Source organism: Phocoena phocoena, chromosome 15 (genome assembly GCF_963924675.1).
Source record: "Phocoena phocoena chromosome 15, mPhoPho1.1, whole genome shotgun sequence".
Classification (NCBI taxonomy): Eukaryota; Metazoa; Chordata; class Mammalia; order Artiodactyla; family Phocoenidae; genus Phocoena; species Phocoena phocoena.
Window position 1 is genome coordinate 62,388,336 of NC_089233.1, and position 71,797 is coordinate 62,460,132.

Here is a 71,797-nt window from a genome sequence, read left to right on the forward strand (position 1 = left end):
TTCAGTTATTGGAAAACCTTAGTACATTTGGAAATACCTGATTATGGGAATCTAATTTTTTCAACTGGAAACTTTATGAAATCTAAATACCAATCAAAGGTTTCCAGTGAAAATTTGGTATCTGAATAGAGATGTGCTGTAGGTATAAAATACACACCAGATTTCAAAGACAGTATGAGAAAAAGAATGTAAAACATTTCATTAATGAATTTTGATAATATGTGTTGAAGTGGTAACATTTTGGATCTACTGGGTTAAATAAAATTTATTATTAAAATTATTTTCATCTATTTTTTCTTACTTTTAAAAATATGGCTACTAGAAAATTGGTAATTACAAATGTGGCTTGCATTATATTTCTAGTGGATGGTGCAGGGCCAGAAAGTCTCTAAGGTGAACAAGGACTCTGCAGTCAGAAAAACCTAGTTTGAATCAAGCTCAGACATTTCATAGCTGTGTGACTTTGGGCAAGTCACTCTCCTGTTCTGAGCCCCCGTTTTCTTACCTGTGTAATGGAGACTGCCGTGCCTATCAACATAGATACATGGTGAGGATCCAATGAGGAAATGTATGTACAGTGCCTAGCACATAGCAAGCACTCTCTAAATGTAAGCTATCGTTACTGTCATCACGGTAATTTTTCTGGACAGCGCAAGCAACTGGGGCTCATATGCAGCCAGCTGCATGGTACAGATTCCAAAGAAACATTCCACGAAGCACACTCCAAGCGCCCTCCCTTCTGTAGGAAAGGAGCGAGAGGCTCTCTATGATGGTTTTAAAATAGGTCCACACAAAAAAAATGTTTAAATAAATACATAAAATAGGTCCACAAATTCTTTGACATTCCTTTCTTCAAGAGGTGGAGCCTAATTCCCCTCCCCTTGAGCGTGGGCTGGAATTAGTGACTCACTTCTAATGAATAGAATAAAGCAAAAGTGACAGTATGTGACATCCAAGACTGGGTGATAAGAGGCATTGTGGACCCCTCTTGGTCCTCTCTTCTGTGTCACTCACTCTGGGTGAAGCCAACCTCCTTGTCATGAGCACACTCAAGCAGCCCTATAGTTAGGCCCATGTGGTGAGGAACTAGGGCTTCCTGCCAACATCCATAAGTGAAAAATATTGGAAACAGATCCTCTAGCCCCAGTCAAGCCTTCAGATGAGTGCAGCAGACACCTCGACTATATCCTCATGAAAGACCCTGAGGCAAGAACAACCCAGCTTAGCCCCTCTCAAATTCCTAATCCACAGAACTGGAAAAAAAATAAATGTTCACTGCTTTAAGCTGTGAAATTTGGGGGTAATTTGTTATGCAATAGTAGATAACCAATAGATTCTTTTTTGGCCCTGTGGTTAAAGGTCTGCTCTTCTCTAGGGAAAGGGGCTCCAGTCCTGGGTCTGGTCCCTCTTGCAACTACAGGGGCCACTACAGCACCCACAGGCCAAGGTACAAACCACAGACACTGGGCCAGGCTGCCTATGTACTCACAGGCCGTTTATTTATCCGAGACTAAGGATGAGAGAGAGAGGATGAAGAGAAAAACCAGATGCCTCAAGGTGGTAGAGCTGATGGGAGAAATGAACAGAAAGGCTCCTCCTCTTTCTCTTGACACAGACCCCAGGGAACTCCAGCTTCAGATGGGGCCTCTGGGGACAGTTTAGGGGCCCCTGGGAGGCCTGGCAGTTGTCAGCTAGGGTCAAGATCCCCAGAGGGGCAGGTCCCGGGCTCGGAATGGCTTCTGCGTACACAAAATATCTCTCCACAAAAGGCACTGGTGTGGGTGGGGGGAGCAGCAGGGAGGCTACCACATCACTGGCAGGATCCACTGTGTCCTGAGTCTGGGTCCCAGCCTCTCTCAGGGGCTGGGTCTCTGCCTCCTTGTTCCTTTCCTCTCCCTTCCCTCAGCCCAGTGGTAAGCAGGCAATCAGCGGAGGGCCAGGTCAGGCCATGTGGTGGACACCCCCTCTTCAGGGCTAATGCATCTGACGACCTCTAGGCTAAGAGCCCCAGACGGGTGACTTTGGCCGAGAGGAAGGAGTGGATGATGAAGACCATTGTTTTGGGGCATGAATGCAGGTCCAGCTGCTGCAGGGTGGACGGAGAGAAGGGTCAGGAGCCCCATCCAGCCTGGGCCCCCGGACAGCATCACCCCCCAGCCCCTCCACTCACAATCTCTCCTTCAGCGCCCCCGAAGTCCAGGAAAAGGAGACTGGCACCATCGTCGGAGGACATCTGCAGCTTCTCAAAGGGTTGTTGGAGCAGCACAACTTGGGCCGCACCTGGCTCAGCCGCCCACAGTGTGAAGCCTTTGTCAATATGCACAGAGAGGCTGCAGGGACGGCCGTTCCATGTGCAGGCTGTGAGGAGGGTGTGGGCATGGGCACAGCGACACCTCAGAGACCGCAAGCCCTACCTCCAATCCCCACTGGCAGCTCCAAAAGCGGAACTTGAATGCCACTGGAGGTGGGAGGCTCACTGTCAATGCCATTTGTACACCCACCCTGTATAGAGTCACCCACGCTCTGAAATACAGAAGGATGAGCAGGCAGAAAACCTATACCCCACTTCCAGTCCCACTGCCAGCAGCCAAGGTGGAAAGGGGGAGCTTCAACTCTGCTTTGGACAGGAGGCCCACTCCCTATAAATGCATCAGCAGACCCACCAAGCATGGCCTTTGGAGACCTTAGAGGCCTGTAGACTTGCCCAGTTAAATGTGAATTTCAGATAAGCGATGGATCATTTGGACATACTTAGACCAAAACATTATTTGTTGTTTTACCTGAAATTCAAATCTAAGTGAGTGTCCTGTATTTTTTCTGGCAACCCTACTCCAAGTGCCATCTCTCATATCCTCACCAGCAGAGTCACAAAGCCGGCACAAGAAAACCCCTGGGAAAAGAGTCTCACTACCTACCAGGGCACCTGCACATCCAAAACAGAGGGCCCTCAGAGACCCCAAATCCCACTCTCTCTCCCCCTCCTGAAGCACCCTAAAGAAGGAAACTTGAATGCCCCTGGGGATAAGAGGTTTGTTACCAGAAAGGCACTCCCAGATCCACCCAGCCCACCTGTCGACACCTCCTGCACACCCTCAGCAGCCCGGTGACAGCCATCCACCAGCTGGCGGGTCCAGGCAGCCAGCTCCTGCGGTGACTCCACGCTGAACAGGTGAGTGTCCACACCGTGGCGCGTACCCGTGCGCAGGGCAAAAGAGAGCTCTGCATCGTAGGACAAGGAGCCCTTGGAGGGGCCTGAGTGCACCAGCCTGGGGGCAGGGGGCAGAGGGCTAAGCATGAGGCCTCAGGCAGCAGGGAGGTAGTTCTGGACCATGAGGGTGGTTACCTGGGAAGGGACCCTGCGACTCTTTTACCACCTAATGTGGGGACAGGACTTCCAGACAGCCACTGATTGACTCACAGGAGACCATCTCCTGCCACCCGTCCCCTTGCTCCCTCGGCTCCAACCATTCTGGTGTCTTCAGACACGCCAAGCACACTCCTGCCTCAGCACCTCTGCGGTTCCCTCTGCCGAGCACACGCTTCCCTGATTATCTACATTGCTCTCTCCCTCACTTCCTTCAGACCTTTGCTCAAGTGCCATCTCCTCTGAGAAGGCTTCCCTGACCTCTCTGTCTAAAATGGCACCCCTCCCTATCACTCACTAGCCTTACTTTTCTTTATGGTACCAGAAGTTATAATTACTTTTCACTGTTTTGGTTGGCTTTTGTCTTTTTCTCCAGAATATCATCTAGGGTACACATTTTTGTCTAATTGTTCGCCACTATATTCCCAGCAACTAAAACAATGCCTGACATATAGTAGGTGCTCAGTAAACATTTGTGACCTGAATTAATGAATCACTTAATTAGGCAGGCAATTCATGACCTGCTTATCCCTGGTAGGCAGCAGGCTCCTGACACGTACGCCAGAGCCCAGCCCAGAGTGAGGAGACATGGACAACAAGGGCCGAGACCCCGCAGCTTGACTCTCACTTGCTGTGTAACCTTGGGCAGTTCAATGCCCCTCTCCGGGCAGCAGACCCCAGAGTTCTGTCCCTTAGCCCTCTTTGCTCCTCACTCCACATACTTTCTCTCGTAGCTTCATTCCCCCTTGGAGCTGCTTCTGATACCCAATCCCCTACTTTGCAGCCCTAAACTACAGACCCACAAGTCTCCAAGTTTCCTACCCAAGCTCCCTACCTGTCCCTCGCACACTCTGGACTCAACTCAGTGTCTTGCTCTGACCTCCTCCCTTTGCACTCCCACCCCCAGTCCCACTGCTCCCCCAGACACAAGCTCCAAACCTCCCATTCATCCATTCATCCGGACACCTCCCTCACCCTCCCCATCTGGTGAGTACTAAGCCTGGTTGATTTTACCACCCATGTGTTTTCCAATGCAAATGCGGCCTTTCTTCTCCATCTGCTGCCTCCACCCACCTCCACCAGCTCTCCTGCATGAATGCTCCCACCCACCCACCCCAAGCGTATTTTCCAGGTGGCAGCAACATGGATTCTTTTAAAACACAACCCAGGGCTTCCCTGGTGGCGCAGGGGTTGGGAGTCCGCCTGCCGATGCAGGGGACACGGGTCATGCCCCGGTCCGGGAGGATCCCATGTGCCGCGGAGCGGCTGGGCCCGTGAGCCATGGCCGCTGGGCCTGCGCGTCCAGAGCCTGTGCCCCGCAACGGGAGAGACCACAAGGGTGAGAGGCCCGCATACCGCAGAAAAAAAAAAAAAAAACACAACCCAAAGAGCCACCTCACTCCCAGGCTCAAACTCTTCAACTCTGCCCCAGCTCTTAAGATAAGGCTAACATTCCTTAACCAGCCAATAGAGGCTCCGCAAGATCAGGCCCTGCCAACTCCCTGCCTCTCCATTTCCTGCAGAGAGTCTACAAACTGATTATAGCACACTCACAGCTCCATGAACGTGCGAGAGCCCTTCATGCCTCTGTACCGTTGACTATGTTGTTCCCTCTGTGTGAGATGCTTTTCCAGCCTTTCTTAAATAGCAAACTTCTACTCATCTGTCAAAGTCCAGCTCAAATGTCACCTTCTGCCCGAAGACTTCCCCCACCAGGCCAGGTAGAGTTAAGTGGTTCCTACAACTCTGCATCCTAAAGTCTGTTCCTGGGTCAGTGTCCCCCGCCAGGCTGGGGACTCCCTGAGGGCGGAGCCTCTGGGGGCTCTCTGTCTCCTGAACCACACAGCACAAGGTTGGGCAGAGTAGGCATCAATGAATGAGTGACTGGTGGGACCTCATATCCTTCTGTTCCAAGCCCCCATTTTACAGATGAGGAAACCAGGGCCCAGACAAGGCAGAGACTCGCTTCAGGCCACCTGGGGAATAACTCAGGGCAGGATAGGGCTGGAATCCCCAGCTTCTGAGGTCCATCTAGAGCATCGCTCCCCAAGCTCTGGGTGGGACACGCAGTCCTGCCTGTCCGCAGATACCTGGTGGTGATGAGCGGGGCAGTACGGGCCGGCCGGCTCAGGGCCTCACGGGTCTGGGGGAGGCAGCAGTAGAGGAGCAGCTCCTTTTCGGTCAGCAGGGCCAAGGTGGGTGCTCTGCCCCCACTGGGCAGCTGCAGGAGGCAAGGCAGCAGTGAGGAGGGACGGAGAGGGGAGAGGTCAGAGGGCCAGGGAGGGGTGAGGCAGTGAGGGGCAATGGGATTTGGGTCAGCGCCAGGACAAGGGAAGAGTGGGGAGGATAGGTCCCGGGCCCTGCAGGCACCTGCTCAGTCAGCCAGCCGATCTGCTTGATGTCCTGGCTCCCGGCTGTGCTGGTGGCTGACAGCAGCGCCTGCAGCTCGTCCTTGACCCAGGGCATCAGAGCGTTGACCTGGGCTTGGATGGCAGCTGCCCACGACCTGGCGCTAGCCTCATCCTTAGCCCTCAGGAAGAGGGTGTCCCGGCCATCTGCTGAACAGATCTCCAGATACCTGCAGGCACAAATGAGGTGGAGGGGAGGGCCCGTCCACTGGGCTGCAGGTACCCAACCCTGAAATCTGGCCCAGGAAACCCCATCTACCACAAAACCAGAAGAAACCACAGGGGATGTCCATGACAGAATCAGGAGCGACACTCGCTACAGGGCTCCAGCCACAGTTGTTGGAGCCTCATGGGGCTTATCTACCTTATCTCAGGATAAGAGACTATCTCACACACACACACATAGGCATATACACACAAACACACTCAAACATGTGTGACGGGGACCAAAATTATCACTGTGTGAGGATTCATGATTTTGCCCTGTCCTCCTGGTTTCTAAGGAGAAGGACTGTCTTGCTGGGCCATCTCCCAGGTTCTCCTTTGTGGTACAGAACCAAAGTAACGCACTGACGGGGTAGGGGTGTGGACACAGCAACTGAAGAGGCTTGGTAGCCTGAGATGGTCTACATAAAAAGAGGTTGGGGGCAGGGAACTTCCCTAGCAGTCTGATGCTTAGGACTCCATGCTTCCAATGCAGGGGGCACGAGTTCGATCCCTGGCTGGGGAACTAAGATCCGCGATGTGGGAAAAAAAAAAAAAAAAAAAAAGAGCTGGGGAATGGAGAAGGGAAAAGGGCAGGGAGATAAAAAGCCACACAAGTAAGTGTGGGGGAAAGGTTTCAGGGAGGTACAAGAGGAGTTAGTGACAGGGAGAGGACTTTCAAATGTTCTGTGGGGCATTAAAGATTCACTCCCCTTTGGCTTTTCTGTAAACAGTGAAGTGGGTCAGAAACTGGAGAACGGCTCACACACATCCATTCCAATGCCCTCCACCTCTGCCTTCCTCCACTACAGAGCTCCCTTGCAGCTAGCCCTGGCCATCGACCCAGTTCTGACCAATGAGAGAGAGAAGGCTCTGGGGAGGGCGTCCCTTCCCAAATGAAAGGTAAAGCGTTCCCAGCTGTGGTAGTTAGTTTCCAAAGGTGGCCTCCACCAAATTCATCCCTCCCTGTACACACGGTGCACCTCTCTCATCAAGAGGTGAACCTTCTTTCTCCTCTACTTGGCCTTGTGACTTGGTCTGACAAATAAAATGTGGCAGAAGTGCCATTCCGGCATTCCCAAGCCATCATGAAATCCAACTAGCCCGAGGCCACCCACCCTGAGAAGAACAAGCCAGCCACATAGAAAGGTCATACTGAAAGAGGAATGCTTAGCCAGCCTCTAGCTGTTCCAGCCACCCCAGCTGGCACGTGGGTGAAACAGCCATCTTGGACTTCCATGCCCAGCAGATACCACACAGAACAGAACTGGCCGGCTGATCCAGCCCAGATTACAGAATTGTGAAAAATAATAAACTGTTATCTTCTAAGCCACTAAATTTTTGGCTGGCTTGTTATGCAGCAATAGAACAAAATACCAGGAGAAAAGTTCCTTTGTCCTTTGCCTTCTTCCTGTCTGGAATATGGACACATGCTTGGAGATGCAGCCACCATCCTGCTTCCAGGAAGAAGAAAATCCACAATAAAGATGGCAGAAGGGGAATTCCCTGGCAGTCCAGTGGTTAGGACTCCGCACTGTCACTGCCAAGGGCACGGGTTCAATCCCTGGTCGGGGAATTAGAATCCCACAAGCCATGTCGTGCGGGCGAAAAAAAAATTTTTTAAATAAAAATAAAAAAAGGAAGCTGGAAGCCTGATGCCTTGAGGGCATTGTTGAGCAGCAACAGCAGCCTAAACAGCTGACCGCTGGACTTCTTTTTAAACATGTGGAAAAATTAACTCTTCATTTATTAAGCCATTTCATGCTGGGGTTTCTGATACTTGCAGCCCAATGTAATCCTAACACTAAGTAAAAGTTTGAAATATTTTTCATCACATTTTGGTTACCAGATTGTGTTCCTTTGACTGGGATATTGTGCTGATATGGAAACCCAGTTATATTCAAGTTACACATACGTACACAAATCAGGCACATGTACATACATGAGTATACACATACAAATATTAACACAAACACACACAAACACATATGCACAAATCTACACCCCTGCCCATGCAAATGCTCACATATGCCCACAAACGCTTGTATTTAAATGCCATCTACATGTAGACACACATAGAAATATAGGTACACACATGCTTCAGGTGATGTCTGGGATCAGGCTGGGATCCACAATTAACCTAAAGTTCTATGAGTCTCAGGAAGGACTGACACCACCTCACCTTCACCCAACACAAGGCCCCTTTAGTGGAGCACCTGTAAGTGACCTAGTTCTTGCCTCATGGGGGCAGGCTGGGGCTGGGGCAACAAGCAGGGCCAGGAGATACGGATGCTGAACATTAATCAGCCCTTCAGGGCAATGCTAGGCATTGGTCTGGCATTGAACCTCAGCTGTAACTAGGACCCACAGCACAAGCCTTTTATGCCCAAGCCATATACACACCACCCCAATACTGCACACCGCGTTTAATCAACATAGACTGCATTCACCACCATCATCACTCAAGCCCCTGAAGCTTCTGAAGCAGAGAGGGCTACCTGGAAATGAGGCAAGCTCCATTCCTTCCAGGTTGTGTGATCTCGGGCAGGTTACTTTCTCTGTCCTCATCTACAAAATGGGGGTGAAATAATAGGACTTTGCCTGTAGGGTTGCTGTGACAGTTAAGTTGTGCGTGATAAACACTCAGTAATGTTGGCTGGTATCAATCTTATCATCGGTGTTAAAGGCTGCGCAGATGTGAGGAATGGCAACTTTCCACGGCCCTGACACAAACGTTACCAGACATCTCAGAACCTCAGCAGAGTTAGAAGAGACTTGAGGGGATCACTGAGTCCGATATCCTTGTTTCACAAAGGGGAATCTAAAGGTTAGTGAGGAAAAGGGACTAGTTCAAGGAGAACCAAGACTGGAATCCAGGGCTCCTTGGCAGACCAAGTTCCTCCTCAGATGTGAACTGCCCAGAGGGAGAAGAGAGAAGCAAAGCACACTATCATCCCTATAACTTCACCCTTGCATCCATTCAGCAAACATTTCTTAAGCACCTGCTACGTCTGTGCATCGTGCTTGTCACTCTGCAACACAAGGGAATCTTTCCTTTGGCCCCACTACCTAACACGAGGGCATGTCTGTCTGAGTTGCCCCCTACGCCAGGCTTACCTGGTCTCCGGGTCAGTGGGGGTGCACCTCCTCGAGACATATGCCATCTTCAAGGACATGTGTTTGGCATCATGGAGGTCCCGGGGTGGGAGGCCAGGGGAGGAAGGCTGCCGCTGAAGGGGTGAGGCAGGAGGCGAGTCCCAGCCAACCGAGGTCCCACTGGCAGAGTTCTTGAAATATGGTGAGACCTCTTTCATGTACTTGACTGGTTAGGGGAGAGGTCAGCAGTTACCACTGTGACATGGGCTCCCACGTAGCACACATCACAATTGTCACTAATTCATTAAAAGTTTAATTTATGTCCACTATCACTATCCTCCTCTAGGCTAAAGTCTCGGACAGGGAAGCATGGTAGAAAATTCTGGATGCATGCCACCATCCATTCTCTCACTTTTCCCTTGGTTTATAGACACATGGCCACTTGGAAGAAAGACGACATTTCCCAGCCTCCTTTGCAGCTAGGTGTGGCCACATAACTAAGTTCTAACCACTTAAGTTTAAGGGTTTAGAGCTTCAGGACGGCTGCTTAAAGGGAATGGGCAACAGCTGCAGCAAGGCAGTGAGAGAGCACTGGGAGACAGAAGATGTGATTGCTCTGCCGCTGTCCCATTGTTTGCCTCTATCTCTTCAGTCTTCTCATCTGCAAAAAGGAGGGGCTGCATGAGATAGTCCTATGATGGAGGCTGCTAATTTTCCTCCAAGATAGTCATAAACTTCCATCTTAAGACTTCATTTTCTAGGTTCCCTTGCAGCTATAAGTGCCCATTTGACCAAGTCTGGCCAATAGGATGACAGCAGAAGAGATGTGCACAGCTACCAAGTTCTGCCAATTAAAGAAAGGGGCACGCCCTGGTCTGGGAAGATCCTACATGCCGCGGAGCAACTAAGCCCGTGTGCCACAACTACTGAGCCCATGTGCTGCAACTACTGAAGCCCACACGCCTAGAGCCCGTGCTCCGCAACAAGAGAAGCCACCGCAATGAGAAGCCCATGCTCCCCAACGAAGAGTAGCCCCTGCTCGCCACAACTAGAGAAAGCCTGCGCGAAGCAGCAAAGAACCAGTGCAGCCAAAAATAAATAAATAAATAAATAAATTTAAAAGAAAAAAGAAAGGGGCACGCCCTTCCTTTCCCTGTCTTTTCCCTTGACAGGTTGAGCTGGCTAGAACACTGACTGCTGGGGCACCATCTTGACCAGGAGAACATGAGCCACACTCTAAAAGGCTGACTAACAAACAGAAATAAATGGATGCTGAGACTTTGGACTGCCATGTCAGGCTTGAACTGTTACATAAGAAAGCAAGGAGCCTCTATTATATATAAGCCATAGTATTTTATGGGGATCTGGTTACAGCAGCACAACTTGTACCCTAACCAATATGATGTCTAGAGGCCCTCTTAGCTCTGACCAGTCATCACTGAGTGAGTATAGTGGACTCCTTCTAGAATAGCATTGTCCAACAGAGACAATGATTTCTATGATTATGAAAACGTTCTCTGTATACACTGTCCAACACAGTAGCCACTAGCCACATGTAGCTATTGCGTACTTGAAATGTGGCTGGTACAAAATTCAGAGGAACTGAACTTTTTATTCAGTTCCTCTGCCCAAATGACCCATAAAGTCATGTTCTGATATGTGATCCTGCTCTCCTGGCTATGCTAGCTGGACCAGGGGTCAACCCCTTACCCACACTAGGTTACCCAAATTGAGACTGTTGAGAGATCCTACACTAATGTCTTGAGCACACTTGAAAGCTATAGGGGCAACCACCTTCTGCAGTGAGGACAGAGAAGAGAGAGCTAATTTGTAGGGAGAGAAAATCAGTGGAGATGCATGTTGAGAGACAGAGGGAAAGCCCTGCCAGGCATCTGCTAATGTTCTGGTTTCTGATACTCCTCATTTAGAAAGTCAGACTGCCATTCCAACAGGAGTTATGATATTTGCAACCGAAAGAGTCTTGATTGGGGCCTGGATTCCATGCCTTTTGACAAAAGGAAGATGTCAGTAACAAAGGGCAGCTAGAAGTGAAAGGCAACATGATGACAGGGTTGATCCGAGAAGAGCTTGGTGGGAGAAGAGTTTCAGAGACAAGTCAGTTTTCTTGAGCACCTAATATGTGCCAGGTGTTGGACTGGCTCTAGGTAGGACTGGGATGGTAAACATGTGACACTTGAGCTACCACTTGTTTATCCCTTGCTCAAGGAAGCCATCACAAATCAATCATAGTGTTCTATGGCAGCCATAACCAATCAATCAAAGCTAACTGATAATAAAACATTTTGGCATTCTTATTCTATCAGTTAGTTGAGTTTGGCTGCAAATAATAGAATATATGATAACAGTGCCTTAAGCAATAAAGATATTTATGATTTCATGTAACAAGAAGTCTAGAGGAAGGCAATTTCACGATTGGTTCAGCGGCTCAATGACATTGGATCCTGGATAGGCCTCTCTGCCATTGGATCTCTGCCATTCTCTGGCCTTCCCCTCATGACCACAGGCTGGTTGCAACAGGCTCAAGCTAATCATTCCTTACATGACAAAACCCAAAGCAAGAAGGGAGGAGGCAGGCAGAAAAAGGGCCGTCTCCTCACATCTCCCTCCTATCAGAGAGGTAAATATTTCCATGAAGCCTTATATCTCATTGGCCTGACTGGGCTGCATGCCAACTTCTAGCAAATCATTAGTAAGAGTGAATAGTCACGATTTATTTAGACCAATCACAATTCAGCCTCTAGGGCTAAGCATATTCCCACCCAATTAAAGCTCTGGTAGCATGGAAGAAGGGGAAATGGTTGGAAGACAGACAACCAGTAGTGTCTGCCACACCTGTCCCAGCATCTGGACTGTGCCCAATTCTGATGAGCAGCAGTCTCCTATCTCTAAAAATGAGCTGCTAGAAGGACAGTGTGTACATCAAAGTGGTTAAAAGTCTTGCCCGAGCACTGGTCTCTCTTCTCCCAGCCAGGCTGTCCCCTCTGCTGCCCTACTGAATAGTACCTATGCCCGCTAGCCCTTGGGCAGCCTCTCTTCCTCTCCTCTCAGCCACCTCTACTCCCATGGCCATCTGGCTTGCTAGCCATCTGATGTCTGCAGTCAAGGCCCAGTCAGTATGCTCTGCCTGTGAGCGGACAGACCAGGAACGGGTGGGGAAGCAGTTCTTGGCCCAGCTCCCTGGAAGAACCACATAAGAAGCTATTTCTGTTGCAGGAGACTGACCCTGAGGCTCAGATAGGATCCAAGGCAAACAGGGGTGACAGTGAGAGGGAGTTACAAGCCCTATTGGGGTTGGAAGAGAAGTTACATTGAAAACAAGAGCAGATTTTTCTGAGAGAGCTAAGCCTAGGTCTGAAGATTGGGAACTAAGACTAAAAATGACACATCCTCACCATTACAGCAATGACTTACCCCAGGATTATGCCTCAAGGGGCAATAGAGGTGGGACACATCACAGCCTACCTGACAGCCAAACCATTCCCCTACTTTTTTTTTTCCTTGCTAACAGAACCCAGAGCCCAAAAGGCTGGGCTTCTCCCCAGCCCAGGGGGAAAATCTTGACTGGTCAAAGCAAATCATGATCATTCCATCCCTCTTGCTCGTGATTAGCTTAGAAAGGAACAGATGATACAATTCTGTCCAATGAGCTGTGAGGGAAAATATACTCCCTTCCCTTCCTCTTTAGCCTTTAGAAGTTGCTGGGAGGGGGGGAGTTGGTCCTAAACCGATGATAGTCACTTTGACCCCAGGATTGGGGTCCACACACTGAGGATGGTGAATCCTTAAATTAATCCACCCTGGAGTCATGCTGACTTTATGTATTCTGGAAGAAAACGTATTTTCTTCAATGTTTAAACCTCTTTGAATTGGGTTCCTGTTACTTGCAGACAAAAGCATCCTAACTAATACAGCACCCACCCATTCCCCCGACTCTGACTCAGGCTGCAACTGATATATCTCCCTACTATAATTAACTACGTCCCTCCCCTGCTCAAAGCCATGCTCTGGCTCCCTGCACTCTTCACCCAACTGCAAGGCTCTCCAGGACCTGAGTCCTGCCTACCTTGCTGACTTTACCTCCTGCCACATCCCCAGTCTCGCCTCTAATCCAATTATACTGACCTCCTCAGAGCTCTCAGAAGCTGTAGGAGCTTCCAAATGCCTTTAAAAATGCAGTTCTCCCTGCACAGAATGCCCTTAGCACATGGTTTGGAGACAGGCACTCTAGGATTTGAATTCCAGCTCTGTCTAGCTATGTGATCATGGACGAGGTAATTCACCTCTCTGGCCCTCAATCTGCATAATGATGTGTACCTCAGAGAGACGTTATAATTAAATAAGATGATATAAAACATATGACACAGGTTCCGCCCACACTTAGAACTCTGCTGTGATTTTGTGTGTTGGGGCTGTCTCTCGCACCAAACTGGGAGCTCCTAGAAGACAGAAACCGGGCTTGATTCGAACCCAGAGTCAGTGCTCTGTGAATGGAGAAATGAACGCCAGGGCAGGACAGGTTCGTTCAGCAGGCGGGAGAAGGTGCCACAGCCCAGAAGGTCCTGACTCAGCTCACACATCGCCTCTCTAGGAAACCTTCCCAGATACCCGCTCTGGAACCTCCACGCCCACCACCTCCACAGTCCCCTAGACCCCACTTCCCTATGTGTCCATGTGGGAGTCCGTGTTCTCCTCCAGGCTGGGAGCACTGTGAAGGCAGGGACCCTGACTGACTCGTCTCTGTACCCCCCAGAATCCAGCAGGGATCTCCGATGCTACGTGCTCAGCAAATGAATATTTGTCACCTTTGAAGCCAGAGAAACTACCAGAGGCCCTGCTCACCCAGGCCATCCCAGAAGTGGGTCCTCCTTCTCCTCTCCCACAGGAACATGCTATAGATGGACAGCATACCAGCTGGTGTCTGAAACACGGCTTGTATTTCACCAACCAAACAGCCTGTCCCAGAGTGGGGGTGGGGTGCTGGGGCCCCCAGAGTGTGGCCATAAATAGCCCAGCTCTGAGGCCTCCTCCCTGCTCTGATTTCTGCCTGAGTCACCCAGCCAGGCAGGGCGGGGCTGCCCAAAGGCAGTGTCCTAGAGAGCTGAGGGCAGGACCATGACCCTGTGGCCAGCATTCTTGAGACCCCAAGGATAGACCCAACTGGTGTCCACACCCTCCCCAGCCAAACCTCTGGCCCAGGAGCCTGGTAAAGCAGATACGTGGGCCCTTCCTCCTCAGGAAAGTTGAAACAGACACAGGACACCCTGCCCCTTCCAGAGGCCCCGACTGCCAGCTCTGCCAAGGAGAGAAGCCAGCCCTGACCCCAAGGAGCCAGGAATAGATTCCACTAGAAATGCAAGGAACAGAGGCAAGGCAGGACCATTTGCCTGGCCCAGGACAATTGGGAGGGAACATATGTGTTGCAGAGAGAAGGGGATACATCTGTTCTGGCTCAACACAGTATCCCCAGTACTCATCCCAGTGCTCAATAAATGTTTATGACTGAATGTCTTGGCTTTGAGTCTTGGCTAAAGCCTGTCCCCTAAGCTCAAGCTGTTCCTTGTCTGTTCAGCGGGTGCTCATTTACTTGCCCCTGCCTGAAATTACATGATCTATCCATTTGCTTACTAGTCTACAGCCTCTCTCCTCTAACCAAAATGTCAGTTCCATGAAGGCAGGGACATGTTTCCTTGCTTTTTAGGGTATCTCCAGCATCAATAATAGTACCTGACATATACCAGGTATTCAGTAAATAAGAAATGTGTTAAATAAATGAATATTGACAAGCCTGGGGCTTCTCAGGATGGAGACAACATTGAATTGGGCTCTAGAGTGAGGCAGGCTTGGGTTTAACTTCCTTGCTCTGTGACCATGGACAAGTGACTTGACTTCTGTGAGCCTCTACATCTTCATCTTTATAATGGGAGTAAAATATATCTATCTCCTAACATACTGAGATTCAATACTTGTAAAGCACTTTGTCCTGCCTGGCATAGAATAGGTCTTCAATAAATAGCAGTGTGGTTATTATTTCTGCTACTATTCTTAGTATGACAGTATAAGGGGATGAGCACAGGATGTCATGACAGACAGACAGACAAAGATTTCAATCCAGGCCCTGACGCTTACTCTCCGGCCTTGGCAAGTCCCACAGTCTCTCTGAGTCTCAGTTTGCTTGCCTATATAATTGGCACTGATACGCCAGCTTTCTGAGTAAGGCATCGTGAGGATTCAAGTCCAAGCTGCCCACCTGCCCACCCAGGATGCTGAGGAGAGGACTTGGCATTCCAACGGGCTCTGGATGATCTTTGAGGTCCTGCTGGTCCAGCAAGGCTGGACTATACATAGTTCCCAGCCACTGGCAGGCCTTGCAGCAGAGCTGCCTGGATTGCCACACTCTGGGGCATAAAATCTGACCTTCCACACCCTTGTACAGTATAGGGGGCACCATCTATCAAGATCCTAAAGGCACAAGAACACTTTGAACTTGCAATACGCTTTGCAGGAATCCCCTTCAGATAAAGGTTCACAGGTGCATAGAGGGGTCATGGCATCATTGTCTATGGCACAAGAGACCAGGAGCAACTTGAATCCCATGAATAGGGGTTGCTAAATACAAGAAGTGAGCTCAGGACTTCCCTGGTGGTCCAGTGGTTGAAAATCTGCCTTCCATGCAGGGCATGCGGGTTCAATCCCTGCTGGGGGAACTAAGATCTCACATGCCGTGGGGAAACTAAGCCCACGCGCCATCTCACAACTAGAGAGAAGCCCGTGAGCTGCAACAAAAGATCCTGCATGCCAACGAAGATCCTGTGTGCTGCAACTAAGACCCAGTACAGCCAAATAAATTATTTTTATTTTTAAAAGTTGAGTTTCTGGCAGACCACTCAGTCCTGTTCACGGCTACATCCCCAGTGCCTTACATCGAGTCTTCGCATAGAGCAAGGGTTCAATAAATATTTGTGAGATGAATGTCTGAATCCCAATAATGGGATATTATGCAACCATTTAAGAGAATGAGGACTTCCCTGGTGGCACAGTGGTTAAGTAAGAATCCGCCTGCCAATGCATGGGACACGGGTTCGAGCCCTGGTCCAGGAAGATCCCATATGCCACAGAGCAACTAAGTCTGTGCACCACAACTACTGAGCCTGCACTCTAGAGCCCACGAGCCACAACTACTGAGGCTGCGTGCTGCAATTACTGAAGCCCACGCACCTAGAGCCCATGCTCCGCAACAAGAGAAGCCACCACAATGAGAAGCCCGCGTACTGCAACGAAGAGTAGCCCCCGCTAGCCGCAACTAGAGAAAGTCCGCACGCAGCAACAAAGACCCAAACACAGCCAAAAATAAATAAATAAATTTATTTTAAAAAATAATAATAATAAAGAGAATGAAACAGAGCTACATGTGCTGAGTTGGAAAGAGGTCCTCAACTTGTTCAATGATAAAAACAAATATGGAAACCTTTCTCTGGAAGTGTGTGAAAATATTAGCCATGGGTATGAGAAGATAATTGCTTTACACTCTCCTGTTTGTTTTTTTAATTAAGGATATATTACTTTTCACATTTTTTTAAACTCTATTTTTCAAAAATATACCATCAGGGTCTGGGGAAGGGGCGGCAGGTGCCATGTTGGGCCACAAAGGTGGCAAGAAGCCCCTGAAGGCAATTCAAGCAGAAACAGAAGAAGGAGCAGAAGAAACTTGAGGAGCTAAAAGCGAAGCCCTGGGGAAATTCCACCTGACCACAGGTGGAATTAAGAATTAAGAATTAAGAAATTAAGATTAAGAAATTAAGAAATTAATTAAGAAATTAAGAATTAAGAAATCTGGTAGGGACTTGCCTGGTGGTCAGTGATAAAGACTCCACCTTACAATGCAGAGGACACGGGTTCAATCCCTGGTCAGGGAACTAAGATCCCACATGCCGCGGGGCAACTAAGCCTGTGCGTCACAACTACTGAGCTCGCACAGAGAGCTGCAAACTACAGAGCCCACGTGCCCTGGAGCCCACGCACCACAACTAGAGAGAAGCCCGCGTGCCACAACAAAGGATCCCACATGCCTCAACGAAGATCCCGCATGCTGCAACTAAGACCCGATGCAGCCAAAAATAAAATTAAATAAATAAATAAGTAATAAATAAATCTGCAAAAAAAGGAAATCTGGCAAAAAGTAATCTACCCCTTGTGTCTGAGGCAATGATGATCATTAATTCCATTCCTGTTTAAACATCTGGATTCTCTGCCATAACATCTGTTGCTACCTATAGCTAGAATGAAGTGTTGTCTTGGAACATACTGTACATTTAAGAATAAACTTTTGTTAAAAACAAAAAAAAGGGCTTCCCTGGTGGTGCAGTGGTTGAGAGTCCGCCTGCTGATGCAGGGGACGCGGGTTCGTGCCCCAGTCCGGGAGGATCCCACATGCCGCGGAGCAGCTGCACCCGTGAGCCATGGCCGCTGAGCCTGCGCGTCCGGAGCCTGTGCTCCACAACGGGAGAGGCCACAACAGTGAGAGGCCCGTGTACCACAAAAAAAAAAAAAAAAAAATCCGCCTGCCAAGAGCAGGGGACAGGGGTTCGAACCCTGGTCGGGGAAGATACCACATGCCGCGGACCAACTAAGCCCCTGCGCCACAATTACTGAAGCCTGCGTGCCTGGAGCCCGTGCTCCACAAGAGAAACCACCGCAATGAGAAACCCGTGCACTGCAACGAAGAGCAGCCCCCACTCGCCGCAACTAGAGAAAGCCCACATGCAACAAGGAAGACCCAACGCAGCCAAAAAATAAATTAATAATAAATAAATTAATTAATTTTTTAAAAAAATTTAAGAATATGGGTTTTGACATCTGACAGATCTGACCTCAAATTCCATCTCTGCCCCTGTGTGACCTCGGGCAAAAGCTTCACCTCTCTGAGTTTCAGTGTTCTCACCTGTAGAATGGAATGAATAATGGACCTTGAATCATAAGGGTAGTTTTGAGGATGCAACAAGAAAGCACATGGAAGGCACCTAGCACAGTATCCAGCACACTGTAGGTGCTCATTAAACAGCAGACATACCATCACTATCATTAACATTCTTATCATTATCATTATAATTTCCACCACCACCACCAGCAGCCAAGCTCACATAGCTAATCAAGGCCAAAACCTGCCTCCAGAGCCCCACAAGCATTTTAATCAAAGATCCAGGGAACAGGCCAGGACTGAATTAAGCCAAGTTTTGTCTGTGGGGACTCACATGGCCCCAAGCCGTATGGGTGTGCAGCCAAATTAATGTTTTCTTGAGAACAATGATTAGAACAACAGGTCTTTGCAGCCATGGGAGGACTGGACGGGGGCTCCATTCATGCCTCTGTTCCCAGGACACAGGTCCCTCAGGCAACTCTCAGGCACAGCATCACTCGGCTAAGCTACATGGAGTGGCCTCAAATTAGCTGCATCCATTAATAACATCCCACTTTTGACAGTGGTGATGTATTAAGCCAAATTTCAGGCAGGACACTTGGCAGTGTCCATCTCCCAGGCAATGAGCTGACAGGGGGCTGGCCTTGGAGTTCTGAGGACTCACAGTGGAAACTCTCAGGGGTCAGTCAAGCCCAGCTTGAGCCTTAAGCCCCATCTTAAACATTTAGGAAAGTGAACTGCATTTGAGGAGGTTAAAGGCAAAGTAGAAACGGTCAGGGATGTCCCCTAGGTGATCATTCCCCCCAAACTCACCAACATCTAATGTGTGCTGGGCTTGGTGCCAGGCTTGGGGCTCTGAGGCAAACTACACATGACTCCTGCCTGCAGAGACCTTCAGGTTTACTGGAGAAAACAAAAATGCTGCTGCTGATGTGATGACGACAAAGGTTGACATTTATCAAACGCTTACTGTGTGGAATTGTGCCATAAACCTCAAATGCATTGTCTCATCCTTATAAATAGCAAATAAAATAAATGAGTGCCTACTTATGCACACTGGTCCCAGCATGTTACATGCATTATTTTTTTATGTTGCAAACAACTATGAGAGGTAGGTATTATCCAAGGCAGAGTCAATAGTGGCCTCTGCAATCAGACAGACCTAGTTTTGAATTCTGAGTCAGCCAATTTATTAGTTGTATGTCTTGCAGAAAGTTATTTATTCTTAACAAATCTTGGTGACTTTGTCTGTAAAACAGGGATTATAGCAATTCCTACTATTCTCTGTGTCTTTTATGTACATACTACTCTATGCCTGTATCTTTTTTTTTTAATAAATGTATTTATTTTTGGCTGCGTTGGGTCTTCGTTGCTGTGCGTGGGCTTTCTCTAGTTGCGTTGCTGTGCGTGGGCTTCTCATTGCGGTGGCTTCTCCTGTTGTGGAGCACCGGCTCCAGGAGTGCGGGCTCAGTAGTTGTGGCTCACGGGCTTAGTTGCTCTGTGGCATGTGGGATCTTCCCAGACCAGGGCTCGAACCTGTGTCCCCTGCACTGGCATGCAGATTCTTAACCACTGCACCACCAGGGAAGTCCCATGCCTGTATCTTTTAAAAGCCTGATCTTTGTGTGGGGTGAACCTTCTCTACTTTGTACAAAGTACTAAAATTGGCTTTATTCATTTTTGTCCTTTAGTATTATTTTTTAATGCATCACAGGCTCCCTGTTACCTGTGTCTTGTCAGCCTCACTGCAGGTGGAGGGAGGGGAGGCATTTGGCTGTCCCTCCCTTTTCCCCCAGGCCTGATCTCCAAGGGCCCAGGCTGGCCCTGCTTCCAGATCCTTGCACACAATGGGCCTCTCTAAGCAGCAGACAGAGGCGTGTTGGCTGTCAGCTTGGGCCCAGACTCTGGTCACAAATACATCGCTATAGCTGAGAATAGGCTCAAGACACTTGTGCAAACTCCTGCCCTCAGAGAGGAAAAGGTCTAGAAGGCAGGCTGGGGTTGCTGATACCCAGCTGAGCCCCTGACTTAGGCCAGGGAAGTAGGGTTCTGGCTGGCAACAGCAGTTTGCTAGTGACATCTTTTCTTCTAGGATGTTCTCAGGAAGCTCTGTACCCAACAAGCCCCAGACCTCAGGAAAGATGCCCAGCTGCCCTGCCAAGTTCACATCCAAAGGACAGGCCATGGGCCCTTGGAGGTGGTCTTAGAAGTGGGATGAGGCCAGGGAAGTTCTGAACAATGTGACCAGTGATTGGGTGCTTGGGAGGATCCTAAGCCCAGAGAGGCTTCCAGGAGCTCTGGCTCCAGACTGGCGCAGCTGCCCAGTCTCCACAAACTCCCCCAAATCTCAAGGACCAGTCACAACCCAGCATCCTAGATCCCTCATGTCCTCCAGGCTTTTCAGATCACCCATGCGATTCAAAGAGTCTTGATGCCAGTGCTCGCCCCCACTGGGTGGAATTACCTCCTACAAGCCTGCTGGAGAGCAGCTCAGACAGAGACTTCAACTAAGAAAAAGCTGGGAAAAAACTAACATGAAGGCTACAACCTCGAGACTCCTCTTTTTTTTCAAACCTGCTTGGGTCAAACCACCACCATCGCCCTCCTGTTCGTGGCCCCAGCCTCTTTGTTGCCATTCTGCATCTACAGTTGCCTCCCTCCAAACCAGGTTGATGCTGTAAAGCCCAGAGCTGACCATGTGAGCCTCTGCTGAAAACCCTTTAACCGCTCTGTTTCCCTCCAAATTCCTTTAGTCTGGCACTCAAGGCCCTGCAGAATCTGTCAGTCTGAATAGCCCTCTCTTTCTCCACTCCCTTCCTCACCCCTAGGCTCAGATAAAGCTGAATTACTTCCCAGGCAACTCCCCAGGTAAGTCAAGTCATTTCACCCCTTCGTGGTTTTGCTCACACAGCTCCCCTTCCCGGAATGCCCTTTCGCCACCCCATACCCACATCTGCTTATCGTTCATAAAGTGCCAGCATCCCCTCCTCCAGGAAGTCTTTCCTGACCACCTGCCTCCTCCAATCCCTGCGCAGACCCCATCTAAACACCTGTGACAGGATGGTGATCTGGTAGGTTTGCTCAGCTATCTGCCCCACGAGACTGAGAGTCCCTTTGAAACCACTGAGTAGAGCAGTACAAAGGGAGGAGGAGAGAAAAAGAAAGCAGGAGAGGGCTGTCATCCAAAAGGGAGGAAAAATACCAGAAGATTATAAACAACTTTATGCTGAGAAATTTGACAAGTTAGATGAAATGGACAAATTCCTTGCAAGACATAAACTACCAAGAAAAGAGAAAAAACAGATCATCTAAATTGCCTTATTAAAGACATTAAAATCGGGAATTCCCTGGCGGTCCAGTGGTTAGGACTCCGCACTTTCACTGCAGGGGTCCAGGGTTCGATCCCTGGTAGGGGAACTAAGATCCCACATGCTGCGCAGTGTGGCAAAACAAAAAAACAAAAAAACCTTTCTGTAAAGGTAGCTTCCCTGGAGAATGCTACCAAACATTTAAGGAGGAAATAATACAAATTCTATATAAATGCTACGGGACAGGAGGGGAGTCACTAACATTTATAGAGTGCCTACCTTGTGCCAAATCCTATGCTGGGCAAGAGGCAGGCCAGGCTCCATCCAGCAGCCTGGGGCAGCGTTTGCCAAGGAAAGCTCTTGGCCTATGAAAGTCTTAGAGAACATAAGTGCTGGAAATCCTCAGTCCTGGGATGTTACACATGGTATTTCTCTTCCCTACTCTATGTGCAACAGACATTGCTAATCAATTCCAGCTCCTTTCTGCTGAGTCCAGATAAGACCTCCCAATCTTTCCAAATATGGAACTCTCAGTAGCCACCAAGGAAGCTAACACTCAAAATGAAAGCTGTTGGTCATCTCTGATCTAGCTTAACCCCAACAGATATGAAAACTGAGCCCCAGAGAAGACGAGGGTCTTGCCTAAGGCCAGATTAATTACAGAGCAGACAGGATTTTAGACGCTGATTTTTAAATAGTTTGTGTGGAGAAGGCAGTGTTCATATTTTGTCTCCCCCACTCACTGGTGGGCTCCTTCAGGAAGGGCCGGGTCTGCTTTAGCTTCTGACCCAATGCTCTGCAAATCAGGTACATAGTAGGTTTCTGGAAATGCTTCTTGGCTTTAGTGAGGAAGGAATGGAGTAAATGAGGTAGAAAGCTTGGGTATTAGCCCCGAAACCAGGAGATGCTTCAAACGTCTAACACTCAGAGATGCTACCCTCTCAGAATGATCCACACTGAGAAGGCAGATAGAGACATTCTTTACCTAAAGATGAGGAGGTGAAGGGGACCTTGGCGTGGATCAGAAATGTGTCTACAGTAGAAATTATACCATCCATGGACTAAACTTTCAAACAGCAGAGACTAAAAGAGCTTTTCAAGTCAACCAAAATATGACATTTTGATGAATTTCAACTGTTTAAACTGCATTACTGGCTATAAATATCAGAGTGATGAGGCATATGGGAGGGAAAGTCTCCTATATCCATATCATTAATGTGTGATCTTGTTATTTAATTTTGCTGTTAAAATATGATTGATATACTTAAGCTTTTAGGGACCAATACTGCAGAGTCAGCTTTCAGTATATATTTTTAAAATGCAACAGTAGCATTTAAATAGACACACAGTACATTTAAATAGATAATAAAATGTAAAAATAAAATAAAACAAAACAATAGAGAATTTAGGTCAAGAATGCCAAAGATCACCCAGGGATCCAGAGCCTGTTTGTCTCTGTGGCCTCTTGGAGACCTCTTTGGGGACACAAAGGCAACCTATCAGGATCTGGGCCTGGGGCTCAGCTCCGCAGCTTCACCAGCCATGGCATTCTCCATCAGCCCCCGCCACCTCCGTGTGCCTGTTCTGGGCCAGGAGCCAAAGACACATTCTTCAGGCCCCCATGGCTTCTGGAACTGAGAGAGTGGAGTTTTTTTTGGGGTTTGGTTTTTGGGTTTTTTTAACATCTTTATTGGAGTATAATTGCTTTACAATGTTGTGTTACTTTCTGCTGTATAACAGTGAATCAGCTATATGTATACATATATCCCCATATCCCCTCCCTCTTGCATCTCCCTCCTACCCTCCCTATCCCACAGAGTGGAGTTTGATGAAAGGGCTGAGCAGAGCAGAAACCTCCTGACAGAGCTGGCAAAAGGCAGAAGTGGGACCACCCCAGCAAGAGACTGTAACAACCTATGGGAAACTGAGGCCCGGAGAAAGCCAAGGTCTCATCTAAGACCACACAGTGACGGGATAGTGGAGGGGAGACACCAAGTCCCCCCCGCCCAAAAATAATACTCCTCTCTGAGCCTAGCTGGAAGTATTTGATGTCCTGCTACATAAAGGCCAAGTCCCCTCCCAAAGCAAGATGGGTCTCAGGGTTTTAGGAGAACTCAGAGTTGAGAGCTCCCCTGGCTCCTCAGGAAAGAATCTTAGCCGCCCCTTTGCCAGTCCCCGCCCTTCTCTTCCCCTGAGTCACTCACTGGGTGGCAGATCCTGCCTGCCATGGACCTTTTGTCCTACTTCCACAGCCCAGTAAGGCAGAAGTTACATCCCTGCCCTACAGATGAGGAAAGTAAGGCTCAGGGGAATGAGGTGACTCGTCCAAGGCCACAGAGCTAGGGAGTGGGAGAGAGGAAATGAAAGCCAGGTCAGCCTGGCTCTGGGCCAGCTCTGCTGCCACTGCCCTTGCTGTCTCAACGCGGATCCCCAAGTTCTGTTTCTGTTTTCAACCCTGCCCACCTCCCAGCCCATACTGCATGAGGCCTGGGGAAGGTAGGGAAGAACTGAACACCCCTGGGTTCCCCAATACTTACCCTCAAGCACCACTTCTTTGCCTGTCTTCTTTAGGACTTGCACCGCCTCATCATGGGTGGCAGAGGAAAGGTCTTCCCCATTCACGGACAGGATGGCATCCCCTACAAAGAGGGCCTCCGTCTGGTCGGCTGCCAGGCCCTTGAAGATCTTGGAAATGAGAATAGGCATCTTGTTCTCTCGGCCCCCTGCACAAGCACGGAAAGAGGAAGAAACTGAGGCAGACACTCCAACACTTGCGAGTCACATCGAGGCAAAATTATTTCTGAAGGTCTCTCACCATGTCCAAACCAGTGCTGGGAAATGGGGAGTGGAGAGTAAAGAGAATCTCAGAAAAGAGCCTTAGAATTTAGGACACTAATAACTCTTGCAAGTCATTTTCTAGATTTATAATATTATAATGGATCTTTTGGTTAAATGCTTTGGGTGTTCACCAGTGTTTGAGTAACTTACAAGGTGCTTCAGAAACTTTTTTCTTATTTTATTTTGGATTTTAAGCAATTTTCCCATAATGGGGGAACCCACTGATAGCCTCTAATCAAGAATAAAGATAGAGGGCTTCCCTGGTGGTGCAGTGGTTGACAGTCCGCCTGCCAAGGCAGGGGACACGGGTTCATGCCCGGTCCGGGAAGATCCCACATGCTGCGGAGCGGCTGGACCTGTGAGCCATGGTCACTGAGCCTGCGTGTCCGGAGCCTGTGCTCCGCAATGGGAGAGGCCACAACAGTGAGAGGCCTGCGTACCGCAAAAAAAAAAAAAAAAAAAAAAAAAAGATAGAAGTCAGCTATTGCTATGGCCACGAAGGATCTCTTTAGCAATCAGAAAGCTTTACAACCTAGGATCCAGGCTAGAAACCAAGGCCTTAGATTCTAGAGATTTCAAAGGCCTATCTGGGGACTTCCCTGGTGGTGCAGTGGTTAAGAATCTGCCTGCCAATGCAACGGACATGAGTTTGAGCCCTGGTCCGGGAAGATCCCACATGCCACAGAGTAACTAAGCCCGCGTGTCACAACTACTTAGCCTGCAAGCCACAACTACTGAGCCCACACGCCACAACTACTGAACACCTAGAGCCCGTGCTCCACAACAAGAGAAGCCACGGCAATGAGAAGCCCACGCACCACAACAAGGAGTAGCCCCTGCTCACCACAACTAGAGGAAGCCCATGCACAGCAACAAAGACCCAACGCAGCCAAAAAAAAAACTAATACATTTTACCACATGGCTTTATTTCTAAATTCTTGAATGTCCTTTTAAAATCAGAAACAGTAATAACAGTAATAACACCATGCTAAATGCTTTCAATCTTGTCTCGCTGCATCTCCACAACACCCCAGTCACACAGGCATGCTCAGATTCCTACTGGGAAAATTGAAGTGTGGAGAGAAGCCCCTTGCCCAAGGTCACCCAGCTGGTTAGCGGCAAAGCCAGTATTTGAACCTAGGTCTCCTGGCTCCAGAACCAACACTCTTAACTCTATGGTAGACTGCAAGGCCCTCAGGTATCACACTAGTGCTCCATCCTCAAAGATGAGGAACAAGTGGCCCAGGTCATAATTCCAATGTCACCCAACAAACTGGTGGCAGAAGTAGGACTGGAATGCCTCTCCAGACCCCCACACAGGCCCAACAGTTTGTTCATTGCACCACACAGAGTGTGAGACCTAGGAAAGGAAGGAGTTTCTATTTATATCTATCTGCCCTCTTCTGCCTGAAATTAGGGACTTCAGTTCAGTTTGAATCCATGATTATTCTTGGATGCCTGGGCTGGGCTGGACCCTAAAGGAAAGGTCAATGTCGCAACAGGAGCCCAGTCTCCATACATGAAGAACTGAATGGAGCTGGTATTCCCCTGACACCTCTAAAAAGTACCCCTACTCCCACCTGGAAGTATGACGCTAGGAGGTAACTTTATGTGACCTTGGAAAGTCCCCCTCCTCTCCAAGACTCAGTTTGTCCATCTGCAAAATGGAACTCTGTATGAACTCTAAGTTCCTTCCTGTTTTAACACATTGAGTGTACAATTTCTGGATTGATCTGTTGCCCTATCCCATGCCGGAGTTTGAAGGCAAAACTGGTGCCCACTCCCTGGCTTTCCCATTTTCCCTTTTTAGATCCCTTTGGTTGGCTGCATGGAAGTTTGCCCTTCCAAGGGGAAGAACCGACTCCTCTGGACACTCTCTAGGGGCCTCATAACTGAGGTTCAAATCCCAGCTCTGTCGCTCACTGACTGTGTGATCCTGGGAAAACCATTTTACTTTTCTGCGTCTCAGTTTCTTCACCTACTAAAAGGATTATGCTTCCTACCTTTTAGTACTTGTTGCCAGGATGAAGTGGGTCCTGAGCCTAGAGTACTGGGCACAGCACTTGGCACACAGTGGTAGCCAAGTCACCATCATCCCCACCCCTTCAGGAAGGAATGGTGAACCCAACAGCTGGGGTGTGCAGTTTTTTTAGCACGAGGTTAGTTACTTTGGGAGTCTCTCGTGACCTCTATTCTTCCTCTCATCTAACAGCCATAATTCTCCAGGCACCTACTATGTGTTGGCAGGGTGAGTACTTTGGACTCCTGTTTTCATAGAAACATCCCAATTCTACCATTACCCTCATTATATAGTTGAGGAAACTGAGGTCCAGAGATGGGAAATGACTTGTCTAAGTTCACACAGCTGATTCTCGACTTCAGTCTGGGTTGCCCCCTAAAGAAAGCTGTCAGTACTGGGGGCTGAGAGCCCATCTCAATCCTTCGGAAGGTGGAAATGGTCAGATCAGGAAACTCAAACCCAGCTGTTAGGGCTCTTCACCTAGGTCCACAGCCTTTCTAGGTCCTCAGATTTCTAGGTCCTTTCTGGCCCCCTGTCTGTGAGCCCAGCCCAGCTTGCGCCTCCAGCTAGTCTCCAATCTCCCCACCAGCCATGCTTCCTACTCCAGGCCTTACTCCTCCCTCCCACCTCGGTTTTGTCTTGAAGACTTCCCCTCCCTGCCCTAGTAGCACCCCAGGCCTCAGTCTCCTTTCTCCATCCTTTGCTCTCCTGGGGTCCCTGTTGTTCTTGATCGCCATGCAACCCTAGACTAGGCAACCAGTCTCAGATCTCTTTGCCTCCACACAGAACTCCCCACTCACGTGGGGAGTGTCCTTGGTGAGTCCCCAACGCCCTCCACACCTGTGCCTCCTGACTGAGACCTCAAAGCCCTCTCCGACCTTGATGCTCCTGGTGCTCTCGGTTCCCTCTGTCCTCTCAGACGCCCTTACCCCCAGACAGAAGCCATCCAACTCCATGTCCTCAATACGCTGCCAGCCCCCGCGACCTCTGCGCCCTCGGCGGTCCCACAGACACCACGACCCGTGCCCTCGGTGGCCCCGCGCCCACCTTTAATGCTGATACCCAGCCCGCCGGCGTCGGCCTTGCGCACCGTCACGCGGCGCCGCTGGAGCAGCAGCGCCTCCGGCAGCGGCGGGGACTTGGCGCCCGGTTCGGCGGCGCCGTTCAGCTGCGTGGGCTCCGGCTCGCGCTGGGCACCGGGCTCCGGGCCGGGCTCGCCATCGGCGGGGCTCACGGTCAGCGCGTCCTCCTCTAGACTGAGCAGCACCCGCTGCCACCGGTCGCCTCCAGCCCCCGAGCCCGCCCCGGCGCGCAGTTCCAGCAGCCCAGTGCGCGGGGCACGCCTGCCTGACGCCATCTTCGCCTCCGAGCCCCCGGGCCGCCGCGCTCGCCCTGCCCCGCAGTGCCCGGCCCGCTCCAACCCACCGCCTAGGGCGGAGGGCAGGCGGAGCCCGGCTGGGCCAGCTGCCACCCTACCACTGGTCTCTGGGGGTGGAGCCTCGAGGGGCGGGGCTATCTGTGGGTGTGGCGTGGCCACAGTCAAGCTAGAGAGGTGCAGGGGCGGGGTCCAAGAGCCGAAGGATTTGCTGTGGGACTACACGGGGGTGGGGTCATAAGGGTGTCCGGGCGGGGCCACGAGTTAAAGCAGCCAGCGGGTGAAGTGGGATGGAGAGGGCCATTAGGGGGCGGAACTTCGTGTCAGCGGCTGGACCCTAAGACCCTGTGGAGGAGACTGCACCCGGCATGGCCGTGGAGGGCCGGCGCCGTAGCTCGCCCACTTGGGAGCACAAGAAAAAGAGACAGAACCGTGGATTCTGGTGCGAGGCTTTGGGCGTTGGGGTGGGCTGCACATGGCGGAGCGCCGGACTCCAGGGACAGGGCTTGAGTTTAAGAGGTAGACACGAGCTGCGAGGGACTTCGCAGGCAGGTTGCTAGTGGAGGAGATTTTAGGGAGCTGGTTTCCCACTGTGGGGCTGGAGCTTTGGTCTGTGGACGTGGCTTAGTGTGGGGCCTGGTGTCTAACGCTGACAGGCTCCGCCCTCTGGGATGAACGCGTTGCTGGCTGTCTAGGGCTCGGGTAAGGGGTGAACACTGTCCCCACTTCGAAATTGGAAGGGAGTTTAAGAGATTAAGCCCCTGTTCTGTTCACAGTCGAATACGGAAAAGCCTGAAGTCCCACACTGGCCAGAGAAGAACCCACAACTCCTGGTGTGAGAGAAGAAGGCTAGAGGGTGGGGCTCTGGGTCTGGGCCTCTGGAGACCTGGTTTACGAACCCTGCTCAGACACTGTGTGAGCTCCACATCGACCCTGGTCCCGGCACTTCAGTTTTCTAGGCCTCAATTTCCTCATCTGCGAGATGGGGGTCCTAATAACCCCTACCTCACAGGGACTGTGTCAGGATTAAATCAATGGGGAAATATACTGTACTCTGTGAATCTTATGCAATCAATATAATCACTTTTATTGAATGCTTACTATTGGCCAGGCTTAGATCTAAGCATTTTCATGTGTTTTCTCAACTTTACAGTAGCTTCGTGGAGTAGCTACTGTTAAGAACACTCCCATTATACAGAAGGGAAAATTTCAATTTAGAAGATCTAATTGGCCCGGGTCACACATCTGTGAGTAGGGCAGAGCTGGGATTCAAACCTAGGCTTGTTTGACACTGGTGCCTGGGCACTGACCCACTCTGCTAGACAGCTGCCAAACACACAAGTGAGGTGTGATCATTACCAGAAAAATCCCATCACTTTGCACATCTCAAGCAGCCCTCATCTCTGCCTTTTGTCTCCATCTTCCACTCCTACCTGAGATGTGTTAGGCAATAAATAGGGCCACATCAGTCTGTAGATTCCCTGCATCTTCAGGTAGAATCCTCCACATAAGATACCATCAAGGGGAAAAAAAAAAAACTCACAAGAAAATAGGTACGTATACAAATTGTCCACAGCAAACCTCTATTTGCAAATAACTGGAGGCCAAGCCAAGAATCCAACAAGAGGGGAATGGCTCTATATCACTGAAAACCCACTGAGGGGACTTCCCCGGTGGCGCGGTGGTTAAGAACCCGCCTACCAGCCTGCCAATGCAGGGGACACGGATTCAAGCCCTGCTCCGGGAAGATCCCACATGCCGCAGAGCAACTAAGACCGTGCACCACAACTACTGAGCCTGTTCTCTAGAGCCCGCGAGCCACAACTACTGAGCCTGGGCACCACAAATACTGAAGCCCACGCGCCTAGAGCCTGTGCTCCACAACAAGAGAAGCCACCGCATTGAGAAGCCGGCGCACCGCAACGAAGAGCATCCCCCTCTTGCCGCAACTAGAGAAAGCTTGTGCCCAGGATTGAAGACCCAACACAGCCAAAGATAAATAAATAAAATAAATACATTTTTTTAAATTAAAAAACCCCACTGAGGCCACATACATAATGCGGTTGTATTATATGCACATGTACATATAAAAAATAGATGTCATTTGTTCAGTTTGCTATACATTGGCACATGAGCTGGCTGATTAATATACATTGTCATTTAAACCTCACATGAATCCTGTACAGTTTTTATATTATCCCCATTTTATAGATGAGGGAATTGAGGCACAGCACTAGTAAGAACAGATCTCTATGCAAACCTGGGTCTCTCTGGCTCCTAAGCCCATATCCCTCCTACTCATTTCTGCAGCCTACATAGCAGCAAGGGATGAGTTCACAGTTCATTCATTCATTCAACAATATTTATTGAATATCCACTATATGCCAGACACAGTGGTAAGTATATAAACAAGTAGTTGTAAACAAAATAGTGTCTCACCTCACAGGACATACAGCCCACTGGGAGGCAGGATCTCATTGTGGTTAAGAACAGGAACTTTGGATTCTGATTTTCTGTGTTCAAATTCCTACTGTGCTTTATATATGTCAATATATAATTGACATATAACACTGTGCCATTTTCTATCTCTGTGGTCCTGGGTGACGTTTTTAACCTATAAACTTCCATTTCTTTTTTTATATAAATTTATTTATTTATTTTTGGCTGTGTTGGGTCTTCACTGCTGTGCACGGGCTTTCTCTAGTTGCAGCGAGCTGGGGCTACTCTTCGTTGCAGTGCGCGGGCTTCTCATTGCGATGGCTTCTCATTGAGGAGCACGGGCTCTAGGTGCGCGGGCTTCAGTAGTTGCAGCACGTGGGCTCAGTGGTTGTGACTCACGGGCTCTAGAGCACAGGCTCAGTAGTTGTGGAGCATGGGCTTAGTTGCTCCGCAGCATGTGGGATCTTCCCGGACCAGGGATCGAACCCGTGTCCCCTGCATTGGCAGGCGGTTCTCAACCACTGCGCCACCAGGGAAGCCCCAGCTTCCATTTCATAATCTATAAAATGGGGATATTAAAATTACTATCCATGGGAATAAATAAAATAATATTGGTAAAATGCTTAACACAATTCCTGTACTACATAGTTAGCATTTAAAAATATGAGTTGTGGGACTTCCCTGGTGGTGCAGTGGTTAAGAATCCGCCTGCCGGGCTTCCCTGGTGGCGCAGTGGTTGAGGGTCCGCCTGCCGATGCAGGGGACACGGGCTCGTGTCCCGGTCCGGGAAGATCCCACATGCCGCGGAGTGGCTGGGCCCGTGAGCCATGGCCGCTGAGCCTGCGCCTCCGGAGCCTGTGCTCCGCGACGGGAGAGGCCACAGCAGTGAGAGGCCCGCGTACCGCAAAAAAAAAAAAAAAAAAAAAAAAAAAGAATCCGCCTGCCAATGCAGGGGACACGGGTTCGATCCCTGGTCCGGGAAGATCCCACATGCCGCGGAGCAACTAAGCCCGTGCGCCACAACTGCCGAGCCCGCGCTCTGGAGCCTAAGAGCCACAACTACTGAGCTCACGTGCTGCAACTTATGAAGCCCATGTGCTCTAGGGCCCACATGCTGCAACTACTGAAGCCCTTGCGCCTAGAGCCCATGCTCCACAATAAGAGAAGCCACTGCAATGAGAAATCCGCACACGATGACGAAGAGTACGCCCTGCTCACCGCAACTAGAGAAAGCCCGCGCACAGCAACGAAGACCCAATGCAACCAAAAACAGCTAAGGAATGAAATGAACCCATTTGTGAACTTTACCATCTAATAATGTTAGTCCGTGTCTTCTAAATAAACAGAAACCTTTTTTAAAAAATAAAAATATGAGTTGTAATTATCTTGGAAAACAAGCATCAATCAAATAGCTTTAATTTAGAGTGAGAAGTAGCAAAACAGGGTAGACACAAGTGAAACAAACCAAGCAACCGTCTGACATATACATGACACTCGATAAATATATAGAAGAAAGAGACAAGGTGAGAAAGGAAGGAAGGAAAGAAGGAAGAAAGAAGGAAATACAGAATTATATATATGCATTGATATTTTTCAAGTATGACTGTGCTTGAAGATTGTAGGGCAACCTGAGAAAATTGACAGTAAACAATGATAAATGAGAACTGCATTTTACTTGGCTTTTGGAAGCTTCATTCTGAAGGTAGCGGGGTGGGCGGCGGGGATCAGGAGGGAAGCAAGAGACCAGAGGGGAGATGAGACTCCTTTCCCAGAACCAAAGCCTGAAACCAGATCCTTAAAAGTCCCCTCACGTACTGCCCTGCTTTAAAAAGACTTAATAAGCCCCAGACAAACTTGGTGAGAAAAAGCCCTGAAACAGAGTTCCTGCCCTGGGAGACTGTTTTCTGTGGTTATAATGGGAGAGGAGGAAGAAGAGGGATGATGTGTGCAGAATAAGAGGAGGCTAGCAGAGAAGGAAGAAGGGTGTAGAGTCAGAGAAAACAGTGGTGTATGCATGTACATGCGTATATGTGTACGTGTGTATATAGAGATGTGTATGTGTATTTTATGTGCATATCTGTGAGAGAGACAGAGTGTGTGTGTGTGTCCACGATCACACAGTATGGGCAATGCCAATCAGCTGTGCCCCTGTCAGTCCACCCCCAGGAACTCTGTAGCTGGAGGAATGCATTACCCCTCCACTGTGGTCAGCTGATGCCTCTCTGCTGTGGCTCAGAAATTGGCGTTCCAGACACATACACACAGGCCTGGCTTCCCACCAAACCCCAGGGCAGAGCTCCCAGAGGAAACCAGTTCACTCTCAAGGGATAGGAGAGGGGGGAGGGAAAAGGAAGAAGCGAGGAGCCGATCAGCTCACCAGTCTCCATTTCCCACTGAAGACACTGCAGGCTCAGGCCCTTGGACCAGCGGTCTCAGGCCCTCATCTGAGATAGGGAGACCTCCATGCTCGGGCTCCAAGGCAGGTAGCAGAGTTTTCAACACTCCTGACCTCCGAGACCCAATGATGGAAGTAATAATGAGAGTTTACAGGACCAACTGCTTAACATAACTGCTTTCGGTGGATCATCTCATTTAACTTTCAAGATAATCCTAGGAAGTAGGTCCTGTTATTATCCCGATTAGGCAGATGAGGAAACTGAGGTTCAGAGACATTTGGTACTAAGCCCAAGCAGTCTGGCACCAGAGCTCACTGTGACACCATACTGCACCCGAGGAGAAGTTTGGATCTTAGTGAGGAGGTTTCCAAAATATAAGACTTGGGAATTCCCTGGCAGTTCAGTGGTTAAGACTCTGTGTTTCCACTGCAGGGGGCACAGATTTGATCCCTGGTGGGGGAACTAGGATCCTGCAAGCCACATGGCACGGTCAGGAAAAAAAGATTATTAAAAAAATTAAAAATAGGGACTTCCCTGGTGGCGCAGTGGTTAAGAATCCGCCTGCCAATGCAGGGGACACAGGCTCGAGCCCTGGTCCGGGAAGATCTCACATGCCACGGAGCGACTAAGCCCGTGTGCCACAACTACTGAGCTCGTGCGCCTAGAGCCCACGCTCTGCAACAAAAGAAGCCACCACAATGAGAAGCCCGTGCACCACAATGAAGAATAGCCCTTGCTCGCCGCAACTAGAGAAAGCCTGCGCACAGCAACAAAGACCCAACGCAGCCATAAATAAATAAATAAATAACAAAATCTAAGACTCTGTGGCGTCTTGTGGGATGGAAACCAAACCAGGTGCTACGCTTATATACCATCTTTTAATCTTCCTTGCAGCCTTGTGAGGCAGGCATTATCATCTCCATTCCTCAGGGGAGGAAACCACGGATGAGAGAGGGAAAGCAATTTGTCCAAGGTCATACAGCTAATAAATGGCAGAGCCTGAATATGAACCAGGTTATTTCTGATTCCAAAGCTTTGGCCTCTTCTGGGCTACCTTAAGATCCTTGTTAAAATCAGACTCAGGGGAATTCCCTGGTGTTCCAGTGGTTAGGACTCTGTACTTCCACTGACGGGGCCCAGGTTCATTCCGTGGTCCAGTCCCTGGTCAGGGAACTAAGATCCCACAAGCCACATGGCACAGCCAAAAAAAAAAAAAAAAAAAATCAGACTCTCAGAATGTTTAGAGAATTCAAATTGTAGGCTTGTGGAATTTAGAATAAAAGAACATTAGCAACGAAAAATTTTGGTGTTTAGGAGGCGCAACCCATCACATGTCACCAAGTCCAATTCCCTCACTTCACCCCAAACAAGAAGCTCCTTTATAGCATCCCCAAGAGCTCCCACTCTAGCCCATGCTTAGGTGCCTCCAGTAATAGGGACCTCACATTCCCACAAGGTAACCCATTCCAGTTAAGAGGGCTCTCTCCACCACCCAAGCCAAGTCAGGGAGAGAGGACACCCTCACACTTTGTAATCTTGCTGTCTCTGTGCTGGAGACTCAAGACTGCCTTTTTAAAATGCCTGTTAAAATGAAAGCTGAGAGAACGTCTAATAATTCTCCCATAACCATCCTATTCATTTCCTTCACAGGACTCATCACAATTTGTACTTCATGCTTCATATGTTTGTTTAGTTGATTTTCACCTGTCTCCCCAATAGACTGGGCACCCACTGAGGGCAGGAACTCTGTCCACCTGGTTTATTGCTGTAACCCCAGCACCTAGCATACTGCCCAGCACAAAGTAGATGCTCAATAAATATCTATTAAATGGATGAATGAATGAATGAATGCCTACTTCCTGAGGGAGAATAATAGGAGCTTGTGTCCGTGAAAGGTAAGTAGAGGGATGGCCTTCCAGGCTGAAGGCTGGGAGAGGGACTGAGCTCAGCACTTCATACCTTCAGGCAGGGCTCAATAATCTCCATCTATTAGGGCAGGCACAGTATTACACACCATCAAAGCCCCAGCACAAGACCTGGTAAACGGTAAAAGTCCAGTAATGTTTGATGAATGAATACTGAATAGCAGAAAAGGGTTCTGGTTTCCACTTAAAAGGATACCACCCACAGCTGGAATTCTTTCCTTCTTTCATTTATTCAACAAATTTTGTTTAGTGAGGCTGGGGTAGGTGTGAAAAATCACATCTTTTCTGATCAAACAGACTACTCCTGGGCCTCCTCTCTCAATCTGTCTGACATTAGTTCATTTATTTATTCATTCAAAAATATTTATTAAGTCTCTTGGGAATTCCCTGGTGGTCCAGTGGTTAGGACTCCATGCTCTCACTACTGATGGCTAGGGTTCGATTCCCTAGTCAGGGAACTAAGATCCTGCAAGCCGTGCGGCACGAACGGGGGAAAAAAAATATTAGTAAGTCTCAGCCAGTTACTGTGCTAGGTGCTGGGGATAGACCATGAACAAGATGTATACAGTCCCTGCCCTAATGGAATCTACAGTCTAGTGGAGGAGTCTTTATTAAGCAAGAAAACAAATCAAATAATTGCCAAAGCTGATGTCTGCCTGAAAAAACTAGCAGGGGATAACGATGGACAATAACAAGAAGGACCTATTGGAGAGTAGTCAGGGGAAGAGGTGTATTGAAGCTAAGACCTAAAAGTTAATGAGGAGCCAATAATGCTGAGACGAAACAGCCTGTGCAAAGGCCCTGAGGTATGAAAGACCTTGGCTTCTTTGGGTGGCTGTAGTTTAATGACCAAGAGAGAAAGTGCAGAGAGGTCACAAGAGCCAGATAATGCAGACCGCGTGAGGCCAGGAGAGACAGCCAGATTTTATTCCAAGCTGGAGGGCACTAGAGGGTTTCAGTGGAGAAATAACATGGTTTGTTTTATGGAGTTACCTTTAATTTTTATTAAGTATTTAAAATATTTTTAAAAATTAATACATCTAGCTAATGTGTAAAGAATAAGAAAATAAATAATCATATACTTAGCACCCAGTTTAAAGAATAGAACATTATGGGGAATTCCCTGGCGGTCCAGTGGTTAGCACTCGGCACTTTCACTGCCATGGCCTGGGCATGGCCAAAAAAGAAAAAGAACATGATCAATTCATCTGAGTCCCTCTGCCCCCCCCACCCCTTATCACATTCCCTCTTCCCACATCCAGAGATTACCAATATGTGAATTTTGCTATAATCATGTCCTTATATTTCATTACAGTATTAATATATTGGCATATGTATGAATCCTAAACAGTCTATTGTTTAGTTTTACTATTTTTTAAACATTTCTCCTTCTACTATTTGGAAGTTATATTCTCTAATCATACTAACTCCAATCTATGATCTTCAGTTACTCTCTCCCAAATTATTTGCTGTGTTTGTCTAGTATTTTCGTGCTCATTTTTCCTTAATCTCACAAATTAGATATCATGGTTGCTTTATAAAGTCAATGTCGATTCAGAGGTACCTACGTGTTCACCGTCTTCTTTGCTCTTCACTCTCTTGCATCTTAGAATTTTCTTCTGAGATTATTTTCCTATTCTCTGAATTACATCCTTGAGAATTTCCCTTAGTGAGAGAGGGTATGCTAATGATAAACTCTTTGTTTTGCTTTATCTGAAAATGTTTTTATTTATGCTTTTTTTGAAAAAGAGTCTCATTGAGTAGAAATTCTAGGTTGGCAGGTTTTTTCCTCAGCATTTTGCAGATGTTCTATCTCTGTCTCCTGGCCTCCACTGAAGCTATTGAGAAGTCTGCTGTCAGTCAAATACTTCCCTTTGTATATAATCTGTCTTTTGGGCTTCCTTCCGAAAACCAGTAACCCAAGTCTAATCGGGAGAAAAACATCAGACAAATCTCTATACAGAGACATTCTACAAAATAGCTGACCAGTTCTCAAAGCTGTCAAGGTCACCAAAAATACGGAAAGTCTGAGAAACTTTTACAGCTAAGAGGAGCCTAAGGAGACATGACAACTAAAGGAAATATGGCATCCTGGATGGGATACTGGAACAGGAAAAGAACATTAGGCAAAACTAAGGAAATCTGATTAAAGTATGAATTTTAGGTAATAATAATATATCTACATGGGTTCATTAATTGTGACACATGTACCATAATAATATAAGACGTTAATAATAAGGGAAACTTGGTGTGGGATGTATAGGAACTCTCTGTACTATCTTCACAATTTTTTGGTAAATCTAAAACTTTTAAAATTAAAAGTTTATTTCATCAAAATTGATACTAATTTTTTTTTTTTTTTTGCAGTACTCGGGCCTCTCACTGCTGTGGCCTCTCCCGTTGCGGAGCACAGGCTCCGGACGCGCAGGCTCAGCGGCCATGGCTCATGGGCCCAGCCGCTCCGCGGCATGTGGGATCTTCCCGGACCGGTGCACGAACCCGTGTCCCCTGCATCGGCAGGCGGACTCTCAACCACTGTGCCACCAGGGAAGCCCGATAGTAATCTTTTGATACATCATCTTCATATATATCAGTTCAATCAACATACCACTACAGCACTCATTTAAAGAAAAATTGAAGAATATTTTACAAGACATGGTTGAAGTAAAACTCTAAAAAGAGTCTTTGTGTGTCTTCAATAATAAAAGAAAAGGAGAGATAAAAATAACCTCTAGCTTATGTCAACATCAAACAAAACAGTCAATTTATCCAATAAATATGTGTTAAGGTCTACTCTTATGGTCTAAGGAACTGCACCCTCAGATCACCAGACAGAAAAATGCAAAACTTATATTTAAAAAAATTAAAAGTTTGTTTGAAAAAATAAACAATTCCAGTTTTATAGTTAGGCAATTCCTCAAGTGTTATAAAACATAAAGTTATCATAAGATCCAGCAAGTCTACTATTAGGTATATGCCTGAGAGAAATGAAAACATTTGCCGGGCTTCCCTGGTGGCGCAGTGGTTGAGCGTCCGCCTGCCGATGCAGGGGACACGGGTTTGTGCCCCGGTCCGGGAAGATCCCACATGCCGCGGAGCGGCTGGGCCCGTGAGCCATGGCCGCTGAGCCTGCGCGTCCGGGGCCTGTGCTCCGCAACGGGAGAGGCCACAACAGTGAGAGGCCCGTGTACCGCAAAAAAAAAAAAAAACATTTGCCCATGCAAAAACTCGTACATAATGTTCATAGTATTTTATTATTATTATTGTTACCAAAAGATGGAAATAATCCAAATGTCCATCAACTGATGAAATGGATAATCAAAATGTGATATATTCATACAATAGATTGTTATTAAGCAATAAAAAAGAAGAATGAGGTACTGATACAGGCTACAACATGAAAGAACCTCAGAAACATTGTGCTAAGTGAAAGAAGCCAGTCACAAAAGACCACATATTGAATGATTCCATTTATATGAAAGGAATAAGCAAAGCTGTATCAATAGACAAATTTTTAGAGACTGAAAATAGATGGGTGGTTGTCCAGAGTGGGAGGCAGGGTGGGAAGATGAAGAGTGTCTATCAAAGGGTAAAGGGTTTCTTTTGGGGGTGATAAATGTAATGAAAATGTAAAATGAAAATCCAATTAGATTATGGTGATGGTCACACAACTCTGTAAATATACTAAAAACCATTGAATTGTATACAAGTGAACTTTGTGATATATAACTTGTATTTCAGTAAAACTGAGTGTTTATATAATTCCAGTTTTATTACAATTAAAGATTTACAATTTTCAGAACCAAAGATTCCACTGTCATACTTGACTCATGTCCTCCAATATGATAGAAAATGTCTAAAGTGGATGATACAATTACTCTTGTCCAATCATGTTTGAGATTTACATGTAGGAAGACTCCATGAATTGATAATCTCCTTTATTTTCATAAGCTGTATGACTCAGATGTTGCAGAAATACTCGTGTATCAAAATAGGTTTTGCTATGGACTTCCCTGGTGGCGCAGTGGTTGAGAATCTGCCTGCCAGTGCAGGGGACACGGGTTCGAGTTCTGGCCCGGGAAGATCCCACACACCGCAGAGCAACTAAGCCCGTGTGCCACAACTACTGAGCCTGTGCTCTAGAGCCCACGAGCCACAACTACTGAAGCCCGCGTGCCTAGAGCCCGTGATCCACAACAAGAGAAGCCACCACAGTGAGAAGCCTGCACACCACAACTATGAGTATTCCCCGCTCGCCGCAATTAGAGAAAGCCGTGCACAGCAATGAAGACCCAACGCAGCCAAAGAGAAAAGAAATAGGTTTTGTTATATCCCTTTCATTCTTAGCAGCTCAGTAGTGTATTTTTATATTTTACCTAGCACTTTTAGATTTTTTTGAGCAAAAGAGGTGTTCAGAAAAAAAAAAGTTGTTCGGAGTTATCTAATCCACTAAACTGTTGACTAATATGTTTTTAAGGGAACCTTCTGGCCACCAGATAGGATATGGACAACGTGCAGTGGGAGGTGAATTGGAAGCAAGGAGAGTATTTCACGAGGGAGGGCCTAGAGAGCCTCACTAGCCCTGTCTCCCCAACCCAGTATTGGTCACTCACAAAGAACCTGTCAGTGAGCTGATGCTGGGGCCATATGGATTTCACATCCTCGTGCCACATCTGACAGATGCCAGCAGAGGGCAGCAGAAAGCCAGGGCTGTAGTGTCCTGGGCAGGTTGGCCATCCAGCTCTGGTAGAAGAAAGATTGGAACCCACTGGGCTGCCTAAAAGGTTCATTCGTTTTTTCCATAAGATGGCTCTAGTAGCACTTAGCTGTCTTTAACTTCATTGGAAACAATTGTGTTAGATTGTATTGTGACAGCTGTCATATCAGCGTGCATTAAAAAGAAAAAACATAAACATTTGGTGAATTTTTGTGTAGCCATTTTAATATTGGAGATGGAAGAAGAAAAGCAACATTTTCGACAAATGCTTTATTTTTTCAAGAAAGGTAAAAACACAACTGAAACGCAAAAAAAGATTTGTGCAGTGTATGGAGAAGGTGCTGTGACTGATCAAAGTGTCAAAAGCGGTTTGCGAAGTTTCGCGCTAGAGATTCCTCGCTGGATGATGCTCCACGGTCGGATAGACCTGTTGAAGTTGATAGCAGTCAAATAGAGACATGGGGCTTCCCTGGTGGCGCAGTGGTTGAAAGTCCGCCTGCCGATGCAGGGGACACGGGTTTGTGCCCCGGTCCAGGAGGATGCGGCTGGGCCCGTGAGCCATGGCCGCTGAGCCTGCGCGTCCAGAGCCTGTGCTCCGCAACGGGAGAGGCCACAAGAGTGAGAGGCCCGCGTACCGCAAAAAAAAAATTGAGACATGAATTGACAACAATCAACGTTTTACCATGAGGGAAATAGCAGACATACTCAAAATATTCAAATCAAGCGTTGAAAATCATTTGCACCAGCTTAGTTATGTTCATCGCTTTGATGTTTGGGTTCCACATAAATTAAGCAGAAAAAAACCTTCTTGACCATATTTCTGCATGAGATTCTCCACTGAAACGTAATGAAAACTTTCCGGTTTTAAAACAAATTGTGACAGGCAAAGAAAAGTGGATACTGTTCAATAATGTGGAACGGAAGAGATCGTGGGGCAAGCGAAATGAACCGCCACCAACCACACCAAAGGCCGGTCTTCATCCAAAGAAGGTGACGGTGTGTATATGGTGGGATTGGAAGGGGAGGACTCTATTATGAACTCCCTCTCGAAAACCAAATGATTAATTCCAACAAGTACTCCTCCCACTTAGACCAACTGAAAGCATAACTCGACGAAAGCATCCGGAATTAGTCAGCAAAAAATGCATAACCTTCCATCAGGATAACACAAGACCCACATGTTTCTTTGATGACCAGGCAAAAACTGTTACAGCTTGGCTGGGAAGTTCTGATTCATCCGCCGTATTCACCGGACATTGCACTTTTGGATTTCCATTTATCTCAGTCTTTACAAAATTCTCTTAATGGAAAAATGTTCAATTCCCTGGAAGACTGTAAAAGGCACCTGGAACAGTTCTTTGCTCAAAAAGATAAAAAGTTTTGGGAATATGGAATTACGAAGTTGCCTGAAAAATGGCAGAAGGTAGTGGAACAAAAGGGTGAATACGTTGTTCAATAAAGTTCTTGATGAAAATGAAAAACGTGTCTTTTATTTTTACTTAAAAACTGAAGGAATCTTTTGGCCAACCGAATAGAATGGGGTGAGAATAGGGCATCCTTGAGATTGCCACTTCTGAAGCACTTTCTTCCCTTCCTCATGTCAGGATTACACATCCACTTTACAGATGATGATGATAATAATAATTATTGTTACCATATTATACGAGTCGCCATTTATTGAACCCACCCTACCTGCACACTCCTAACCTCCAGTCACAGACCCCACCAGTGGAAAGAGAACCAGTTTGGAGGTCAGGCAGACTGGGCTTCAACCCTGGCTCTTTCATTAACATCATGCTTCCTCTCTGAGTCTACTTTCCTCATCTATAAAACACAGATAATAAAACAAAAGGAAGGAGGGCTCTGAGAGAATTAAATGTGTCCTGTATAAGGTGCCCGGCACATGGGAGAGACTCCATAAATTTTAATTCCTTCTTCTGGTTTCTGTAGATTGTTTTATTTAGACAAATGTTATTAATGTCACTTAATGGACATTCACTTTGTGCATACTCTGTGCCTGAATCTATCCTAGGTGCTTGAGGACACAAAGGTGGACATCCCAGATTGGCAGAAGCCAGGAAGGCACCCCTGTGTTAGAGTGGGTCCCTACCAAGTCCATCTGGATTAAGAGCAAGAGTTCCAAATTCCTGCTGCCTTGCATTAAATTTGTGTTGCACCACTCAGTTTATGACTTTGGGCAGGTCACCCTGTCTCTTTGAGCCTCGATTGCATCATCTGTAAAATGGGGGATAGTTACAGTACCTAGAGGATCAAAGTGACATTTAAATGTGACAATGTACAGCAAATGTACACAGTAAGTGCTCAGTATATTTAAAAACAGAATAGTGTCTAGAATTCCCTGGCAGTCCAGTGGTTAGGACTCGGCATTTTCACTGCTGGGGGCCCAGGTTTGATCCCTGCTCCGGGAACTAAGATCCTGCACAGAAGAAAAAACAAAAACTAAAAACAGTGTTAGACTGCCTTAAAATTACTCCTCCCCTGAGCAATCCTTACTGCTCACTTTGGTCACCAACCACCTCCTCAGATTTACCAAAGCAGGCCGGTATCAGAGAGGAAGCAAAAACCCAGCACCTGAAGACTGGTTCCACCACCTACCCACTATGTGACCTTGGGCATTCATATGGCCTCTCTGTTCTTCAGTTTCCTTTCCAAAGAGTTGGGATTATAATAGTACCTACCTAGTAGGGGTTTTGTGAGGGTTAAATGAAGATGATACTTAGAATCACAGTGTCAGACAGAGTATGTGCACAATACATGTTCAGTTACTGTTGCTGCTGCTGCTGTTGTTATTATTACTATGACTACCACTACCATGCTGTCTTCCACATCCACTCTGGCATCGACTCCTATGGATTCAACCTCCTCAAAGCCTCTCACAGCAGTCTCCATCCTCCATTCCTAGGTCTGGCCCTGCCTATCATTTCAGGCTTCTAATAGGGGTTTGTTAAAACACAGATTGCTGGGACTTCCCTGGTAGTCCAGTGGTTAAGAATCTGCTTTCCAATTCAGGGGACGCAGGTTCTATCCCTGGTCGGGGAACTAAGATCTCACGAGCAGTGGGCTAATCAAGCTCGTGCGCCACAATGACTGAGCCTGCTCGCCACAGTTAGAGAGAAGCCCGAGCACTGCAACAGAGATCCCGCATGCCTCAGCTAAGACCCGACGCAGCCAAATAAATAAACAAATATTTTTTAAAAAACACACTGATTGCTGGGCCCCATTCAACCATTAATAAATCCAGGGTTGATGAGGTGGGTCAGCAATAGCCTAATTTGCATTTTTAGCAAGTTCCCAGGTGATGATGATGCTGTGGTCCAAGAATTACCCTTTGACAACCTTTGCTTCTGAGCTCTTCTCAGCCTCTCTGGTTCAGGAGTCCCCCCACCTAACCCTTCTCCTGGCAGGTGGCCTCAGAAATGGGGTGACCTGGGGTAGAGATCATTCAATGAGGGTCAGAGGCTACAGGTTGGGGTATGAAAAGGGGATTGACCTCTGGTTCCAGGGTTTGTTCTTCAGCCAGGAATCTGCTAGGGTAATATGAGGGCCTGAAAAATCCCACCCCCGGTTCCTCTCCCACCCCCCTCCCCAACACAGACACATACAGAGCTTTCCCCTTGCTCCTCTGAATCATTCACTCCAGGAAGAGTCCCAAGCTGTGGAGGGGGGCCCCCTGGGCTCAGAGCTCACCCACCCTCATGCTGTATCCAGAATAACCCTTCCTTCCTTTCCTCACAGATGTTTCATTCACCCTCCTCTCTGGTCTGAAATTCCCTCAAAAGCGTTCACTAGTAATTTTTCCAAATCACAGTAATTACCTCATTACTTTGATATTAATAGACTTCATTGGCATCAAGGAGCCAGTTGAAACATGCCCAGACCCTGTGTGGGGAGATGGATTCCAGAAGGCAGCCCCGCAGGAGGGCTGGCCTGGCTGCAGCCCTGTGGCTCAGCTCTGCTCACCTCCCTCCCCACCACCTTCCCCCCATCCTGCTCTTACCCACATCAGAGAGTATCCTGGAACCACAGATTCATGAGAAACAGCAGAGGCCAAAACATCCATTCCCCAGAGGCCTAGGGTCACCCAGCAAAATAGAGGCAGCACCCAGGAGGAAACCCAGGGCTCTTGACCACCCAGAGTACACTTACTCCCTTCCTCCCCTCAGCTATGCTCCAAGACAGATCTGACTTGGGGACCCTCTGAAGCCCAGCCTGGATGAGGAGTCAGGGGTGACTCCTTACCTCCCCCAAATAATTAATACTTATTGAGTATAGCTCATAAACTCTCCAGGCGATAGCCTACTTAATCCTCACAGCCTTCTAGGAGGTAGCTGCTATCATTTAACCCATTTTACAGATAAGAAAACTGAGTCGTGGCCCAGAAAAAGGATACACAGTTGGGCTTCCCTGGTGGCGTAGTGGTTGAGAGTCCGCCTGCCGATGCAGGGGACACGGGTTTGTGCCCCAGTCTGGGAAGATCCCACATGCCGCGGAGCGGCTGGGCCCGTGAGCCATGGCCTCTGAGCCTGCGCGTCCGGAGCCTGTGCTCCGCAACAGGAGAGGCCACGACAGTGAAAGGCCGGCGTATCGCAAAAAAAAAAAAAAAAAAAAAAAATGGATACACAGTTGTAATTGGGGGAGTCTTTGGGGAGGACTCTGGGCATGAATCAATCACCTTCAGATGCCCTAGGGTCCTCCTCCCCCCACCCTGAGGCTTTCTTGTCTCTAGCAGCACCTGCAACCTCTTTCTAGATTCCAGGACAATAATGAGATTTAGCTCAAATGTATTGAGGGCTAACTCTGTACCAGATGCTTTGCTTGTACTATCTTCCCTCTCCCTCAGGGCTGTTCTCTATGATAAAGATTTAATTAGCCCCATTTCAGATGAGGAATGAGAGCTTAGGTGATCTGCCCAAGGACCCACTCTCAGTAACAGATCTGGGATTAATTCAGGTAGACTCCCAAGCCTATTCTCCTAACCATGAGACTCTTCAGCAAGCACCCTCCCCTATAGGCTTTGGTTTCCCCATCTGTAGTAATCAGAGGGACCATCGGTTGAGGGGTCCCTGAGTGCCAGGCACCAGTTTGCCACAATGCCTACATGGTCCATTGCACTTGATCTTATTAGTGCATTTGAATCTGTGACCTGTTATAACCACAGAGCAATACCTGCCTCGGTCATATCTGCCCACCCTCAGGTGGATGCTAAGTGGGTTTCCAAGTTCAAGGCTCTCCAGGAACATTGCTTGGGAAACTTCCTCAACAAATAGCATGGGGGAAGGGACAGTTTCGGCAGAAAGGCTACCCCAGGCAAGGCAGGCCAAGGCTGAGAGTGACTGGGCAGCCAGAGACTAGACTCGCCAAGCTGGTCAGGGCGGGGGTGTAGTATAGAGGATCCTTTGTCAGGCCAGAAGCTGCAAGGCTGCCCCATCCCCACCATCTGGCTCCAGCTCCAACCCAGTGATGCATGATGGGGAAAATGGGGGTGGGGTGCTGAGGGCTGCCCACCTGCTCTGCCTCCTGGGATAAACCAACCCAAGACACCCCAGGCCCATCTGGCCAACATATCCCTGAGCCCTGACTGCCCCTGGAGACTCCTTTTCGACAGGCTGAAATTGGCCGGGAGTGCGGCCAGTCTGTCAGGGTCACAGGTCACTGTTAATCTGCCAGAACAAGGGAGGGCGGGCAGGTGGGCAGGCAGCCAGTGTGGGCAAAGCCCTGGCAGTTCCTGTCTTCCGCTCTGGTGGCCTTGGAGGGAGATTTTCCTCTTTTGGAGTCAGGGAGGTAGGCTAGAAAGAATACAGACTCTAGGAAAATTGCAAACGCTCATATCTCGCTACCTAGCAATTCCTCCTCTAGGTGCGCACTCCAGAGAAACTCTCACCCGTATGCTTAAGAAGTCATTGAAGCACTGTGTGTAATAGCTGAACATTGTCAATAACCTAAATGCCCATCAGTAGGGGACTGGATAAATATAAGAACCTAGACCACCTTCCTCACTGTTACTCAACTATTGAGTCTGAGAACTGAGACTCCCGTATGTCAATATGACTTGTTCCAGGAAATTCTTGCCTGGAAAGATAAGAATGTAAACTGGTAAATAACTGCTATTTGCCTCAGGAAATTCTTGCAAACCAATTTGTTTGGGCAAACAGTTTGCTCATCTTGGCAAATACCTCTCTTATCAGACGACAGCTCTCTTCTCAAAGTTTCCAGAGCCTCTTAGGTGTCCACCAACTCTAAACTGTTGTGGCACAAACTTTGCCCAATTTCAATCTGGTTTCCACCTTAAAAGATTCACACTTGAGAGGACTTCCCTGGAGGTCTAGTCCTTAAGACTCCGTGCTTCCACTGCAGGGGGCGCAGGTTTGATCCCTGGTTGGAGAAATGAGATCCCACATGCCTCCGGGCCAAAAAACAAGATTCATGCTTGAGCCCAGACAACCCCCCAACCCTATAAATATTCTTCCCTGATCACCCCCCCTAAGATTTCCTGAAGATAATATTCCCCCTTGCTAGAGCAGATTTCATAAACTCAGCTTTGCTTAATCAACAGTTTTTCCTGGTGGTCTTTCTGGATGAGTTGACAATAGACAGATAAAATGTGGTCTCCATAGGACAGAAAACTTTACAGCAGGTGAAGGGAATGAACTAGAAATGGGTGGATCTTGAAAACATAAGGCTAAGTGAAAATTCAAATTGCAGGAAGATGCGGGGGGAAATATGATGGATTATGTAACATTTTAAAACCCCACAAATAGGGAATTCCCTGGCGGTTCCCTGGTTAGAACTCTGAGCTTTCACTGCTGAGGGCCTGGGTTCAATTCCTGATCAGGGAACTAAGATCCTACAAGCCCGCAGCATGGCCAAAAGAACCCAAAAACCCCACAAATAATATTGTGTATGATTTTAGGACAGACTCATATAAAAACAAGTACAAGTATAAAAACATGCCCAGTGTTTATGGAAACCCAAAATTCAAGGCGTTTATGAAAACCAAACTTCCCTTTGAGGAGGCAAGAAGGGTAGTGGGATAGAGGAGTAAACAGAGGGTTTAAATGGAAACTATAATATTTTATCACTTCTGTCAAAAAGGAAAACAAAGATTTAAAGAAACATGATTAAAATGGTAGGATTTGATTAGTTGGGGAAATAGGTAATCCGGTGATTTTTCCTAAAATTGCTTTAAAAATTTTGTTTGTCTATTGGCCAGAAGCACAGCATACGCGATCTTAGTTCCCTGACCGGGGATTGAGCCCGTGTCCCCTGCCGTGGAAGCACAGAGTCTTAACCACTGGACTGCCAGGAAAATTCCTTTTTTTTCCCACAAGCTTATTCTTTTTAACAAAATTCTAGTATAATATACATAATATGAAATTTACCAATTTAACCATTTTCAAGTGTGCAGATCTGTGGCTTTAAGTTCATCCACATTGTTATGCAACATTGCCACCATCTATCTCCAGAACTTTTTCATCTTTCCAAACTGAAACCCCACCTATTAAATAATAACTCCCCGTTGATTGTCCCCTCCCCCCAGTCCCTGGCAACCACCATTCTACTTTCTGCCTCTGTGAATTTGACTATTTTGTGTACCTTATATAAGTGATATACCATATTTGTCTTTTTGTGACTGGTTTTATTTCATTCAGCATAATGTCTTCAAGATTCATCCATGTTGTAGCATGTGCCAGAATTACCTTCCTTTTTAAGGCTGAATAATATTCTGTTGTATGTATAGATCACATTTTGTTTATCCATTCATCCATCAGTGGACACTTAGCTTGCTTCCACCTTTTCACTATACTGAACAATGCTGCTATGAACGTGGGTGTACAAATATCTGTTTGAGATCATGCTTTTAGTTCCTTTGAGTATATACCCAGAAGTGAAATTGCTGTATCGTTGGTAACTCTATGTTTAACTTTTCAAGAAATTACCATGCCATTTTCCATAGCAGCTGCATCATTTTCCATTCCCACCAGCAGTGAGTGCACAAAGGTTTCAATTCCACGTCCTCACCAGCCCTTGTTATTCTCTGTTTTTTGATAACAGCCATCCTAACGGTGTGCGAAGTGGGATTTTCTTTTTTTTTTTGGCCGCCCCGCATGGTGTGCAGGATCCTAGTTCCCTGACCAGGGATGGAACCTGCAACCCCTGCAGTGAAAGCACAGATTCTTAACCATTGGATGCCAAGGAAGTCCCTGGGCTTTTTTTTTTTAATGCAAATAATCTTGTATGCTATTCTGTATGAAAAGAAAGAAAGAAAGGAAGAAAAAAGAAAGGAAGAAAGGAAGGAAGGAAGGAAGAAAGAAAGAAAGAGAAAGGAAGGGAGAAAGGAAGAAAGAAAGGGAGAAAGGAAGAAAGAAAGGGAGAGAGGGAAAGAAAGGGAGGGAGGAAGAACGGGAGGGAGGGAGGGAAGGAGGGAGGAAGGAAGAGAGAAAGAAATGGAGAAAGGAAGAAAGAGAGGGAGAGAGGGAAAGAAAGGGAGGGAGGGAGGGAAGGAGGGAGGAAGGAAGAGAGAAAGAAAACATTTCCAGGAATTCCCTGGTGGTCCAGTGGTTAGGACTCTGTGCTCTCACTGCCAGGGACCAGGTTCAATCCCTGGTCAGGGAACTAAGATCCTGCAAGCCCCACAGAGCAGCCAAAAAAAAGAAAAAAAAAAAAATTCCAAGTTTAAAGGAAGGAGGGCAGGTCAGTGCGGCATTGAACAAATCACTTCACTTCTCTGAGCCCCAATTCTGTCATCCAGGAAAATGGTGGAGTAGTAACCCCATTTCCAGAATTAAGGAAGTAACAGTTGTGCAAATGTTCGTGCAAAGAAAGGAATTTGGCCAGAAAGTCAATATGTCACCCTGAAAAGTCAGGGAACAGAATCTGTGTGAAGGAAATGGAGCCTCAGTAGCCCTTTACTGAGGGCCAGGCACTTTCAAACTTTAAAGTCCTCCCCATTGTACAGAAAAGGAAGTGGAGGCGCAGAGGGTCCAGGGACTTGCCGATAGTCACACATGGCAGAGCTGGGATCTGACCCCAGAGCTGAAACTCTCAGCCCTTGCAGTTCACTGCCTTGCATGTGACTTTATCCTGATCCCAAGAGTTCAGTGAAATAGGGCCCTGTAGATCAGAAAGTCTGAGTACCTCCATGATAACAGTAACTAATTTTTTTTTTTTTTTTTTTTTTTTGCGGTACGCGGGCCTCTCACTGTTGTGGCCTCTCCTGTTGCGGAGCACAGGCTCCGGACGCGCAGGCTCAGCGGCCATGGCTCATGGGCCCAGCCGCTCTGCGGCATGCGGGATCTTCCCAGACCGGGGCACGAACCCGCATCCCCTGCATCGGCAGGCAGACTCCCAACCACTGCGCCACCAGGGTAGCCCCAGTAACTAATATTTAATGAGCACTAGCCATGTGCCAGGCACCACACTAAACTCTGAATCCTCACAACCCCCATGAGTTGGTATACTTCCTGCTCACTGATTCGGAAAAGGAGTCTCAGGTAAGTCAGGGGATTTGCCCGAAGTCACATAGCTAATAATAGTGTCTGGTCTATATGGCTGTAAAGTCTCAACTGCCCCATCTAAGTGGAAGACTCAGGATTCAAACCCAGAACATCAAGGACTCTAGCCATCAGGCTAGAACCCAGAACCCAGAACATCAGGACTCTAAGCCAGTGCACATTCTTGGCACCCTCTGTCTCCCAGGGAATGAAGGGGCTCCTCAGACCTTCTTTCCTGCTGTCCCCTCTTGTGGCCCTTCCTTCCTCCCAGCCCTGGGAGAATGCAGGGAGGGGCTTCGACTTGGAGGCTGGACCTGCCGAAGGTGCTCGGGCATGTGGGGGACCCACAGGGCCATGATTTCTAGGCCATCTCTGAGCCTCAGTGGCACGTTTCCAGGTTACAGATGCTTCTGCAGCTGTGTGACCTTCATCCTGGTATTCTTGACCCCCAAAGCCTCCTCCCAGGCCCAGCCAGCCCCAAGCCAGGTAGGCTCTTGCTCAGGACCAGGTGCCCAAGAGTGGCCCAGAAAGAGCCAAGTCTGCCCCCGCCCCCCACCACGCACACACACCAAGAGGTGGCCCTGGGACATCCCCACCTCCAGGCTCCCAGCTTCTGCTCCTGTCCCCTGCCTCTTTATCGCCTCCTCCTTCTGTAATCAGCTCACACTCCAGAGAGGAATGAAGGCCAGTTTATGTCTTAGAACCAGGCTTTAGGCCACGAACCATTCTTTAAAACCAGGGGAAAGAGCCCTGGGCTGGAATAATTATGAATAATTATTATTATAGTTTAAATAATTAAAATAAGGAGAGAACAACAATAATAGCTGACCTTGAGAGGTTATCAGTATGCTAAGCACACATTGTCTTATTTAATCATCTAATTCTCTCAAGAATGCTGTGAGGTAAGACTGATCTGTTTCTGCTTTGAAAAAGTGAAAACCAAGCTCAGAGAGGTAAGGGAACTTGCCGAAGGTCACATAGCTGCCAGGTGGTGAAGGCTAGAGGAAAGAGAACTGGTGACCTAAACCTTACCCTGCCTGATGCTTCCTTGGGAAAGTTAAACCCTCTCAGAGCCTCATTTTGCCCAAATGCAGAGGGGAAGAAAAGACAGAGAGGATAGAACAGGACCAAAGAAGCATGGAGCCACACAGTTTGGTAGTTTGGTGTAGAGGGAAGCAGTATGCTAAGGACTGTAAGTGGAATCTAATTAAGCCTAGGGGTAGCAACTCTTCTTCGTCCCATTTCACAGATGAGGACTTAGAGGCATAGAGACGTTAAATAAATGCCCAATGCCACATAACCACATAGCTAATGGACATAGACTTCCATCGGGATCTGTCAGACTCCAAAGCCCTCACTCTGTGACTGTTACACCAGAGGTCAGTCAGCAAGTTCCTGATCCCAAACTGAAGGCCTTGAACTCTGCGTGAGGTTTGGATTTCTCCTCTCTAGATCTGCACTCTCCAGCACAGTAACAATTAGCTACATGTAGTTATGCATAACGAAATAAAATGAACAAGTCAGTTCCTCTGTCGCATTAGCCACATTTCAAGTGCTCCATAGCCACATGTGGCTGCTGTGCATATATAGACCATCCCATCAACCCAGAGACTTCTATTGGCGAGCGCTGATCTAATTGTTGGGGAGGGAAGCCATCAGAAGGGTAGAGCAGCAGGAATGTCACCAGGGCAGGTCTTTGTGCTGCCATCACTCAGGATTCAGGGAGGGAAAGAGGTGGGTACCCAGCAGGTTGAAGTGAACAGGTTATGGTGAAGAGGTTAAACCCAGACAGCAGTGGGGACAGAAAGGTGGAGCCAGTAAGGGAGCAGGGAGGTATTCCCAAGAGTTTGGCTTTCCTGGAATCCCCTCCCCACCACTTGCTGTGTGGCTTTAGGCAGTGTGTGCATGCCACTTCTCTGAGCCACAGTTCTTCAACTATAACATGGAAATAATAAAAGTACCAGCTGGGAATTCCTTGGTGTCCCAGGGGTTAGGGCTCCGAGCTTCCACTGCAGGGGGCACGGGTTCGACCCCTGGTCGGGTAGCTAAGATCCCTGCAAGCTGTATGGCACAGCCAAGAAAAAACAAAAAAAAGTACCAGCTGCACAAGTGTGAGTTTTAAAGGGATAATGTGGGCACAGCAGAGCTTCTCCTGTCTGTGATAAGGGACCAGTTTACTGTTTCCAATGCATCCATCGACTGACATTAGGTAAAATACAATGAAAATGAATTATTCGAAAAATAAATACGTTTGGATGTCATAGCAATGTCGAATTGCCGTGTAATTTTCTAGACATTCTGGGACTTCCCTGGTAGCACAGTGGTTAAGAACCTGCCTCCCGGTCTTCCCTGGTGGCGCAGTGGTTGGGAGTCCGCCTGCCGATGCAGGGGACACGGGTTCGTGCCCCGGTCCGGGAAGATCCCACGTGCCACGGAGCAGCTGGGCCCGTGAGCCATGGCCACTGAGCCTGCGCATCCGGAGTCTGTGCTCTGCAATGGGAGAGGCCACAGCAGTGAGAGGCCCGCGTACCGCAAGAAAAAAAAAAAAGTTTCTAGACATTCTTCATTTCTTACTTATTTTGCTGTAACTAACAGTTTAGGGACTAACACTACCCACACTTTGAGTGACAGTGATTATAGGTCACTTGGTTTCATGCCTGGCGCGGTCAGTGGCAGCGACTGCTATTATTAATAATAATATTGGATGGAGCAATGAATAATAAATGTGGGGGGTGTGGAGGAGAAGGAGTCTTGATACCGTATTGTGGCTAATACTCACAAGGGGGAGAGGCAGGACCGAAGCCAGATACAGTCACTCCAGAGTCCTCTTATTCAATGCAGTAGGGAGAAGGCTACAGGCTACAGGATTGACTGGAGGTAGACCTGGAATTGGGGCCTGGCTCAGCCCAGGTGTACTTCTGGGCTTGTAATTTTTAACCAGCCTCTCTGCTGATGAAACTGGTGTTATGACTCAAAGGTGGAGAAATGGATCCTTTTGCAATAGATTGGCTTACCAATTGAATGGCTGGGTGAGGGGCAGATTCCAGATCCCAACCTCTCCACTTTCCTGCCACAGGACACTTGTACCTGCTACGTGTCCCACTCTCCTGGGCATCCTTCCTCCCTTCACCTGGTTAACTCCCATTAATCACTAAGATTTTTGCCACTCCCCCTCCCCAGCTGCTTTTGCAGGGAAGTTTCCCAACTGATTAGAATTTCATGGCTTCAGAGTTCTATTAGTTAGAATTTCATGACCAGAGAATTCTATGGATTAGAATTTTATGGCACCAGAGAAGTACTGATTAGCATTCCATGGCCCCAGAATTCTACTACTTAGAATTTCATGACTTGAGAATGCCACTGATTCAAATTTCATGCTTGGTGTTCCACTAATGAATATTTCCCCCAGATACCAATACAGACTGCTCAGCCCTCTGCTCAAACTGTCACCTGCTCAGGGGGAGCCTTCCTTCACCTCCTTATTTCAAACTGTCTGTCCGCCACCTGCTCCTGTTTTGTTTTTCTCCATGGCGGTGATCACGACTTAACAAATCAAATACATTACTTACTGCCCCCTGTAATAGAATGTAAGAAGATCCACGAGGGTGGGGATTTTTATCTGTCTGGTTCACTGTAGCATCCCCAGGGCCTAGAACAGTGCCTGACACACAGTAGATGCTCAATAATTATTTGTTGAATATTTATACATGAATCAACAGCAGAATTAATAAATTGTTTCAATTATTACACCAAGTTATCATATAATAATTTTTAAAAGAGTGACTGCCCATTTATCCATCTACCTCTTCCAGCATGTTGCCTCTCACTCAATGCTTCAACTCACAATGGAAAGAAGAGTGCTTCTCCTTTCTCTGTGTCTTTCTCCCTATGACAGAGGTCTCAACTGAGTCAAGATCCAGGGTCCTAGGAGAGGGAAAGGAATTGAAATGAAGGGGAGACAGGGATGAGCTTAAAAGGGGATATCCTAACATCTGGAATCTATCAATACTAATTTTCAGCCTCAGGTGTTACTGTCACCTCTTCCAGGAAGCTCCCCCTGAAGGCCAGATTAACTTGGCTCACCTGTCAAATGCTCTTCAACTTTCATGCACCCTGTCCACAGCACTCTGTACTATTTGTATTTAGAGACGAGCTGGGTGATTGACATCTGCAGATAAGGACCACATCTGCTTTGTACCTCATGCCAGGACAAGTGCCTGGCACACAGTAGGTGCTCCAGACTTACTTGTGAAATGAATGTATGAACACCATATCACACTCCTGCTGGCAGAAGTGTTGGTCAAGGGGGTGCCAGAGGGATAAAGACCCTCAGGAGACTGGAGTTCGGGTACCCAGCCTCCCTCTGGAGTCATCTCCAGGGTTAAGAGTAGGATAGGGGTGGGCAAATTTCTTGTATAAGTGGATAGATAGTAAAACATAGCTTGCCTGCTGTTGTAGCAGCCGTAAACAGTATGTTAACAATAAGCACGGATGTGTTTCCAAAAACCTTAGGGATGCTAGAATTTATAAACTTAATATGTCCAGCAACAGTCTTACTTTGGCCTTTTCAACAGTTAAAAGGTGTAAACACTTCATAAACAGTACAAAACAGCAAGCGGTCAAGGGCTATAATGTGCAGAACTCCAAAATAAAGTTTTAAGTAGAAAGTAAGGGTGAGAGATGGAAGTGAAGAAGGGACGTCGTTTGGTTAAATCTGTGAGGTTGGGCAAGTCACTTAACCACTCTGAGTCTCCCGCTCCTCCTTTGGAAAAGGGCAATAATGAAAGTCCTTGGTTCCCAAGGCAGACTTGAGGATTAACTGAGATAATGCCTTCAACTCCAGCCAGGAGGGCTCAGCGTGAGCCAGTGGGCTGCTATTGTTAATAATAATCATTATTATTACTACCAAGGGGACTTTGGGAGGAGCAAATGGAAGGACGTATGCTAATCCCACAGCATAAAGTCTGGCACCCAGGAGACCCCCATAGAAGCTCCTAACCTTCCCTGTCCTCCACCCCGCCTCCACCCACCCTAGGTCACTGGAGATAGACCTCCCCAGCATCCTCCACCAGCCTCCCAGGCTCTCCTGCTCCCCACAGGCCTCTTCTGAGACAGAAAATGTGCCCACTGGCAGCTGGTGGGGAGCGGGGAGGAGGGTTCTGACCAGGCCCCCTGCCCATTGTCTGAGCATGCCGGCCCGCCAGCCAGCTGATGTCCTGTGTCCCGACACCAGCTGGCCCACCCCACCCCCACCCAACACTCCCTCCTCCCAGGTCCCTCCTTGTCACTCATCCTCCCCACACCCCCACCCGCAGCCTAGAAAGAATCAGGATGTGACCAGAGAGTCTGAGCTTTTGTGCCCCAAATCGTAGGCTAATTTGCATTCCTTTAGCAATTTGCACACCCCATTCATTTGCAGAGGCTAGACGGCTGCAAGGCCAGCAGGGTTCTCGGGTTTATTTTGTTTGCGAGGGGTTTTGAAAGGTGACTTTGGGTGTTCCCTTTTAGCTTTCAGCACTTCCTCATTCTGGGACTTTGGCCACTCAGATCCTTCGTTTCCACATCTGTAAAATGGGTACAATAACATCTTTCCTACTGAGTGGTTTTGGGGAGTGAATAAGGGCACGCATGCTGTGTACCTGGCACACAGTATGTGCTCAACAGATGACAGCTTCTTATTACTTAAACAGGGTAGCATCCTCATGTCCTCCAGAGCCAACTGTTAAACCTGTGCTGTCCCATAAGGTAGCCACTAGTCATGCGTGGCTATTTAAAATTAATTATAATTAAATTAAATGGGAACTTTAGTTCCTCAGTCTCACTAGCCACATGTTCTGGTGGCTGTTGTCCTGAGCAGCACAGATATCAAACATCTCCATTAGTGAAGGAAGTTGTATTAGACGGTGCTGATTCAAACCCTCTAATTCGCCTGAGCTTTTCTCCCTTTCCCGGGTAGGGCTCTCCCTTCTGCAGCCCTTCTCCCCTCCCCATCAAGGTAATGACCTTGGTGAATGGGTGTTCTTTTGTTCTCTGCACCTGGGCTAGAGGGTGGAGAACAGGTGTGGTGCTGTGCCCTGGAGCACCGAGAGGGTGGGCACAAATTGTCTGTGTGGTAAAGCAAACAGCTGCACCCAGCTCTGTCCCAGCCACCAGCAGGAGCGTTCATGGGCCCGGATGTGAATGAGGGAGGGGAGGCACAGGGAGTTTCTGTCCTCACCATCTCCCAGAGGCAGTTTAAGGTCACACAACACATCTGAGTCTCGGATGTACAGTTTCCAGCACAGCTGACACCTGGGGAAGGTGCGACAGATGGGAGGCCCGGAGTGCGGGGGGAGGGGAAGATTAGCAAATTCTCAGTGCCAAGGCTCAGCTGTATCAGAGACTGAATGGCATAAATAGGTCACTTTCAGACTATTTCAAACTAGGTGCATCCGCTGTGGTCCCATGTCACCCCTGGAGTTTAACTAACAACCATAGCAAGAAATGTATATCTCCATGTAACTGTCTATTGGCATCCCCAAATTAACATCCCTAAACCAGAACTCACTTTTGTCTCCAGGATGTGTCTGTTCATCCCACAGCTGTCTCCATCTTAGGGGATGGCTGCCCCATCCTTCCAGCTGTCCAACCCCCAAACCTTCAAATCAACCTTGAGCCTTTTCTTTCCTGTGCCCTACAAAGGAGCTGTCAGCAAATCCTGTTGGCTCTACCTTCAAAATATATCTTGAATCCAACCCCTTCTCACCATCCCCACCGCTTGGCAGCACCCTGGTCTGAGCCACCGCTGTCTCCGTGTGGTGGCCTTCTACCTTTGCTTTCCCCAGTATACCCATCACCTCAGAGGCATGAAGATCAAATCATTTGTCTGTACAAAACTGTCTAGTGGCTCTGAAATTCACTCAAAACAAAGTCTAATTCCTTACTGTGGCCTACTGGGGGCCCATTTGTCTGGCCCTAGTCCGCTTGCCCAGCCGTATACTAATGTCTCTTCTGTGCCATGCACACTCCTCCCTCAGGGCCTTTGCTCCTGCTACCCTCCACCAGGAGCTTCTGGAAGCTCTCTTACCTTCTCAGGTCTCAGGAATATAAATGAATGTAATACCCTATTTGAAGAACACTTTCTTTGTTACCTTCTACATAACAGCACTCACACTACCACACACCTCCCCCCGACCCCACCTTTGACTTCTTTTCTTCTTCTTAGAGTACCTATCATGGTAATTATTTATTTACTTGCTCACTGTCCAGCCATTGTCAGCATCCCCTCATAAGAATGGCAGCTTCATGGGGCAGGAATTTTGTCTGTCTTCTTCACTGCTGTATCCCCAGTGCTCAGGACAGTGCTTGGCGCATAGTAGGTGTTCAGTGAAGGAAAGAAGGGAGCAAAGGCTCTGTGCTAGGAACCATGCTAAGCACCTATAATATGGTTACCTCATCTAAGAGCCATAGGCCTTAAGGTGGATACTGTTAGCTCTGACTTTGCAGATGGGAAAATGAGGCTCAGAGGGAATGACTTGCCCCAAATCAGTAACAGTCTAAAAGTGTGTCTCTTGCACCACTCCCCAACCTACAATCAGAATTGACAGGGAGCTGTAAGAGATCAAGTTTGTTTGTTTGTTTTCCTGAACAATAGTTGAGGGAGGGACTTCCCTGGTGGTGCAATGGTTAAGAATCCGCCTGCCAATGCAGGGGACACAGGTTAGAGCCCTGGTCTGGAAAGATCCCACATGCCTCAGAGCAGCTAAGCCCAAGCGTCACAACTACTGAGCCTGCGCTCTAAAGCCCGCGAGCCTAGAGCCCATGCTCCGCAACAAGAGAAGCCACCAAAATGAGAAGCCTGCACACCACAACGAAGAGTAACCCCTGCCCGCCGCAATGAGAGAAAGCCCGTGTGCAGCAGCGAAGATCCAACACAACCAAAAAAAAGTTGAGGGGGTTTGCCTGTTGGTCTAGTGGTTAGGACTCCAGGCTTTCACTGCCATGGCCCAGGTTCAATCCCTGGTCAGGGAACTGAGATCCTGCAAGCCATGCAGAGCAGCCAAAAAAATAAGAATAGTTGATTTACAATATTGTGTTAGTTTCAGGTGTACAGCAAAGTGATTTGGTTGTACATATATATGTATATATCTATATCCTTTTTTCCAATTCTTTTCCATTGCATTTTATTACAAGATATTGAATATAGTTCCCAGTGCTATACAGTAAATCCTTTTTGTTTATCTATTTTATATGTGGTAGTGTGTATCTGTTAATCCCAAACTCCCAATTTATCTCTCCCTACCTCCCCCAACAGGATACTAAATTCTGAGTGCCCCAGGGGATTCCTTCTCCTAGGCAGGATGTCTGAGATCCTCTGCTCTGTGAGTGGGCAGCTTTCAATAGACAAATCTTTTACACATTCTCAGAGGAGGCTCTAAATCTCTAGATTTCTCTTCACTTTTAGTATGGCTAGTGGCCAATTGTTTAAAGGGGGGAGAAAAGCAAATCAGAGCCCTCTAGGGCATACTTGAAACATTTTATTTGCTTCCCTTGCCTCAGGCTGGACATCCCTTCCCAGGGTCTCCAAGCAGCAGGCCAGCCCTCCCAACTCAGGTCACTCACCCCACCCCCAACCAGCTGAAAGAGTAGAGAAGCAGTGAGAGGGAGGGGGTCACATGATATAGGACTTTACAGGTCTGGTTGGAAGTTTGAATTTTATTTTAAGCACATCGATGAGTCTTGGAGATGTTTGTTTTAATTTTTTTTTTTTTTTGGCCACACTGCATGCGGCATGTGGGATCTTAGTTCCCTGACTAGACCAAGGATTGAACTCATGCCCCCTGCAGTGGAAGCGCAGAGTCTTAACCACTGGACCACCAGAGAAGTGTTTGTTTTTAATTTTTGTTTTTAATTTTTAATTGAGGAAGAACATATAGAGCACAAATAAATCATAAAGGTGAATTTTCTCAAGCTGAGCACACCCACGTGACTGTGAGCACCCAGATTGAGAATCAGAATATCACCACCCCCAGAAGCCCACCTGGAGTGCCAGCCCAGTCACTGCCCTTCCCCCACCTCACGGGTCACCACTCTCCTGACTTCTGACTTCTAACAGCATAGATAAGTTTTACTTATTCTTGGGATTTTATGTATAAATGGAATCACACAGTATATACTCTTCTGTGTTTGGCTTCTTTCACTCCACATTTTTTTTTTTTTTTTTTTTTTTTTTGGCTGAGTTGGGTCTTCGTTGTGCTCGGGCTTCCTCTAGTTGCTGAGAGTGGGGACTACTCTTCATTGCGGTGCGCGGGCTCCTCATTGCAGAGCACGGGCTCTAGGCGTGTGGGTTTCAGTAGTTGTGGCACGCGGGCTCAGTAGTTGTGGCTTCTGGGCTCTAGAGCACAGGTTCAGTAGTTGTGGCACTCAGGCTTAGTCACTCTGTGGCATGTAGGATCTTCGCGGACCAAGGCTCGAACCCGTGTCTCCTGCATTGTCAGGTGGATTCTTAACCACTGCGCCACCAGGGAAGTCCCTTTCACTTAACATTAAGTGAGATTCATCTGTGTTGTCTTTATAGCAATATTTTATTCATTGTCCTTGCTATGTAGTATTCCATTGTGTGAACATATCACAACTTATCCTTCTGTTGACAGACACTTGAGAACTTACTGGTTTGGGCTTTTGTAATAATGCTCCTATAAACAACTGTGTACATGGCTTTTCATGCATGCACGTTAGCATTCCTCTCCAGTACCTACCTAGGTGTGGAAATGCTGGGTCCTTGAACAGGCATACGCTTAGCTTTAGCAGGTACAATTTTCCTGAGTGGTTGTACCACTTAGACTTCTATCACTAGAATTCATGAGGGTTTTAGGTAGGCAGTGGCACAATCTGTACCCTAGTCCACCATCTATGCTATCAAATGTTTGTCGCACTACTAAGTGAGCAAGTAGACCAGCACATGCCGAAAAGGAGGACAGTTCTGTCTGGGCCTGGCTGAACTCTCCTGAGAGGCATTTTCTTATCACACACTCTCCTGCGACCAAAGACCAGCCATAAACAAGAAAAGATCCCTGTCCCTAAAGAACTCACAGCCTGTATGGAGGGTTTAAAACTGTGCTCCAGGGGATCTTATGGGGTCTGTATTCAGTACACAGACCTGTATTGTCTGGAGGGACCAGGGTACCTGGAGAAATGGAAGTAGAGAAACATGACAACAGTTAGACAGGACTTTGAGGCTTATTCATCTCTAGGCCTAAAGAAGTCCCAGGGATCAATTTGGCCAAAAGCCTGGAGGGCAGAGTGTTGTCTGGAGAAGACCAAGTGTGGCGACCTGAGATAAAAACAGGGGTTCTGGAATCAGTGACTCCCAGGCTGTGTACAGGAACAAATCACTCAACCCTGTTGAACCTCAGTGTTCTCATCTGTTAAAAGGGATAATGTGGTAGCATTCAACCTAGCAGGACTGTTAGCTATGCTTTTTAAAATAATATTTATTTATTTATTTGGTTGTACTGGGTCTTAGTTGCGGCAGGCAGGCTCCTTAGTTGTAGCATGTGGGCTCCTTAGTTGGGGCATGAGAACTCTTAGTTGCGGCATGCATGTGGGATCTAGTTCCCTGAACTGGCATGGAACCAGGGCCCCCTGCGTTGGGAGCATGGAGTCTTATCCACTGCACCACCAGGGAAGTCCCTGGTAGTTATGCTTTGAGCTTTGCACTAGTACCTGGTGCATAGGAAGCACTCAAGGCAGATCTTATAAAGTATTTCTGTGTGGCTGGAGGGGAAGGCATGGCAGGCAAGTTTAGAATGTGCACAGTCTTGAATACCATGATGAGTTTGAATAGTTTCTGTAAGGCAGTGAGGAACCAGTGAGGATATGAAGGATGTTAGAGAGTGGGCAGGGAAACTAAATAAGAGGTAACCTGTGGTCAGATCTTCTGACTCAAAGGACAGCTAGTGAAGGGAGAACTTAGAGGCAGGGAAGCTAATTAGGAGAACGTGGCAATATGCACTGTGCATTTTTGCACTTATGACATATTTCATAATAAAATGTCTAAGAAGAGACCAAAATAAATAAAGAGGTGATGAGAACCTCACCTTGGACAGGGAAGTGAGTATGAGGAGGAAGGCGTGGACTTAGGGGTATTTACTAGTGAAGTCAATGGGACGGTGGTTTGTTGTAGGAGTTGAGAGCAGCAAGCCTCTGTCTCATTGCCTGCAGGGCATGAAGTGCACTGCTTTGGGGTGGCATTCACTTCTCCTGTTGGGCACTTCTGAGTCTCGTAAATTTACTTACCCATCAGGGAGGGATATTGGCCATTAGCAATCTACCGTATTTTCATCTACAAATTTGGAAATGTTGTAAAATAATTGTAATACCCATTGTTAGGAGATGAGCATGCTGAACCACTACTGGTGGAAAAAATGATTTGGTAAAACTGAAAATGTTGCTATTTGATCCAATAATTCCACTCTGAAAAACCTACTTTAAGAATCAGAGGGGCTTCCCTGGTGGTGCAGTGGTTGAGAGTCCGCCTGCTGATGCAGGGGACACGGGTTCGTGCCCCGGTCCGGGAAGATCCCACATGCCGCGGGGCAGCTGGGCCTGTGAGCCATGGCCACTGAGCCTGCGCGTCCAGAGCCTGTGCTCCGCAACGGGAAAGGCCACAACAGTGAGAGGCTCGCATACCGCAAATAAACAAACAAACAAACAAAAAAGAATCAGAAAAGAGGAAAGACTAATGCACAGTGGTGTTCAATAAGGCATAATTTGTAATAGAAAAAGTACAAAGAAGCAGCCCTAATGACAATTCACATTAGATTCTACCAAAAGTATAATGACACCATTAAAGTGATGTTTATGAATAATTTTTAGTGACATGAAAAAATACTGATAGAAAAAATAATAGTGAAAAAAGGCTGGATACAGAAATGTATTAACAGTGTGGTCTCGATTATGTAAATATACCCATGAATAGAAAAAAGTTGAGAAGGATATGCAGTGAAATGGTGAGAACAATTTATTTCTCAGTGTTAAAAACTGAGTGGTGGGACTTCCCTGGTGGCACAGTGGTTAAGAATCCGCCTGCCAATGCAGAGGACACAGGTTCAAGCCCTGGTCTGGAAAGATCCCACATGCCGCGGAGTAACTAAGCCTGTGCGCTACAACTACTGAGCCTGCGCTCTAGAGCCCGTGAGCCACAACTACTGGGCCTGTGTGCCACAACTACTGAAGCCCGCGTGCCTAGAGCCCGCGTTCCACAACAAGAGAAGCCACCGCAATGAGAAGCCCGTGCACCGAAACGAAGAGTAACCCCCGCTCACTATAACTAGAGAAAGCCCGTGCGCAGCCAAAAATATAAATAAATAAATAATGTTTTTTTACATCTTAATTGGAATCTAATTGCTTTACAATGGTGTGTTAGTTTCTGCTTTATAACAAAGTGAATCAGTTATACATATACATATGTTCCCATATCTCTTCCCTCTTGCGTCTCCCTCCCTCCCACCCTCCCCATCCCACCCCTCCAGGCGGTCACAAAGCACCAAGCTGATCTCCCTGTTCTATGCGGCTGCTTCCCACTAGCTATCTACCTTACGTTTGGTAGTGTATATATGTCCATGCCTCTCTCTCGCTGTGTCACAGCTCACCCTTCCCCCTCCCCATATCCTCAAGTCCGTTCTCTAGTAGGTCTGTGTCTTTATTCTTGTCTTACCCCTAGGTTCTTCATGACATTTTTTTTTCTTAAATTCCATATATATGTGTTAGCATACGGTATTTGTCTTTCTCTTTCTGACTTACTTCACTCTGTATGACAGACTCTAGGTCTATCAATAAGTAAATTTAAAGAAAAAAAAAAAGGAACTGAGTGGTTTTCCTTTTCTTCCTGATCTTGTTATGTAGTATACAAATTCCTCACCATGAGTTTCCTCACAATCCTCTCAATCATAAACAGTAATGAATTTTAAATAATATAACTCGACTTGTTCATCTCTCCTTCTGGGAGCTCTTGGGCTCTTCAGCCTCCTATGGAGAAAAAGCCTTGCTTATTAGAAAAGTCCCAGCCGTGCCAAATATTTCTCTGGTGCACAGACAGGCTTTCTAAAGTGCCATGACCATTTCAGGCTCCTGTTTACCCAACAAGGATCATATACCTTTAAATCGCTTCCCCTCACTGACTGTCATCTGGCCAGGCCTTGTGTTTATCCTACTACATTAGAGGAAGGGCATGGCCAGGGCAGATGGCAGGCAGCGAGCACTTCTCCCTGCCACCCATCTTCATCCTTCTTGTCACTAGTTAAAGAAAAACAATCCACTTGGTTTGGACAAGAAACAGCCAGGGCCCCCAGCAATTGCCTTAGGTCTACTGCGTCTATGAATCCTTTAGAAAGTTGTGATAAGAACACCAGAATTCAATTCAGTCACTTGAAACTAAGTTTCTGACTCAGGCAAACATTATGGTAAGTCTCTTAACGTCTCTGAGCCTCAGTTCTCTTGGCTGGAAAATGGAGCTGCTGCAAACTGAGCTCAAATTCAGTGCTTAAGGCACCTGGCCCTGTCTCCGCCTCTTAAATGTTAGTGTCCTTGACCCTGTAGGCCTTAGGTAACTGAAGGATGCTGATGCTTGGTGGCTCTGATCTTTTCCGAGAGGGCCTCTCTTCCCCACCTCAACACACATACACACTCCACCATGAACTAAGCAAGAATGATAAAGAAATAGAAAAGGTGGTGAACTTGCGGAGACTGATTTACTATCTCTATATCTGAAAACCCAACAAACTTAAGAAATCTATATGTTTGAAGCCAGACCTGCCCAGGTCTTCAGTAAGAAAGTTTTGTTTTCAAAAACAGTAGAATGTAGTATATCTCAAACAATGGAATGCCTGGCAATAAAAAGGAAGGCAAACTACTAATAGATGCAACATAGATGAATCTTGAAATCATAATGCTGAGTGAAAGAAGCCAGGCAGGAGAGTACATACTGCATGAATCCATTGACATGCAATTCTAGAAAATGTAAACTAATGCATGATGACAGAAAGCAGACCAACGGTTCCCTGGACCCAGGTGCAGATGGAAAGATGGATTGCAAAGGAACAGGAGGAATCATAGAGGGGTGATAAAAGAAATTGATGTGGTTCATTGTACCTATAGTACGACTCAGAAAGTTGATTTTTTTTTTTTTTTTGGCTGTGCTGTGTGGCATGCGGGATCTTAGTTTCCCGACCAGGGTTTAAGCCTGTGCCTCCTGCAATGGAGGCACAGAGTCCTAACCACTGGATTGCCAGGGAATTCCCAGAAAGTTGATTTTTAAAAGAGCAGTCATGAGCGCTGGAGAGTGCAGGATGGGGAGTGACTGCTATTAAGTATGGGGGGTTTTCTTTGGGATTATGAAAATGTTCTAAAGCAGGTTCTGGTGATGGTTGCACAACTCTGTGAATATACTAAAACTACTGAACTGTACACTTTATTTTACTTATTTATTTTGAATATTTGAATTTTATTTAATTTATTATTTTATACAGCAGGTTCTTATTAGTTATCTATTTTATACATATTAGTGTATATATGTCAATCCCAATCGCCCAGTTCATCCCCCCCCCCCCCCCCCCCCGCCCTGCCACTTTCCCTCCTTGGTGTCCATACGTTTTGAACTGTACACTTTAAATGGGTGAATGTATGGTATATGAATCATACCTCAATAAAGTTGTTAAACAAAAAACAATTATAGAGCTATAGTGATAGAAGTCAGAATAGTGGTGACCTCTGGGTGGAGTATTAATTGAAAAGGGATATTACAGAGCCTTCTACGGTGGTAGAAAATTGGCTTTATCTTGATATGAGTGGTAGTTACAGGGTGTTAAGCCTGAAACAAGTCATCAAGCTATATGCTTGAGATTTGTGCATTTTGCTATATATGTACCTTATGCTTCAATTTTTTCACTTAAATTCACTTTTAAAAATTACATAAAATAACTTTCATTTTTTTAAATGTGCAGTTCTGTGAGTTTTGACAAATGCATACAATCATGTAACTATCATGACAATGAAGATGTAAAACAGTTTCATCAACTCTAGAATTTCCCCCTGCTCTTTTAAATTCATCCTTTACCCCACCATAAGATGTGGCAACCACTGATCTGTTTTCTGTTCCTGTAATTTGCATTAAAAAATATTCTATAAAGAAGATAACAGAATATGTAGCCTTTTGGGTCTGGCTTCTTTGAAAATCATTTGCTTTGTTGTGCCTGTCAGAAATGTGTCCCTTTTATTGCTGAATAATGTTTGTATGATGAATGTACCACAGTTTGTTTATCCATTCACTAGATGAGGGACATTTAGATTATTTCCAGTTTTTGGTAATTTTTTTTTTTTTTTTTTTTTTTTTGCGGTACGCGGGCCTCTCACCGCTGGGGCCCCTCCTGCCGCGGAGCACAGGCTCCGGAAGCGCAGGCTCAGCGGCCATGGCCCACGGGCCCAGCGGCTTTGCGGTATGTGGGATCCTCCTGGACCGGGGCATGAACCCGTGCCCCTGCATATCGGCAGGCGGACTCTCAACCACTGAGCCACCAGGGAAGCCCCAGTTTTTGGTAATTTTGAATAAAGTTGCTATAAACAGCCATGTACAGGTGTTTGTGTGAACATAAGTTGTTTTTTTTTTTAATTAATAAAATTAGTTAATTTAGATGTTCATATATTAGGCTTTAAAGAAATCCCCCCCACCACCCCCAAAGAAAAGGGGACTTCCCTGGCAGTCCAGTGGTTAGGACTCCATGCTTCCCCTGCAGGGGGCACGGGTTTGATCCCTGGTCAGGGAACTAAGATCCCGTAGGCCATGGCCTAATTAAGGAAGTACTTAAACATAAGGTTTTTTTTTGGCTGCCTTGAGTCTTTGTTGCTTCGCCCAGGCTTTCTCTAGTTGCAGTGAGCCAGGGTTACTCTTCGTTGCGGTGCGCGGGCTTCTCATTGCGGTGGCTTCTCTTGTTGTGGAGCACAGGCTCTAGACGCGAGGGCTTCAGTAGTTGCGGCACGCAGGCTCAGTAGTTGTGGCGCACGGGCTTAGTTGCAGCATGTGGGATCTTCCCGGACCAGTGATCGAACCCGTGTCCCCTGAACTGGCAGGTGGATTCTCAACCACTGCGCCAGCAGGGAAGCCCCTGAGCATCTTTTAAAAATGTTTATTAGCTATTCAGATTTTCTGTGTATTGTCTATTCATTCTCTTTGTCCGTTTTTCTATTAAGTTATCTTATTTTCCTTATTGGTTTTACAGAGTTCTTCATTTATTTTGAATACTGATTTTTTGTTAAATATGTTGCAACTATTTTATCCCACTCTTTTGCTTAGAAAAGACAAATAAAGTTGAAAAAAAAAACTTTGGGGGCTTCCCTGGTGGCGCAGTAGTTGAGAGTCCGCCTGCCGATGCAGGGGACACGGGTTCGTGCCCAGGTCCGGGAAGATCCCACATGCCGCGGAGCGGCTAGGCCCGTGAGCCATGGCCGCTGAGCCTGCGCGTCCAGAGCCTGTGCTCCGCAACGGGAGAGGCCACAACAGTGAGAGGCCCGCGTACCGCAAAAACAAAAACAAAAACAAAAAAAAACTTTAGGACTTCCCAAGTGGCGCAGTGGTTAAGAATCTGCCTGCCAATGCAGGGGACATGGGTTCAAGCTCTGGTTCCTGGTCCGGGAAGATCCCACATGCCGTGGAGCAACTAAGCCCCTGCGCCACAACTACTGAGCCTGTCCTCTAGAGCCCACAAACTACAACTACTGAGCTCGCATGCCTCCACTATTGAAGCCGGCGCACCTAGAGCCCATGCTCCACAACAAGAGAAGCCACCGCAACTAGAAGCCCGTGCGCTGCGATGAAGAGTAGCCCTCGCTCAATACAACTAGAGAAAGCCCCCGTGCAGAAACGAAAACCCAACGCAGCCAAAATTAATTAATATATTAAAAAAACCCTACAGCTAGTGTCAATCTTATTAAAAAACCTTTATGGTATCTTTGTATATAGAAGAGTTTAGAAATTTTAAGTTCTTGTTTTAATTTTCATGCCTGTTTTTGAGACTTTGGGAGGCAGGATAGTTCAGAGTAGCTCAAAGTACTGGGTCTGAAGTCAGAAGTTCCTAGCTTCCAATCCCAGCTCTGCTATTTGCTAACAGTACACAGTGGGCAATGTGGTTGGTGGGAAAGCCCTTTCCGCATGTGTAGAAAAGGGAGAATAATATTTCTCACCCTCATTGTGAGGATTAACTGGATGGAGTGTATAAAATTAGCTCAATAATAATAATTACAGCTAACAGTTATTAGTATTATGAGCATGACATTTTAGACATTTAGAAAACTGTAGGCCAGAAAGGGGAAGTGACTTGCCCAAAGACACGCGCAAAGGCGACCAGATCTTAACCTGGACGACTCCGGTAGAGCATTGTGCCCTGCCCGCTAGGCCCCGCCCCCTAGGACCTCTGGGCCCAGGCAGCTGCCCTGGCCACAGTTGGAATCCCTGTGTATGAAGAGTGGGCCGTGCACGTGATGGGTGCGCGTGACGCAGAGGAGCAGGACTGAGAAGCAGGATGCGCCGGGATAGGGTAGTAGGTTCGCGCGGAAGGGGCGGGGCAGGTCAGGGGGCGGGGTTTAGTGGGAACCGATCTTGGGGCCGGGCTTCCGCGTGCGTTTGTCTGGAGGGCGAGAGCGCGCGGCGGGGGCGTGCCCAGCGGGAGGGGCGGGGCCAACTGGGGGCGGGGCGGTGCGCGGCCTAACGGCGGCGGTGGTGACGGCGGCAGCAGCGGCGGCGTTGGGGTCGGCGAGCTTGGCTGCTACAGGTTCCCGCGGCGGCGCCCGCGAGGGACCCGGGCCGCGGGTGGAGGAGGAGGTGCGGGACGGCGGCGCTTGGCGATGGTGGGCGTCCCCGGAGCGGCCGCCTTCCAGCGTAAGCGGGGCGGGAAGGCGGGCGGCTGAGGGGGGCGTGTAAAGGCCTGCGGCTCCACAGGCGCGAGCTCCCGAGAGGCACCCGGCACGAGGCCAGGATGGTAAACTGAGGCCCCAAGAAGGGCGGCGGATCCAAGGTCACGCGGCGGGCCGGGCCTTCCCGGGCTCCTGCGGCCGCCAGAGCTCTTCCTGCAGCGCTCGAGGGCTCGGAGCTCATGGCGTGCGCGAGTCTGTCGGGACCGCGGCCTCGGAGCCCCGGCCGGGCCGGTGTCCATCTAACTTGCCCGCGGACAAGAATTGTTTTGTTCTCCCTGTGTCGGGGTCACTAAGTCCGGCCCTGGAGAAATATTCCACACGCCCAATTTCGACGGATGTGTGGCGGATGGTGGAGGAGGCGAGGATGGCCCCTTTGAGGGGCCTGTTGAGTGCAGGCTCAGGGGTCTGACTGCCTTGGTTCACAGTCCGGCTCTTCTACTTACAGGCTGTGACCTTGGGTCTCTCAGAGCCTCAGTTACCTCTTCTGCAAAATGAGGGTGTGAAGAGCATCTCCAACCCCTCCCCACCCTGGTTCTGGGTTTTGTGAGGCCCGTTAGGAGGCTTGACACGGACTCTGGCACATACACAAGCGTGAAAACTGTCATTATTGTAGTCGCTGATAAACCTTAACCAGGGGGAACCTCACTCGAAAAAACTCGAAATTGGGCTCTGGTTGTGTGTGTGTGTTCGAGATTTTAATTTTGTCTTAGATTAGTCCTGCTTTATGATTCAATTGTTTTTCTTACCCCCATTTCTCCTTTTCAGCATTTATCTACTGTTCACCTAGACTTGAGATCCTTGGAGGAGGGGTGGGTCTCTTAATAATAACAATAAAATTTTAATTGTTTCTTGTTACAATAGTCATAATAACCAATATCTTTTGAGCAGAAGGCATTTTGCATTCTATTCATTTAATATTTATTAAATCATCTATTAAGTAAAAAGTACCATTTTGGCCCTGGGAATATAGCATCAAACTAGACAGACCAAACTCAAGCTTTGAGTTTAGTTGGGGGGAGGGGAGAGAGAGACCTTAAATGAGGAAACAGATAAAACCATTTTGCATGTTTTCTCTCATTTAACTCTGGTAATGTAATTAAGAGTTAAGTATTTGCGTATGCCCATTTTGCAGAGGATGAAACTGAGGAACAGGAGCTTCCACACATAAAGGGGAGGCTTTACACAGCCTCTCTTCTTTGTTTGATGGCCCTTAAATGTTAGATTGAAGAAATGCAAAGTAGGTGCACCCAGCTAATGCTTCTTCATGGTCAAGTTTGCAGTTGCTGTTTTTAATGGTTTGATCCATTCCTCTTGGAGCTTATAACTAAAGAGAGGCAGACAGAGGTGACCCTTAGGTCTGACAAAGGTACACTATCTCTGTATACTGAAAGGACCTTTTATCTGAAGTTAAAATTTTTATGCCCAAATCTCTTTTATGCAGTTTTCAGTTTAAAATAAACCCTAAAGTCCAATTTTTTGGTTCTGTTATGTAACTAAGGTTTGTTTATTCGTTTATTTATAGTGTTCCTAAGAGAATTCTTTATTATATTCCTAAGCAATGTACTCAGTATGCTTTTTCTTTTAATTTGGAAGTAATAGTAAGTTGCATTAAAATGTTGAGAGAATTTTTAAAAATGACGTTCTCATGATACACTTAGATTCAACATTGACCATCTGCTAAGTACCAGGCCCTGTGCTGATGTAGGGCTTCCATAGATATGTAAGAGCAGACTCTTGCCTCTAGAAGCTTACCTATAGTCTTGATTGGCTGATGTTTTTAACTGAAACTAGGTAGAGAGAATGCAGGAGCTCAGAGTTCCTTGGGGAGATAGTCTAGGGTAGGGCCTCAGATGTTTTTAGTGTTGTTTATATCAGTAAATATGGTTGAGTATGCACACATATTTATGTGAATGTTTGTTTTAAATTACAGTGTAGACTGTATTATGTATATTTTATAACGTGCAAAAATAGACATTTTACAAAAGGATGAGCTAAAACAAATATAAGTAGAAGTTACAGTATTGTCTTTCCACACCCAAGTGTGTGAATGGTAACAATGCCCCCTATGGTGGAGACCGTTGATCTTGTAGTCAGACCTTCCCCTCAACCCATGATGTCTGTTGAAATTCAGTTCTGGAGTTGTGCCTAGGTTGAAATCTTGGGGTCCAATCCTTACTAGCTTTGAGACCTTCAGCACTGCCTATCCTTTCTGTGCACTTTATTTTCCTCATCTGTAAAATCGAAATGATGAGAGTTCCTATCATCTCATTTGCAGTTTTATTGTGAAGATTGATAATATGTACATATTGGTATAATGTATATCTTAATATGTGTAAAGTACTTACACTGGGCTTGACACACTAGTTTGGGTGCTGTTAGTGGCTGAGGATACAAAGACGACTTGGAATCTCACAATTTAGTAGGGGTCCTGCACAAGTACATGGGTAATGATAAAGTGCTTTAAGTTCTCAAAGGCTTTTGGGAATGTAGAGTAGGCACAACTAAATGTTCTTCGAGGGTCCAAGTAAGGTTCAGGTAAGGAGGTGACATTTGAACCAGGCCTAAGAAGGAGAAGGGATTTTTCCAGAAGAATGAGGCTTGAACCTTATTGGCTGAGGGTATAGAGTGGAAACTGGGAGGCTGTTGAGGGTTGGTGGTAGTTCTCCAGATCTGGACCTGCAGGGAACCTGACTGAAGCTTGTATACCTTGTTAATAGATAAGTGATTTCGGGCTGGAGTTGTGCCTAGCAGTTGTGACAGCAAGGAAGCCTGTTCTAGAACTTTTCATTTTCAAAGCACAACAGCTCTTTCATCTCTGGTGGCACTCATTCTGCCTTCTTAAGTTATCTAAGAATGTAAACCCCTAAATATAAGCTCCTTGAGGGTTATAATAGTATCTGCATTTTTGTGATTTTATTTTGCCTAGCAAGGTAAGTGCGAAGTCCATAAATGGGGAGAAAGGTATGTAAATCCTTGAACCTACAAAGAATTCTGAACAGTTACAAGTGGAATGATAAGTGACCATACTCATTAATGAAAAGTTCACAAATATTTTACGGTAGATAAGCATCACTATTCAAAAGGGGTGAGAACTGTCATGTTCAGTAACTCTCTCTTTATCTGTCACTTACCCATTAGAATGAAAGAAGAGATGAGAAAGTGCACCAGAAAGACTTCTCTGAGGTTGGATTAGATGCCTTCTATTTGTTCCTCTAGGTCTACTCTCCGTCCTTTCCCACCCTGGGAAGCTGACTGACTTAGACTACATCAACTAGTTTCCTTCCCACCTGAGGTTATGGAATTGAATTACCCTGCTCCCTTCCTCTGGATGTTGTCTCTGACTAGCTGTGTCCCTTGATTGAAGATTGCTATTCTAAAGGTGGTTCTCTCTACGTGCGTGATTGCTCCTTCTAGGTTTGGAAAGTGTGCCTTTACTTTGTTCCTCAGGCTTAGAGGTACTGTCACGAGTCTCAGGGTACTTAACCGAGCCCAACTCATAGCAGATTTAAAGCAACAAATACACTTGGAGAGGAGAGAGGCTACCCCAGGTAAGGATACTACCCCCAATGAGAGACAGGGTCTCATCCTTTCCTGTGGTCATTACCTGCTATGCCACATTGATGTATTCAGTCATTTTCCTCCCAAACTATTGGATATGAAAAAAAATGGAATAAGATTAAAAACACCCATAATCTGTGACCACACAATCAAGACTAGTTAAATTGCAGTTAGTAGCCTGTTTAAAAAGGCAGGGATGTACATGAGGTAGGTTGTTTGGCATAATGGAAAAAGCAGAATTTGGAGGCAGACTTTGAGTTTGAGGCCCCGTTCTACTGGGAAGTATTCAACCTCTGAGACTCAGTTGTTTGTTTGTTTAATCTGTAAATGAGGATAACTCCTGCCTAATAATAATAGTAATAATAACTAATATTGAATGTTTATTTTGGGACAGATACCATGCCAAGCTTATACTCATCTTTTGCCTTTTAATCCTTCGTTCTTTTAGTTAGATTATATATCCTTATTTTACAAATTTTATAGATTAGGAAATTGACTCAGATGTCATAGAGCTAATAAATGACCAAGCCCAGATTAAAATCTAGATCTTTTGTGACTGCAGAGCCAGAGTTCTTAACATTAAGGTAGCTGCTGAAAGCTTTTAGACAGGAAGAGTGGTTTATTTATTTATTTGTTTTTAATTATTAGGGTTTTCCTTTAAGGGACATTTATTAGTTTTTAGGATGGATTTTTATGTATTTATTTGGCTGCGTCAGGTCTTAGTTGCAGCACACAGGATCTTTCGTTGCTGCGTGCAGGCTTCTCTCTAGTTGTGGTGCGCAGGCTCTAGAGTGCATGGGCTCAGTAGTTGCGGTGCGTGGGCTTAGTTGCCCCACTGCATGTGGGATATTAGTTCCCTAACCAGGGATTGAACCCATGTCCCCTGCATTGGATGGCAGATTCTTAACCACTGGACCACCAAGGAAGTCCCAGGAAGGGTGGTTTAAATGATAGTATACTGAATGTAGCACTAGGATAAAGATGAATTAATTCACTAAGTTCATACTTCCTCCAGGGTAAGGAAAGCAGGAGGAAAGAGGTGGGGAAGTAAGATTTCTCACCTGCCAGTTTTAGCTTCAATCCTTAGGTTTTTTAAAATTAATTATTTTATTAATTAAAAAAAATTTTTTTTTTGGCTGCGTTGGGTCTTCGTTGCTGTGTGCGCAGGCTTTCTCTAGTTGTGGCGAGTGGGGGCTACTCTTTGTTGTGGAGCACAGGCTCTAGGTGTGTGGGCTTCAGTAGTTGTGGCACACAGGCTCTAGAGCGCAGGCTCAGTAGTTGCGGCACAGGGGCTTAGTTGCTCCGCGGCATGTGGGATCTTCCCAGACCAGGGCTCAAACCTGTGTCCCCTGCATTGGCAGGCGGATTCTTAACCACTGCGCTACCAGGGAAGCCCAATCCTTAGTTTTAGAGTATTGTTTTGAACCTCATTATAGAAAATGATCACTCAATTGTAAAGATTTACTTAAAATCGCTGTAAGTTTGAAGGCTGAGGGAGAATCTCTGCCCTAGTTATAGTTTCTGCTTGAGTAAGATTAGGGCCTACTAGCACTGTATTGACTGGCCCCATGTGCAATATGAGCTAGTACAGCCTGTCTCTGGGTTTTATTATGGCTGGTTAAGTAGCTTTTGCTTCTGTCTCTGGTTTCTCTCTCTGGCCCCTCAAAGGCCTTGAGGCTATCTGAAATTATAGGAGCTGGGGTATCATAAATTAAACTTGTAAAATGAGTCTAGCAGATATGTCAACTGAATCTGACTT

At 47.2% G+C, this 71,797-nt stretch overlaps 1 protein-coding gene across 2 annotated transcripts; it reads right to left on the reverse strand.

The window, feature by feature from the left end:
• Positions 1-1,815: 1,815 nt before the first annotated feature.
• SNTA1 (syntrophin alpha 1) lies at positions 1,816-27,530 on the reverse strand. Of its 2 annotated transcripts, none has more exons than XM_065892529.1 (8): positions 27,221-27,530; positions 23,853-24,038; positions 9,094-9,298; positions 5,735-5,942; positions 5,455-5,585; positions 3,070-3,266; positions 2,171-2,358; positions 1,816-2,086 (listed from the first exon to the last, which is right to left on the reverse strand). In XM_065892529.1, the coding sequence occupies exons 1-8, from the start codon at positions 27,528-27,530 to the stop codon at positions 1,994-1,996; spliced, it is 1,518 nt and encodes a 505-aa protein (XP_065748601.1). In that variant the 3' UTR covers positions 1,816-1,993. The 2 variants fall into 2 exon arrangements, with proteins under 2 accessions (XP_065748601.1, XP_065748602.1); XM_065892530.1 differs by having other exon boundaries at positions 1,994-2,083.
• Between the last annotated feature and the right edge of the window lie 44,267 nt (positions 27,531-71,797).

Excerpts from the sequence above, each read along its gene's own strand:
- SNTA1 (XM_065892529.1), bottom strand. The coding sequence starts at position 27,530 with ATGGCGTCAGGCAGGCGTGCCCCGCGCACTGGGCTGCTGGAACTGCGC. Across the intron at positions 3,267-5,454 it reads GCCCCGCTCATCACCACCAG|GCTGGTGCACTCAGGCCCCT; the intron begins GTATCTGCGGAC and ends CCCTGCCCCCAG. Across the intron at positions 2,359-3,069 it reads TGTGCAGGAGGTGTCGACAG|CCTGCACATGGAACGGCCGT; the intron begins GTGGGCTGGGTG and ends CCCTCCTCACAG.